Source organism: Periplaneta americana, chromosome 17 (assembly GCF_040183065.1).
Source record: "Periplaneta americana isolate PAMFEO1 chromosome 17, P.americana_PAMFEO1_priV1, whole genome shotgun sequence".
Classification (NCBI taxonomy): Eukaryota; Metazoa; Arthropoda; class Insecta; order Blattodea; family Blattidae; genus Periplaneta; species Periplaneta americana.
This window is the reverse complement of record NC_091133.1, coordinates 118,134,320-118,206,408: the sequence shown is the minus strand read 5'-3', so window position 1 is coordinate 118,206,408 and position 72,089 is coordinate 118,134,320. Positions and strand designations below refer to the sequence as shown.

The following is a 72,089-nucleotide window of genomic DNA, read 5'->3' as shown; positions in this document are numbered from 1 at the left end:
AGCTCTGTCTTCCGACTAGCCGGCCCGGGGTTCGATTCCCGGCGAAGTCAGAAATTTTCATGTAAAATGTATACCTCGGGACTAGGAGAGATGGCGGTGTACAACTTCTAATCATTAAATTGTGCAAAAATATGCCGGGTTAAATTCCAAATCTCTCCGCAGTGCATATGAAGAGAAGGCATATGTCACTGTTGATAGTAATTCGTCCGTCGGATGGGGACGTTAAGCCTGGCGGCCCTCTTGATGCTATTCGACAGGAGTAGGCTACGTGCCGGCACCGAGTTTCTCCTTCTCCCTTCCTCATCATCATCATCCTCATCCATTCCCTAGTGTAGGGAACATTTACACATACACTCACCCTAGTACACGACATAACTCTCCACAGATACACAAAGCATAGCGTGGCCCGCCGAAGTGGTGTGCAACTTGAAAATGGGTCACATTCCTGCCATCTATCCGTAATATACGGAACCGGAATCACGCAAGCGACACATACATATTATATACATACAATTTACACTAAAGCCGTCCATTTTATTGAAATACGCCAAAGGGATAAAATATTGTTTATTTGATTTTCTATCGATATAGACAAAAATCATGAACCTATTGGCAATAATTATCGAATTAAAGGATATTAAACATCTGCCAAAAAGAAAATATATATATATATATTTTTTTTTTCCTGAGAAAGCTACATCAATGTGATATTATACTTTTTTGTTGTATGCAGCATGAGACATTTACGTGGTTATTTCACTTCAATTCTGTACAATCCTTTATATCAGAAGTTTTAAAACTTGGGATAGATCGTTCTTCCACCAAATTCTTCAATTATTCCCAAATATAAATTTTCATTGTAATACTTAGGCTGCATTCATAATCTTCAATCATTGTTCAGAAACCTCACAACTAAATTATTAGATCTAAATTCTTTTCGACATTTCGACAGCTGCGAATCGAGCACATTCCTTGGATTAGTCTGTCGGCTAACTTAACAGATTCATCTCTCTACTCAAATTATTCCTTTGAACAAAACTGGAATATAAGTTGACTCACCTATTAGGACGACTGCGAACGGTCTGGAAAAGCGTGATTTCGATCCCGAGATTCTTGGTTCTCTCAATCAGGACGACTCCTGTCCCATGCTGTGAAAGAAAACCATCGAAGGGTGATACAAATTTGAGGACGAACACAAAAGCAGTGCACACTTTCAACAGGTCACATAAAGTAAGTGTTTTACATTACAGCGTAAACGTACTTGCCCGGTGAAAAACATCAATGCAATTCCTAGAAATGAGCCATAAGAACAGTTAAATGTAAATCGTACACAGTTAGTGCAGGATTAAAATTATCTGACTGAACCATAAAACATACATTCCATTTCAACTTTGTGCTATCAGAAATTCACGAGTTTCGGACGACCTAACCTGTTTCTCGTGTTATTTCTCATTTACAAGTTGCTCCGTGTACTGATTTCTGAATTTGCTGAATATGTTAACATTATGTTGTGAAAGTTAAGTTTTTTTTTTCTTTGCCTCTTGTCATGAAGTTAAATCGACAGAAGTAGGCTAATTCCTAGGACTAAAGGCAGGCACTCACTTACTGGAAAATATTCGTTCGGCGCGTTCGCATTTTTAATACAGTAAAGCTCACTTCTCCGCATTTTCGAATTAATCATCAAATAGTGTTGTAATATACCGCTAGAGCGCATTATTTCATTATAGTATTCTGAACTGAAACTAGGAATAAAATGAATATGAAGAACATACCTGGTTGATTCACTATTTCCCCAATCTTATCCCATAGACCTATGTTATTTTTGCATATTACATTGCTATAATATTCTAATTTTATAAACTGTAAAGCTCTTTATACTGTTGGGCTAACAAAATAAACTTATCGTCATTCATATTTTATACCTTCAATATTATCGTGATTGGAGGCCTTGCAATCGATATAATTCTCATGGCATTCTTTATTTCGATCTTGGACCGTACAGAAATCAGTTTTTATTCTCAGGCCATAATTCTGGACAGAATTCGATCATGAGGACAAAGATGGTACGACCAAGTGAGCGATGCTCCGTTTAAGAATAAAAATCCGAACGCACCGAACGCATCCGTATCGGTAATTGCGCGCCTACCTTTAAGGTTACGTACCTCATACCCCTTTACAGAATGTTCCAAATTCGCGCACACGGACTACATCGTGCGAGTCCTGGATGAAAATACAGACGAAAATGTTAGTGACAAAATATCGACTTGAAGAATTTTTAATTGCACAATTTGTGCAAAAAATAAAATAAAATAAAATAAAAAGCACGGCACATCATATAATGTTTTAGTAATGTGAACACCAGCAAAACCAAAGTATTGACTAAACGATGTAGAAGGGCAGATGATCGTCAACAATACGAACATCGAATTTGTCACACAATACATTTACCTTGGCCAGACTATATCATTTCAGAACAGCATGGATAAAGAAATCGATAGACGAATAGCATCAGCATGGAAAAAGTTTTCCTTCATCCTAATGGACAAGAGCCAGAAATTGCAGAACGAGAGGCAGATCTTCAACAGCTGCATTGCACCTGCACTTCTGTATGGGGCGCAATCCTGGTCACTTACCAAGAAATAGGAAGATGTCAAAGAAGAATGGAAAGGAAAATACTCAGAATAAGCCTGAAGGACAAAGTAGAAACGAAGAAGCGGCATAGAGGAAGTGGTCACACTCGCTAATAGGATGAAATGGCGCTGGGGAGGACACGTGATACGAATGCAACCTACCAGATGGGCACACACGGCGATACTGTGGGATTCCAGAATTGGCTGGAGAAACCGTGGACGACCGAGGACCAGATGGGGGGACGAGTTCAAGTTGCAGCTAGGAGGACTGTGGACCAGAATAGGACGCCAAAGAACACGGTGGAAGGACGCAGTCAACCAACTTTGAGCGGCAGCAACAACCAGTGCTAGTGAAATTGGGGACAAAAAAAACTAGGAATGTAAATAAACCATGAGGTCGGCTCTTCTGATGGCAAAGACTCGAGTCACCACTGCCCTAGCAGGAGGCCTTGCCCCACTGGGGATTTTTATTATTATTATTATTATTATTATTATTATTATTATTATTATTATTATTATTATTATGTAATGTTTACCATGTTTATAATTATAATTAACATTCAATACTGTGCTAAGTAATGAATGAAAAATAATGTATTATGTAGTTAAAAGGATAAGATGTGATACAGAAATAATTACTACATTACAGAAAGATGATAAAAATAAAAATATAAAAAAAAAATATATAAAAAAATGAGGGAGATGGTATGAAATATGAGTACTACGTTTTAGAGCAGCGTACGGATAACTTGAGCTACGATCACTGAAGTAACATTTATTTTCAAGGTAGAAATGTTGCCACATTACGCAATTAAAAATTCTTCTGAACAAATTTTATCATTAACATTTTCATCAACAAAACTAAAATTTTACAAAGTAATGGCTGTTGTGACGTTGGTGTATGGTAGCGGGTCTTGGATTTTAAAACAAAAAGATAGAAGCAAACTACAAGCAGCAGAGATGAGATTTCTGAGAAAAGTGAAATGATGTACGAGAAGAGATCTCATACGAAACGAATAAATAGGGAAGAACTTAATATACATAAATTAATAAGAAGATGATAGAGAATAGAGAAGATTCGATACGATATATGAGCCGATGAGTGCAGAAAGAATACCGTTGATTACAGATAATTACAAACCATAGGGAAAAAGAAGCATTGGACGCCAGAGGAAGAGATGAAGAATGAAGATGAGAAGGAACAGTGTGAGAACGGAACAAATAAACTGCTTAATCCCTCATGTGAAGAAGAAAATATATTTTCATGTTCCATTTTATTCAGGATTCATACGATGTAGCCCGCAATGGCGAATTTTGGGACACACTATAGAGCAGACGAGCAGACGAGCAGACGAGCAGACTGTCACAACTGAAAAAGGAGTGAGTATTCCTGGTTATATTAGTCGCGTCTGTGGCTTAAGTGCTAGAGCCTGGGTTCGATCCCCGGCCAGGTCGTAATGAAATTTGTTGTGGCAAAATGAGAGGCTTTTCTCGGGGTACTCCCATTTACGTATATCATTCCACCAACACTTCCTGCTTCCCCCAATTTCATAAATTATCTACAATAGTAAAAACAGGTTGAGGTGAACGCATTCAGGGCTGTCAGACGTGGATAATCATCGCATAGGAATGTATAGGGCACAAAATGGGCCAAAGCGTGCTGAAGCGTACGGACCCAGGAGTGGTCAGACCTTCAGACTGTTACGCACGCGGTGGGTTTGAGTCTCGGTCAGGTCTGAAACTTGTGGCGGACAAGGTCGCAGTTTGGGGGTTATCTCGGGGTTCTCCCGTTTCATCATATTAGGCATCTACATAATTCAGTCAACATTTTTCAATTTCGTCATCATTCCATAGCATTCCTCGATCGCCGGCTGGCGACGCACGGAGGAGGCTGGCCTAGGGACTTGCTCGAAACCTGGATACGCAACAAATCTTAGTGTAGTCAGCCGGTGTGGGTTTGGGAATACACCTAGCTTGAGGGTTTGAGCAGTAGATCTTGAAAGGTCGTAGTGCTGGGTCGTAGTGCCCCCCTCTCAAAATTCCATTCCATATGTTCAGCGGAGGTGAAAAATTCGGCAAGGGTAAAAGCCTACTCACAATGAAAATTAAACATAACCGTAACATAAACACAGAAGTTTGCGCCCAGGTTATCAAATGGGATCATTCACAATGATTCACATAAACACTGACATTAACATTACTGTAAGACGTTAACATGAAAGTTTGCAAACTCCAAACTTTCATGTTTATGCTTACGTGATTTGCAAACAGTACACAATCGTGGAGCGCGGAAGTAACGACAGAATATGAGGAAATGACGTCGTTGTTATGTTTCCATGGTTACCAAGAATCTTTGCGGTTATGTTTATGTTCCCATCGTGAATGATCTTGATTTTACCGTAACGTTTACATTTTTAAGTTAACGCTTACGTTATGTTTAATTTTCATTTGAATGAGCCTTTGAGAATGTTCGATTACGAAAAAAAAATCTATGATGGGACTATATGGATTGAAAACTAAAACATACCCAAGGAACATGAATAGACAAGCGACAATAGTAGTAAGCTATTTGGTAATGCATCTACAGACGCCATCTAGTTTACAACAATAGAACTAGTATTCAACAATAGTACACAGCCTTCGGATTTCACCTATGACCAAAGATGTTAAAGCGAGTATAAATAACAGCAAAAAACATTTTCTTGTTTGAGTGAAAATCGACACAGGATCATATTTCACAATTTATAAATGTACAGTTGCACAGTGCAACAAAATTTGTGACACTTAAAGTACAACATTTTTATTTAAAATATATCGCCATTTTCTACAACGAAGAGAATGGGATAAGTCGCTTCTGTAAATGTGTTATAACCTACTTGTCTTTAGTAACCTGATTATACCTAGCAATGTTCTGGTTCAAGCATAGCAGTGTTTTGTACAAGTCCAGTACTACCCTGAGTTGATGTAAACAACACGACTTGTATAATACACAACGCAGTTAATTCCATAGTTTTGGTGTCCGAACTTCCATCTATAGTGATCACGTGTACTAATAAATAAATTTAATGGCTATTCACTACATAATGGACAGGATATGGAACTCATCGATGAGGTCTTCAAAGACTTCGCATTTTTATGAAGTCGCTCTTAAATTGATCAAGAATTTCATCGGAACAATTTTAAAAATAATCGATAAAACTCATCGATATTAATCGGATTTTAAGAGTGATGAATCTAACGGACTGTAGATGTGAATTCTGTGATTGGTCGCTCTGTAGCACTTAGGCAATGGCCTCAGAAGAAATGAAGCGTGTTAATGGGTGAAATACTCCGACGAACAAGGCAGTCTGTGCTTCGTTTCAGCTTTTTGTGACCACTGATCTATAAAACGCTGTCGAACTTGGCTACGACAACTTATGGCGTTCTTGCTGTGATATCTACGGGGAAAACACGAACACAGGTCTGCTGTACGCTCACTGATGTTTTGCTTTTGCGAGTGGGAAGAGATAGACTAGTGGCTGCCCAGTTAGAGCCAGTGAAGCGTAACAAAGCAGTTAGAATACGCAGAGTATCCATTTGACACGAACCCTGTGAAGATTCGAATGTCTTTGTTAAGGCCCGCTCACATTTAGCGGAATCGAATCGAAAAGAATTTCTCTCCACAATGCGTTTAAATGGAAGAGAGCAGAAAGCGGCGCGTCGAATCGAAGAGAATTCATGAGTCAAATATTTATTCTACTGACGGAATAGAATTTCTTGTTTCGGGAATGATCATATGTTTTCGTGAAGCCTTAGTGAAAAAACAAACGAAACACATTCATTATTGGTAGCGTGATTTCTTTATTGAAAATTATTGATGAAATAGTACGTATACAGAAAATTATAATTCAATAATATCAACGAAAAAAAAAAATATTAATAAATTTTGTTCAAAATTATCCGTTGTTGTATGACAAAACACAAAAGCACTGCCGCAATAATTATTCCTTTGGTAATGGTTGAAGCGAAATAAATAAATCAACGGAAACATCAGGTAAGCATTAAAATCCAAAGCAGAGCTAAAAAACGAAATTTTGCTTCACCTCTCAGAATATAGTCAAATAAAGTGAACATTCTCCATGTGGCCAGTATTTCATTTTCTTGTTTTGCATATTTATTTCTTCTCTTTCTGTCTCTTCATATACGTAACTGTGCTAAAGCCATTATGCGATCCATTTTAATCTCTACACACTTGGCTTGGGTTCGATCCCCCTAGATGTGAGCGTGCATAGAAGTTTCGTTTCGATTTGATTCGGTTCGAGTCCACTAAATGTGAGCTGGCCTTCAGAAGCCTGAAATGTTGAGAGTTTTTGCATTAAATGTCCCTTGGCATAAACAGTTAATTCCAATGGACTGTACTTTAAAAGCAATTTGAACTGGTAATGGAAATTACGGGAAAACGGCTGAACGGATTTTAATGAATGACCCGTCATTTTGAAGCTTGGCATTCAAGGATTTGCCTAAAAATAATGATATTCAGTGAAACGTTAGTTTTCCTACATAATTTTCCTATTTTACAAAATCCATCTTTCGTCAGTTTTGAGAACTAATTGCATTTCAGAATAAAACAAAACACACACTACCTTCAATAAAGAATATTACACGAAGACCATGACCTCCAGGACTGCTGACATATTTAGAGTTCAGATGACTGAGATTCTCTGACATCATAATGTCAATATGTCGATCATCACTTGTGTAATTTTTTTGATAACGTATAAAAAATAATTTTCTCTGGTCTGTAGTTTTCCGAGTACAGCTGTTTATTGCATATTAAGAACTACAAAACTTAAGAATGTTTGATGACATTATTGGTCTGTAGTTTTTCGAGTACAGCTGATTATTGCATATTAAGAACTACAAAACTTAAGAATGTTTGATGACATTATTACCATTAAAAATAAAATATTATTATAGTTAATGCAATCATGTATTTGTCACTAATTATACACATTAATGCTGTATTGAGATATGAAAGTGAAACCTTTTGGGGTTTTGTGTAAGTAAATGCAGAGAAAAAATATATATTTCTCTAAATTGTAATGGTAAATTTGAACTAGATTAAAATCTGCTACATTATTATGTTTTGTATTAACAACTTCCGAGCCAAATGCGACAGTGTTGACATTGGTTAGGCAATGCATCGCCTATCCACAGCATTAAGAGATCTTGGCTACCATCAACATCAAAGCAGCTGATGTGAATGTTTTACGGGTGCCACATGTGTGATTCTAGTGCTAGAGGTCTGGTCTTCTGTTCAAGCGACCTGGGTTCCATTCCCGACCAGGTTGTGATGGAAATTTGTGGTGGCAAAAACAGACGGCATAGAGTTTTCTCGGGGTACTCCCGTTTCCCTTTATCATTCCACCAACACTCTTCATCTCCCCCTCATTTCATCTATCACCTGCAGTAGTTAAGAATAGGCTGGGGTGAAGTCTGGGGACAGTACGGGTTTCCGATCCTGATATAGGGAAGGCTTGAGGCTCCGGGTACTTGGGGGTTATGGGATTACTAGTATGCGGACGAGCCTTGCACTATAAGAGACTGAGGCAGGATGGCCCACATTTCAGCTTCGTATTCAGGCCACTGTCAAACTTGGACGATCATAGCATATATAGGGCGCAATGGGCGCAAGAATGCCTAAGTGTACGGAATCGACCGGGTCCAGCTCTCGAAAATCTAAGCCAAGAACGTTTCACGGGCACGTTCAACTTTGAATTACAGAACTTAATGCGGGTAGTTTGATGAAATATTGAATATAAAAAATTTTGTCCGAAAATTTTATTTACGATATGGAAATAAAAATATACGGCAATATAACGTTTATTTTGAGGTTGTAGTGGCTTAATATAAGGTTATAATATTTTATTGAAATATAGGTACACATTTTCAAAGAACTGAATAACAAATATGGGCTACACATACGAAAATACGTATGTTGTGGGAAGTTTTGATATTACAAAGTTTTATTAAGCGATGTATGATTGTAACAGTAATAAAATTCTACAGGTGAAAATTCTGTTGAAGTTACGTTCGTTAGACAAGATATTGAATGAAAAACAAATGTAAAGTTAGAACTCCACTTAAATTGTATAGAAGCTTGTACGCATCTTCATTGTAATATTAATGTATACAATTCGCTGTACTCATGTGACATGTTTAAAGCGTGCACTTTATATAAATATAGCAAGTGAAGAATAAGTTCTTTGGTAATCGTGTATACTGTATACTGTAATTCGTTTCGAAAATGTTTTCTAAAACGATCGCAAATAATCCCTTCGGGTTTTCTATAGCACGCGACACTGAAGGATTTTTTTTATGAGAAAGATGGAAAAATGATCTAATTTTCAGAGAGAAAATACTTTGGAATGTGAAGAATTCATATAACGTTTCAGTTGATTTGAAAATATATTAGAAAATATATAAAAATTGGAAAGAATTTATTGGTGTAGTTAACTTAAAAGTGACAATTTAACACGTGAAATAAGGAACATGAAACGCACATTTCGCTTCACTTAGTATGTGCAAGATATACTAAAAGCCTGTAACCATACAAAAAGTCTAAACGTATCTAACGTAATGTCAGAGATTCGTATATGCAAGGCATACAGAAAGCCTAGCCTAGCATAACCTAATCTAACCTGTCACAGATTTCCGCACCGTAAAACTTAATGGAAAATGCAAGTTGGAAGTTTCAGTGTCGCGTGCAATAGAAAAGTCAATGCAACTTCAGACTTGATACAGTGTATATTGTCATTTCTTCCGAACATGTTGTATTTCAGACAAGACATGTTTAGGTCGGAAAACATTTCGTTACTAATAGATGTGAATTGCGCATCTTCAGGCGTTCGCCATCAGTCTCTAATCTCTGTTCTACTTTTGTCCACTATTTATTCACAAATTGTAGCTCCTTCTACAGACTGAAATCTGTCTATACCAGGCATGCCAAAACTCTACACATTGTGCACTTGTCTCTGTGCGATGTGCAGTTCCTATTCCCCTACCTGGAGGGAGTGAATCGGCTTGGAGGGGAGCGCGTCAGGGCTGTACATTACCTGCAGTAGCAGAATAGCTTTTGTTTCAGTAACACAGATCAGTACGGGTGCTCATTGAGCTGTGATTGTGAATGCGTTATGAAAAATAAAGTGAAGAGTCCACAGATATAACGAGGAAGGGAAATCACGAATCTTATAGGCTAACACAATTGTTATAATGTTCTCCTCAGCCAACAATAATTATTTTAAAATGAAAGGCTTTCATCAGCCCATGCCGAGCTAATAGTCTTGTGATGGTTTATATGAGATTAGTAAAGTACTCAAAATATGATATTCGCCAGCGCTTATTTCTTAATCAGCACTCTCATGGCAAAACAAACGTGACAATAGCGTTGTTTTGGAGTCTGTACTAACACAGCCATCAAAGGTCAGACGAATTACGACTTATATTTCATAAGTTGATAAGTGAAGAAAATATTGAGTGAGGAATACATGTGAGGCTCCTGAGGTTGTAAGGGAGCGAAGAAAGCAGCTATTTGCAAGGCGGAAAAATTTTCTGGAAAAATATATAATGGCGAATTTTCCATCTCACGTCACTGTGTTATGTTAATATACTTACGTTAATAAATCTTTAAACCTGACAAAAAGAAAATGTCCTCTTTTCACAGCTTGTGAACTACGCTTTTAACTCATTTCATTAACGCTCCCAACTTTCTGAGACTTTCTCTCAACGTTTCCAAATAAACTATATGTAAATATAAATTCAAGCTTCATTTATCCAATTGATTAATATTAATGTGAATTTATGTTTACATACAGCAAGGAAATGATTTCAATGTAAAAACCTCACATGTCCTACTGCATGTAATAGGGAGTATAATATTTTCTTCAACATTTGTGTACTAGTGATTCCAACAATGCTTAAAGAACAATGAAAGAGTATTACTTTGAAATAATTGGTACCTACTACGTAAAATGAAATACTGTGTTGGTTTTTTTTTGTTGTTTCGAAATTACTGCAATATTTATATTTAATTTAAATACTGAATATTGATCAGGTTAATAAATTATGCTTTACAAACCCCTGCTTTGTGAACCATAACTAAGTAAGCCTAATGTTTCTTGTGTTACAATTGTCAAATATAGACACTGACAATAACTGTGTTTTTTTTCTTCTGCTAAGTGTATTCGTAATGTCAAAATGTCAATTTAATTTAACACTAGAAGCGCAGAATAGAATTTTGTACACCCCTCTGGCTAAGAAATGGTAAGAAGACGCAATCTGCACAGATCGGCGATCCTGCGCGCATATGAACTGCACATTCAGTGTCACATTTCTGGCATGCCTGGTCTAGGTATTTCGTAAAGTACGACAAACGCGGTACGTAAATTCAGACCAGATCCTTAATGTGCGTTCACTATAAAAAATCTGAGTGCAAATTTACGTTAAAAATGTTAAGATAATGTGAAATGGCGAGTGAGTGAAATTTAAAGTAATAATGTGCCTACATGTGTCAGATGTTGAAAGCAAATAAAAGCATAATATATAGTGCACAAGGATAAGTTAACACTAAAGTAAAATCTCTTCCATATCACGTAGTTATGACGTAATGGCGGACCAGATTAACTGTAATTGTATTTCATGTGTTTGCTTAACAGATTGATGTATACCAGATCTTCTATACATATCATTGCTGAACATATCAAAGTGTTACTTACTAAAACATTGCAATCTCGGTGTGATTGTTGAATTGATAATGTTGTTTGTATGAGATTAGTAAAATGACATTACATGTAACGTATAGGGGCCTACAAAATAAATAATAAAAAACTTAGACTATCTTTACAATGCGGATTTTGAACGAGCACCGGCATGTAGAAAATATAAACATAGAGTGGATTGTAAACTATGGGAAGTGGAATGCAATAAATTATATAACATTTATTTTGATTCGATGTAAAACGAAAAATAAACCAGAGATTAAACCCTGCTAACGATATTTATCTTTGAAATGTGAGGACAAATAATTAGGACTGTATCACTCAACTATTAACGTAGAAATCAACAAATGTAACAATGTGAACAGGTAACTGGAATTAGACTGTGTAATAACATATCATGTAAACATGTTCATCACAAGGCAGAGAGAAGCAGAAATATAGACATGTTCAACAAGAGTGGATTTATTGCTAGTCCTGTGTCCTGTTCCCACACAAAGTTGTATCAAAATGTGATATCTTGTACAGGGACATCAATTTATTTTTACTAACATTTCTAATATTAACCTGGCTATACCTTTGGATCAACGATTAAGAATCAGAAACACCGTTTGCTACCTCCTTCCACGACTGGAGTTCGATGATACTGGCGTAATATACAAACAAATCACTTTACTAGGAATACGAGGGAAGAAAAGTAGTTCATCCATTTACGTAAACTAGGAAATATCGCGATTTTGAGTTTGATAATTTTCATTAGGTTTTTGTTTAATCAAAATACAGTACAGTATTAACAATGAGTGTTTTTACTCACGAAGTGAGCTGTCCATGTTGACGTATTCATTATACAGTGTATATTATACTGTCTACAGCACATTACCGTACAATATAGAGAATGAAGTTAAATTAAAAAATAATCATAACATGGATATTTAAACACATTTTTCAAAATGGTGGCCGCTCATTTCGATACAGGCTTCAGTTCTAATGTGCATATTATTGCACTATAGACTATTGTACGTAATTCCAATTACCAGGTTCGTACTTCGTATCAGTAACTCATGTTGAAATAATTGTATACCTACTCTATAAAAGAGACCTTACGTACTGTAAATTTAATCTTCACTTCTGCCCGATCCGAAAAGATAAAATTACTCAGACATGCTATCTACTGTCCGTCCAAGTAGTTACGTCGCAGCGTCGCAGAAAGGGTGGAAATCACGTGACAGTTAATTACTTAACGAGGCCCTTTTATTTAAGTTATTTTAAACAATAATTGTATGGGTATAATATAACGTAGACGTCCAATTCCTAACAGAAATTAATGTTCCCAGAAAAGAGCTAAGACAGCCCAGCCACTAGCATTTACAGAGAGGCGAATAGAAGCAGGTGAGGAAAACCGGGATGCGACGTAGGCAAATGGATAATGATTCAATATTGAAAGCTCTTTCGTCACTGGAAAACGCGAACATATTTTTGGAACGTATTGTTTACTATGACAGTAAGGATACTATGACTGTATATGAGGTCTTGGATCTGTGTTGAGGACGGTTGAACTTCATTAGTAGAGGGGGTGGGAGTGAAGTACATTAAAAAACTCAGGTACAATAAAAATTGAAGTAAAAATAAAATGATGTCTCTGTATATTTTGTTATGTAATTGTATCGAGAGATATGTGGATGTGGGCAGAACTTCGACATCTGTTACTCAACATACACGGGGAAAGAAAACTTAATTGAACATAACATCAAATTAGGAACACACAAATCTACAAACACGATGTGAGCACTGCAGAAGCTATAAACCCACCTATTCCGTCCCAAATGCCTTATTATCTTTTATTCTGTCGTCTCTTGGTTTTTTCCGCATTTATTTGTCTACAGGGTGTAAGGGGTATAGGCTAAGTGCCGTCCTTTTCACAGTCGTCGGGGACGGTCTACAGCAGCCGTGGCTAAAATGTGACTCACGAGGACATTGTGGCTCGCAATGATAGCTGTGCATTTCTCTTACTTCCTGCCTTCCCCAACCCCCTCCCTCTCACTCACTGGAATCAAACTCCGTTCCATTTGCTTATTTGTCTCTGACCTGCGAGTGGCGTATCGTCGCAATGTCTCTCTCGAAACCATGTACCTCTACAAAAATGAAAGTTTCAAGTAGGATGGGAGGACGCATTTTTTTGCTGCCAATATGATGAGAATATTAAATGTATGATTTGTTCAGATGTATTACGAGGCAACGGTTGTATAACATAAAACAGCATTATACTACATGTTACTCATGAAACATTAAAAGGTGAATTATTATTATTATTATTATTATTATTATTATTATTATTATTATTATTGACGGCCGGGTAGCTCAGTTGGTAGAGCAGCTGGCTACGGACTGGAAGGTCCGTGGTTCGATCCCAGGTGGTGACAGGATTTTTTTCTCGTTGCCAAACTTTCAGAACGGCCCCGAGGTTTACTCAGCCTCGTATAAAATTGAGTACCGGGTCTTTCCCGGGGGTAAAAGGCGGTCAGAGCGTGGTGCCGACCACACCACCTCATTCTAGTGCCGAGGTCATGGAAAGCATGGGGCTCTACCTCCATGCCCCCCAAATGCCTTCATGACATGTTACGGGGATACCTTTACCTTTTACTATTACTGTTATCTCTGTGCGCCGATCCTTTTTCAGCAGATGTGCGAATAATGCGGTTAGATCTTCAATTTAAACTCACAGATTTACAATGTGATGTTAAATGAAAGCTAGATGTAAGGACTTGACAAATGTTGAAATTTTCAAATCTTTGCCAAAAAAATAAATATCCGAAGCCATGTTCGCTACAACTTACGTTTGTGAAAAATTATTTTCAACAATGAAAATAGTAAAAACCAAATTTAGATCATGACTGACAGACAAATACCTTCGTGATCAACTACGACTGGCAGTAAGTGACATAATTCCTGATTTTGAAACTCTGTCGCAGGGACATTCTGAAGACAATTAATAGGTTGTGATAATGTGTCCTATGCTTTTTTGTTCATACTAAACATTAGTTTGTAACCTTATGCTGTATAAAATTTTAAATGGTTGACATAAGGAAAATGAAATCCGTTAATAAGTCAGACAGTTGCATCACTTCCCTTTCGGGTGTCCGCCTCACTCCATAAGTGCTATGCACGTTGCAGGTTACACAGTGGCTCGGCGCGGAGTGACATTTTCGCCACGGCTTGTCTACAGGATCAAAAAATGTCCATACAACTTACGGTCAAAATTTGATAGTTTTCCCAGAAAAAATATTTCTTCTCTTACTTTATTCGCATTATACCGCTTGTATCATTAGTAAAATTACGAAAACAATTACATCAGTAGGTATATCTAGCAAAGAGTTAATATTAGTTTAAATAAATATTTGTGTTCTTTTATGTTTTCGTGAAAATAAATAAAAATGCATGCTTAAATTTGTTAATATTCTGGTGTGAGAGACGTGGCAACGTGTTCAGCAGGCAGTACTCTGCACAGACGTAAGTACGAGTCAGCTGAGTTCAAGCTCCCTGTCCATAGGTATACTGCAGAGCGGATGGCAGTTCAATACAGGGTATTCGATAAACAACTTACATCATCATTCACAGTTTAGGAATATCATATGTTATTAATTTATGGAGAAAGTCACCGTAATTCAAGTAAGGCAAGAAGATGTACCGTCAATGTTTTCCGCAACGAAGGTTACCCAATCGGCGAACTTTTGTAGGGATTTATCAACGATTATTAGAAACTAGGGGTGCTATTCATAGACATCTCGCTAGTCCGCGCTACAAGCGTGCTAAACTAGCCCCGGCTATCGAGTGATTACTTGTACAGGATTCATATATAATATCACATCGCTAACACTGGTTTCTGAATAAGAAAAATGTTAGTTCGCTGATTATCCACCGGTAGCCCGCGCTAAGAATGTCTATGAAAATCACAAACCCAGAAATTTCTTTAAAAATGGTACTGCTTTATGGAAGCGGGAGAGATTAAAGTGTTGTATTGAAAAAAATGTTCGTGTGATTTTGTGCATTAAACCATTATTGTTTATTTTTTAGACGTACGATAAAAAATGGAACAATATTGCTAAATAAAACGGAAATTTACCATAAAGTTCTATTAATGAGATTGAAAGTTTGTATTTGCTGTTCGTTTTATGTAAACAACCCCTGCATTAGAACAGAGCATCTGTTTTGTACCGGTATGTCTGTATCCGCTTGAGCTGTACTGTGTACTTGTAAAGTCCTCCTCTCCATCCAGCAACGTTACCAAACGCATAATATTGTAAACTTTAATTAAATATTGCAATTGTGAGGACTTTTTTATTCCTTATGGCATGAACAATCATCAGTTAAAATAATGGCACTTATACCCCTTGCATACAGTATAAAGCGTAAAGCCACAATTATTACAATAGGTGTACTCAATATACCGTATGCTTTTTCTCGGTTTAGGATATAGGGATTTTACAGGCTTGGACCTATAAATGATGTTCTCTTGTTTCACAGATTGTCAAAGCCTGCTAATTTATAATCATGGCCCACTGTTTAAGTTATTTCCAACCCTGGGCCATAAGCTTGAAACGGTGGAACCAAAAAGGTGTACTAGTGTGGCCGTCAAATTACCCATAGTTCATCTCTTTTTCCGGTGTGTTAATCAGCTGTAATGTTCGTATTATTACGATTACTAATTCTGTTTTGTGTTGTGACTATTTTGAAAGTCTAGTAAAATTCAACGGGTGTTATTTTTATAAAAGCTAATATTCTTTTCTGTTTGTGGATATAGTGAACAGTAATACATACTAGGTTCAAAAAGTTCCCGGAATTTGCTAGCATCATAGAAACAACGTACCTTAAACACTATTCTACAGCATTCCCTTCAAAATAGTTGCCTTCCGCAACAACACACTTTTGCCAACGCGTGTAGAGTTCCTGGAAGCAGGCCTGGAAGCCATTTTGTGAAACCCGTCTTAGTGCTCTCGTCGCGTTTGCGATAACCTCTTCAGCATTGAATCTCCGTCCTTTCAGATGACTTTTCAGACGGGGAAACAGAAAGTAATCAGGTGGTGAGAGATCAGGAGAGTATGGTGGGTGATCCAAAGCAGTTATGTTGTGCCTGGCAAGAAAATTCTTTACAATAATTGCGCGATGAGCAGGTGCATTGTCATGCATAAGGAACCAGTTGTTTTCTACCCACTTTTCTGGACGTTTCCTTCTCACTGCGTCCCAGAGGCGACGGAGGGTTTCTACGTACAATTCTTTCGTTACAGTACGACCTTCTGGAATGAACTCATGGTGCATGAGACCCTGAGAGTCGAAGAAAACTTCCAACATAACTTTGCTTTAAGTGAGCTTAAATGCGACAGGCTCATGTCAGTAGATTTACTGGCATGTGAAAGAACTCCTGCGGGACAAAATTCCGGCACATCCGGCGATGCTGATATAACCTCTGCAGTTGCGAGCGTCGTTAAATAAAACATAACATTTAAAATAACTTTGCCTTTGGAAGTGTCCCTAGGAAATTTTTGCTTCCGAGGAGATGTTTTCGATTTCCACTCAGATGACTGTCGTTTAGGGACTGGGTCGTACAAGTAGCACCAGTTTCATTTTGTTTAAGAAATCACCATCTTCATCAGCCATACTGATCATGTCCCCAGCAAAACACAGAACTTGATGTTTGTACTTTGCTCTGTGGACATAATTACAAAATTCGACGAACAAACAAAACACTATGATAAACAATTGCCTACAACTCAAAACCAATAATTGCCAGTATCAACAAACTTTAAGGAAATGACATCATGAATGTTACCAACAAAACAAATGTATAATATCCCTTGTTATATATTAATACGAAAAATGGTAGTAAAATTCCGGGAACTTTCTGAACCTAGTAGTAAAAGAAAGCAGAAATGAAGTGTTCAGTCCATGTAACCATAACACGTTTAATAAAGCTACAGTGAAATGTACGTGGATATAATAATCCATCAATTTATTCCTGTTATTTCCACAACCATTCTAAGCCATTTACGTATGACAAAATGTCATTTTTGGAGCTTCATATGTTAGATCATAGGTGGATATACAGTGCAGTTAAGTGTAATTTTTTAAGTACCTGGCTTTCTAAAATACCGTACTATACAGAAAAGTACCTACATTTTTTGGGATAAATTTCAGAACACGGATATCTTCCTTTTTCTCTTACTACAAAATTCCAACCTTGTGCACACAAAATAAATTATTGGCAGTGAAAAGTGTCTTTTCGTAAGCATGATGATGCGCATTTACCAGTATTAGGTCATGTAGCAACTACATAATGATAAAATAATAATGATGATAATAATAATAATAATAATAATAATAATAATAATAATAATAATAATAATAATATACACTTTGAAAACGCTGTACCCTATATTGATATTTTGGTTCAGCTGTTACACCACACACGTAACAACTAACCATTAATAAAATTTGAATTAGAAATTTAAATTTCGCCATGTGAAATAGCAGCTTAAAGCAGAAGTTATATGCTTGGTGGTATTTCGCGAAGGATTATGGGGCATAAAAGGTGTAGTTTGATGTTACATCCGTCCCATCGCTGTCAAGCATTTTTCCTAGGATCGCTCTCTCCTTTCTTTTTATCCTCGAAGGTTATTTCTTACTTGTTTTTATACATAGGTTTCATATGACAATGTTAAATCGCTTTATACTATACTCAGAAAAACACAAGACATATATACACACGGTTTACAGTCATTTGTTGATATTTACCAGTGCTCCTGTTGTAACACAGTCGTCCTGTTTCTATGACGTCCACGCAAACACACGCGCAGCTCGCTCCGTCTTCTGGGAGACACAGAACAGGCTAAAAGTCTTCGAGCCGTGATCGAGGAGTTCCAATGTTGTAGCGAATTAGATATTTGCTCTGTGGCGACCTCATTGAGAAAAACAAAGTACTACGTATAGTTAAAATGGACCGAACTTGTTCACTGAAGAATAATCCAGTGTGTCGTTTAAGGCGGAACTCAATAAAATAATATTAACAGAAGATTTATAGAAAACCTATTGATTACGTAAAACGTTTATACTCAAATTAAGATAATAAATACAATATGGACTTTCTTTAACACTGTAGTTTTTTTTAGTAGGTTGTTTTACGACGCTTTATCAACAGCTTAGGTTATTTAGTGTCTGAATGAGATGAAGGTGATAATGCTGGTGAAATGAGTCCGGGGTCCAACACCGAAAGTTACCCAGCATTTGCTCATATTGGGTTGAGGGAAAACCCCGGAAAAAGCCTCAACCAGGTAACTTGCCCCGACCGGGAATCGAACCCGGACCACCTGGTTTCGCGGTTAGACGCGCTAACCGTTACTCCACAGGTGTGGACATAACACTATAGTTTAATTTATTCGATAACCATGTATGTACAAAACTCATAATCAGGATTGACCGCGAAAATTACATGATACATATGAGCCGTTTAGAGCAGAAGTGGTGTATGTCAAAAATGGGTAATGAGGGTTGGAGTAAACATTCTGTAGAGTACAGCGCAAAGTAGCAATTAATGTTGAACTTATTTAAACTATTAGTAGTCAGTGGAGAGCACGAAAGACATATTAATTGCTACTTTGCGCTTTATTTTACAGAATTTTTACTTTAAACCTCATTATCCAATTTTGACTTACACCACTTCTGCTCTGAACGGCTCATATTTTACGTAAATTATATACAAAACTAACATTTTACACGATTTTCTACGAGACTTAATACATTATTGGTAATTTCCTAGAAGACGATGCTCACGAGAAGAGAGTACTCTATGACGTCATGCGTGTGTAACGTCATAAATTGTTTCACAACAACAACAACGTTATTGTAATTATTTAACAGTGTTATTTTATTGTACATAAAATATATAAAAATGAATGTGAATATACCTTGTTTTATTCGTCGTCAACTTCTAGGCTTCGATTACTAGTAGGCCTACAGTATATGCCTCTATTGAATTTTCTCGTCCAAATATACGATTCGTCTATCTCGGCTACTGTGTCCTGTCCTATTTTTTTTTACAAGATTGTTTATTGTTGCAAGAAAAAATTACATATATTAAAAAACATTTTACAATATCATGCTATTGTAATACTCGTATATGAATACTCTCGAATATTAAAAAAAATAAAAAGTTGTAACTGGGTCACACCCGAAAAAGCTAGCTGCATTCATTAGTTCAGTATTATTAGTGCCGATAACAAAGCAAATCTTTGTAATATTCTTGAACTCTCTTTACGTTGAAATCAATTTAAGATGCTGTTACTTCTACGGTCTTACTAATAAAAACTCTATATACAGACGTTTAACTGTCTTATACTTATACAATGAGTAACTCGTTTATAAGTCGTGTATAAATTCCTTACTAATAATCACTACATACGTCGTGTATAACAGTATAACTGTTACACAGATACGTCATAGTTTCGTCATTACTTCGTTACGAAAGGTAATAGAATATCTGAGGTTCTCTACTGCATCCGGTAGAGCGCTCTAGTGTGGCATGTTAAATATCGATAGTACAACTGGCTCTAATCGATTACCACACTACATTTTGGTCAAAGAGTACAAGCTACAGCAATATTATTCTAATAATTTTATGATCTTTGGTTTGTTTTTCTGTGGTTACAAGGTAAACATCATCATAAAATGACAGTCGATACGAACAGCTGTTAGAGGGGCTGCCATTTTTTCCCTATATACAACGCTTAAACAAGGGGTTTCGTGTATATAACTACTGCAAAGCAATTCCCATTGTATAGTTACAGCCTGTTTATACGTCCATAGCTTATTCACGGTTTATTAGTAACGTTTTCTGCCTCAACTCTGCATAAGTCTCGTACAAAAACTATACACGGTTTATTAGTAAGACTGCTAATGTATAACTATGTAATAAACAATAGGCCTATACTAATGCTAGGCCCTGCTGTACTGTAGCCTAATTTTAGCGTTTTGAAATCATGAATTAGTAACAGTCGATTTTATTTTTATTTTATTGGGTTATTTTACGACGCTGTATCAGCATCTAGGTTATTTAGCGTCTGAATGATATGAAGGTGATAATGCCGGTGAAATGAGTCCGGGGTGCAGCACCGAAAGTTACCCAGCATTTGCTCGTATTGGGTTGAGGGAAAACCCCGGAAAAAACCTCAACCAGATAACTTGCCCCGACCGGGATTCGAACCCGGGCCACCTGGTTTCGCAGCCAGACGCGCTGACCGTTACTCCACAGGTGTGGACGTAACAGTCGAAAATAGCTTTCTTGCAACATAAGCACATGGAAAGTACGGAACATTTTGATTCGATTTCTTTTATTTACAACATTAGCACTACAATTTTTACAGTCCTTTTCTATTGAAAATTGGAATTAATCCGTGAAGCAGAGCGAGTTTTATGCGTAGAACTTCCAGTTTTTCCTATTAGTCCTCCTAATTTTAACCATGATGTCACTATAAGTACGATAACTTTAGTCACCGACAAATCTTTCTGCCGTAGACATACTTGCTCGAGCTGATTTCATGACTATCAGCCTAGGTCAGCCGTGGCGAAAATGTGACTCGCGAGCACATTGTGGCTCGCAATGATGGCTATGAATTTCTCTTGCTTCCTACCTCCTCCAACCCCCACCCTCTCACTCACTGGAGTCAAACTCCGTTCGATTTGTATTTGTCTCTGACCTGCGAGTGGCGTATCGTCGCAATGTCTCTCTCGAAACCATGTACCTCTATAAAAACGAAAGTTCCAAGTAAGATGGCAGGGCGCATTTTTTTGCTGCCAACATGATGAGAATATTAAATGTATGATTTGTTCACAAGTATTACGAGGAAAACGGTTGTATAACATAAAAGGCATTATACTACATGTCACTCACGAAACATTAAAAGGTTACGTATTATTATTATTATTATTATTATTATTATTATTATTATTATCATTATTATTATTATCTCTGTACGTCGATCCTTTTTCAGCAGATGTACGAATAATGCGGTTAGCTCTTCAATTTGAACTCACGATTTACAATATGATGTTAAATGAAAGCTAGATGTAAGGACTTGATAAATGTTGAAATTTTCAAATCTTTGCCAAAAAATAAATATCCGAAGCTTCGTTCTTTCGCTTGCTCTGTTGAAGCCATGTCCGCTACAACTTACGTTTGTGAAAAATTATTTTCAACAATTTAAACAGTAAAAATCAAATTCAGATGACAACTGACAGAGAAATACCTTCGTGATCAACTCCGACTGGCAGTAAGTGACATAATTCCTGATTTTGAAACTCTGTCGCAGGGATATTCTGAAGAAAGTTAATTTTAGGTTGTGATAATGTGTCCTATGTTTTCTTATTCATTTCTTTCTTCGTTACCGTCCTAACATTAGTTTGCAAACTTATACTGTATAAAATTATATTTAAGTGTTTGACGTAAGGAAAATAAAAATCCTTTAATAAGTCAGACAGTTGCTTCACTTCCCCTTCGGGTGTCCGTCTCCCTCCATAGGCGCTATGCACATTGCAGGTTACACAGTGGATCGGCGCACGATCACATTTTCGCCACGGCTGCACTAGATCATTATAATATACCCAGATTGCTCGGCCTAATAGGCTTTGACGGTAACAACTTTTGTTAGGTTTACTATACTGCCATCTAGTTGTTACATAAGGAGTCACGTCATAACTCCCATTTGAATTGCATTAGCGACTGTACTGCCATCTCGTGTTCGTTTACGGCGGACGGGTGGCGATCCTGGCGGTTGTTCTCTTCAAAGTGCAACCGATTTTAACATAGGGATAAGCAATCTATTATATATGTAATCTGGGCTATCAGACACTCACTAAACAATTGAAAGTAGGTTTAGATTAGTATTTTTTCATATTTTTAGTTAGAGTTAAGGAGCGTTATCTATTTATGAAAATTAAAACCTAAGTATTAATACCGTTGTTATTGTATGCTTTAATGTTGTATTATAACACTAATAAAAACATTTTCGTATCAGCTTTCAACTCGTTCTAGCAGCTCAGTTGATAAAGCACAAGTATGGAAAATGAAGAGGAGACTCACCATGGTTTGATTCTCGTTATATCACAATAACTATAAAACAATGAAAAGCTTACCACTGAAAGTAAAATCTTATGAAAACAAAGACTGTAGTCTCATTCTAAAACAGGAAACCCTTACAGGCGTATTCTACGTGGAAGCGTTGCGGGCTGTGGTAACATCACAGTCTAGTATATATAGTCACGAAGCTCAATACATAGTAAGTATGCATCCATAGATAGTTGCTAACCACTAGGATCGCTACTATCGCCTCATCATAGACAATGCGAAATAGTAACTGCACACTCAATTGTTCCTAGTAACCTCATAAACTCAAGCTTCGTGACTGTATATACTACAAAGCAAGCGCATTTTTCTGACCTTGACGTCGTGCGCGGGCATCAAGCGCTAAGTATGGAAAGAGGAAGGGTTGTGTATATGAATAAGCAACCTGTTGGATTAAGAAAACAGTGGTGCATTAACTTCAAACGGAACGTGAAATTTTATGTCGTTATTTTTATATGGCTTCTTTCTGTTTAATATTATCTATATTGTCTGTAAAACAAAAGTACTAACACTGAGTTCTTAATATTGCACTTGTGTTTTAAATCTTAATAACATAATAGAGAGTTAAGAAGGAATATTCACTTAAATTCCATAGTAGTATAATATTATACTGTATTAAGTGGATGAAACACATCATTCATAAAGAAAGTGATATTCCAAAGAAAGAGATTGAGTATGACATGATAAGTTGGAATTTATATTGATGGTATCTTTAGCCTTACAAAAGTAATCAATAAACTAATCAAAACAATATTACAGTACAAAGCAAAGTTACCTAGGTGCTGTATATGTTTTAAGTGTAACTAATATTACATAACAAAACTCTTATCGCATTATGCTTTTAAGCTGATATTTGTGAGCAACATCCTATCATCAGAATATTAAATTATTTTCTCGAAATCTGCTGAAGCTATAGAGCTGACATTTTTACAACATATGGGCACGTATCTTTTGCTTATGATGTAACAGTAGTTGCTTTGTTAATTAATTTCCTTACAAACAATTTCCATGCGAATATTTTCAAAAATTTTCAATACAGTATCTTCAGTAATACGTATATACGGTATATTAGATTTACGAAAACATTCTGTAAGGCTACTAAATAAATAGGCCTATACCTGAAAATTTCACTTTTCGATACGAAAAGTTGAGAAAATATTTCTTTTGAATAAAAAAATCAAACTTGTGAAAAATGAGCATTAAAATTAAAACTTACATTCTTATAATGCACTTATACTTCTCAGGCAAATATAAAAATTAACATGGATACAGTTTTAATAAGTTCTCTTCGCTTTACCCATTGAATCAGTGCTGGCTATCCCTGAATATAGCTCGACCGAGCGGCATATACCACCTCTTTCGTCTGTCTCTTTCCTTTCCGCTGTAAAGCGCTCAGGCTCTCCTGAGCTCTAAAGCGCGCGCTTTCGCCTATGGGCATCAATTGACATGCCTGTACTAGACTGTGGTAACATCCTGTGGCGAATTTTTTCGAAAGTGAGGGGCCAATTTTCATTTACGTGGAGGGGTAAAGTGGAATTCAGAATAAAATCTCACATTTATACAAATATATAAAAATATTTATTGGTTTATAATATAGATACAAATACTATACACTTATAAAATTATATGTACACACAGCTCATTGGCTGCACCACATCGTCCCACAATTAAGTGCCTAATATTTCTGCAACGAAAATACAATAATATTCCGCGTAGCAGGAAAGAACAATGAACAGGAAAATGGATACAATAAAACACTACAGTCTCGTTATGAAGAAAGTTATTTGCTAGAAGAAGTCTATTTGCATAACTGAGAGATATTTTTTTTTCCTTTTTTTTTAAATATTGTGCTTAAAGTGGTTTAAATTATTCAACTATAATAATCATTACATTACGATAATTGTATCTTAGAGAGCACATGGCTGTTTTATAAACACTAATGCTTTCATTAGCTTACACACATTTTTAGAGGAACTCGAAGTTAAACGGATTTCAAATGAAAATTGCTATTTAGAGAAATATTTAGAGAAATATTTAGAATTTCCTGAATTTAGAGCACTTTATCTTTCTGAAGATATTTTCCATTCCAATTTTTGTTTAAAATTTGTGACCTGAAATATATATTTGCAACAAACTTTTACTACGCATAGAACACAGATATTATAAAATTTATAGTAAGCATTGGGTTTTGAGTCTATAAGGAAATATAGTAAATTTCTATAACACTGTTCATAAAGCAATACACAGTGAAGAGAAGCACTGAATATAAGAAACGCCCTACTTTACTTCCAGTATTTCATTTAAAAGACTGCAACGGACTGATCTGAGATAAAAAAAGTTTCTGTGTACGTGATGATGGAAGTCTGTTCTCTGAATTTTAGCGGCACGGTACCGATTCTCTTGAAATATTTCAATTCTCTTTCCATTACAATTCCACTTTTGCTTCATTGTATAATGCTATTTCTTGTTTCGCTGCGTGTGGATTGCTATAGGAATATCTTTAACCTTTAGATTCACATTCGTCTGTCATTTGTTTATAAGAATTGCATTTCTACACACGGACCTGAATAGGAATGTCTGATATTGTTATGAATCAGAGATGCTAGTCACAATTTTAGGGCACGCCTTCTGGTTAAATCTTTGCTTTTCATTGGCATCCTAGGATGATATATGCAAATCTTTGCGACAGTCATTTTTCTAGCATTTTAAATCTTATCTGCAGACGTGGACAAATTATTAGCAAAATTGAAGATTTTTATTATATATTTTTACAAAATATGATCCTTCAATTTAGACTACAGTTCATATTTTTGTGTATTTCCAAATAATTAGCCAAATTGAAGATTTGTATTGTATATTTTTCAAAATTTAACTCTTCAATTTGGACTACATTTGATATTTTTGCATATTTACAAATTATTAGCAAAACTGAAGGTTTTTAATGTATACTTTTACAAAATTCGATTCTTCAATTTGGACTACAGTTGACATTTTGGATATTTCCAAATTATTAGCAAAAGTGAAGATTTTTGTTTTATATTTTTACAAAATTTTGCTCTTCAATGCAGTTGAAATTTTTGCTAATTTATAAATTATTAGCTGAATTGAAGATTTTTATTATATATTTTTACAAAACTTGACTCTTAAATTTAAACTAAAGTTGACATTTTTGCATATTTCTGTCTACTGTAATGATGGAAATATGCAAAATTGTCAACTGTAGTTTAAATTGAAAAGTCAAATTTTGTAAACAGAATTATCATAAAAATCGTCAATTTTGTTAATAATTTGTCCACGTCTGTACAATCTATGTATTATTTTACCAGCTAAAATGGTGGACTATTACAGGAAATATGGTGTCTTCGAACACAAACCGTACCATTGTAGTTAAAATATATGAAATTCTAACGTACCCGGTTTACAACTTTTTCAGCTGTAATTCAGGACAGGTCAATAGTAATTTTATTCTGAAAGCGTCGATTATATTTTAGATTAATAATGTGAATTTCAGAATAGGTGTATGTATTCAGATTGTGCAACTGAAATTCAGGAAAGATCAATTGTATATCAGAAAACGTTACTTGTAAATCAGAAAACGTCAATTAATTGTTGTAGTTGAGGTTAATGAATTTAAAGTAATCATTTTATTCAGAGTGTACAATAAAATCGAAATTGTGAAAAGATAATTTGTTTGGTAGTCATGACAACTGACTGTTTTGTTTATGTGATTGCATATTATAAAAGTTTAATAGATACGATGCCTTCTGAAATTAAAAATGATGTTTCCTGAATTACATCTGATGCTACCTGAATTAGAATTAATCAATCTGAATTACATCTGATGCTGCCTGAATTAGAATTAATCAATCTGAATTACATCTTATGCTGCCTGAATTAGAATTAATCAATCAGAATTACATCTGATGCTGCCTGAATTAGAATTAATCGGAATTACATCTGATGCTGCCTGAATTAGAATTAATCAATCTGAATTACATCTTATGCTGCCTGAATTAGAATTAATCAATCTGAATTACATCTTATGCTGCCTGAATTAGAATTAATCAATCTGAATTACATCTGATGCTGCCTGAATTGGAATTAATCAATCTGAATTGCATCTTATGCTGCCTGAATTATAATTAATCAATCGGAATTACATCTGATGCTGCCTGAATTAGAATTAATCGGAATTACATCTGATGCTGCCTGAATTAGAATTAATCAATCTGAATTACATCTTATGCTGCCTGAATTAGAATTAATCAATCGGAATTACATCTGATGCTGCCTGAAGTAGAATTAATCAATCTGAATTACATCTGATGCTGCCTGAATTAGAATTAATCAATCGGAATTACATCTGATGATGCCTGAATTAGAATTAATCTGAATTACATCTGATGCTGCCTGAATTAGAATTAATCAATCTGAATTATATCTGATGATGCCTGAATTAGAATTAATCTGAATTACATTTGATGCTACCTGAATTAGAATTAATCAATCTGAATTACATATTAATCAATCTGAATTACATCTGATGCTGCCTGAATTAGAATTAATCAATCTGAATTACATCTGATGCTACCTGAATTAGAATTAATCAATCTGAATTACATCTGTTGCTGCCTGAATTAGAATGAATCAATCTGAATTACATCTGATGCTGCCTGAATTAGAATTAATCAATCTGAATTACATCTGATGCTACCTGAATTAGAATTAATCAATCTGAATTACATCTGATGCTGCCTGAATTAGAATTAATCAATCTGAATTACATCTGATGCTGCCTGAATTAGAATTAATCAATCTGAATTACATCTGATGCTGCCTGAATTAGAATTAATCAATCTGAATTATATCTGATGCTGCCTGAATTAGAATTAATCAATGTGAATTAAGCCCACATCTGGTGCTTTCCGACTTACAATTGAAAAATCTGAATTACAGCTGACCTTTCTAAAATTCACTTCATTAATCTGAAATACAACTTACTGATCTTTCCTGAATTACAGCTGGGAAAGGTGTAGTATGAACGTGACACTACCCGTTTTCGCGTCTAAAGTTTGACACCAAAATTAATAAAAAATATAGTTTAACGAAACGTCTGATATTGGCTGTCTTTTTAACGAGTTTGTAAAAGGAAAACGTTTCATGATTTGCATCCATTTCTGTTGATCATAATATCGTATTTTCATTATAAAAATATAAATTCGCTCTGATAAATTGATAGAACCTTTCGGAACCGAAAGGTCGCGAGCCTGAAGAACACCTGCATCTAACTTAATAATTTAGACCCGACTCCCCCGCCCTAGTACACGTAGCCGCCGTTGCTGGCGTAGCCCTGGCTCCTGGTAGCCGGCACCCCGTAGCTGCGAGAGGGAGCTGACGCCTTCCTAGAGGAGAAGGATCCGGACGACCTCGATGCAGGCGCCCCGTAGCTGCTGGAAGGGGGCGCTGGTGGTTGTGGGGCTCCATAACTACCTGACGGAGTTCCAAAGCTTCCTGATCCAGAGCCGGCAAACGACCCTGAAAATGGGGCTCCGTACGAAGAAGAAGGCGCCGCCGGGGCACCATAACTTGATGAGGGGGCTCCACCGCCTCCGCGGCCACCAGATGGAGCTCCATAGCTAGATGATGGAGCTGCTGGAGCTCCGTAGCTTGATGAGGGTGCGCCACCACCTCCATGACCACCTCCACGACCACCTGATGGAGCTCCATAGCTAGATGATGGAGCTGCTGGAGCTCCGTAGCTTGATGAGGGTGCGCCACCACCTCCATGACCACTTCCACGACCACCTGATGGCGCTCCATAGCTAGATGATGGAGCTGCTGGAGCTCCGTAGCTTGATGAGGGTGCGCCACCACCTCCATGACCACCAGATGGAGCTCCGTAGCTAGATGAAGGAGCAGCTGGAGCTCCATAGCTTGATGAAGGTGCGCCACCACCTCCACGACCACCAGATGGCGCTCCATAGCTAGATGATGGAGCCGCTGGAGCTCCATAGCTTGATGAGGGTGCGCCACCACCTCCATGACCACCTCCACGACCACCAGATGGAGCTCCGTAACTTGACGATGGAGCTACTGGAGCTCCGTAACTTGATGAGGGTGCGCCACCACCTCCACGTCCACCAGATGGTGCACCGTAGCTAGATGATGGAGCTGCTGGAGCTCCATAGCTTGATGAGGGTGCGCTACCACCTCCATGACCACCTCCACGACCACCAGATGGAGCTCCGTAGCTTGAGGAAGGAGCAGCTGGAGCTCCGTAACTAGAAGAGGGGCCTACGCTACCCCCACGACCACCAGATGGCGCTGAGTAACTAGATGAGGGCGTTCCACCACGTCCTCCAGCTGGAGCGCCGTAAGAGGATGACGGCACACTTCCAGTTCCGCGACCACCGGAATAACTTGAAGAAGGACCAGCTGGAGCGCCGTAACTAGACGACGGAATGCCTCCACTACCAAACCCACCACTTCCAAAACCACCGCTGGGAGCACCATAGCTTGATGATGGCACACCTCCGCCTCCAGATGGAGCACCATACGTCGATGATGGTGTATGTCCACCTCCAAATCCACCGCTAGGAGCTCCGTAACTTGTTGATGGAGCACCACCACCTCCTCCTCCGAATCCACCGCTAGGAGCTCCATAACTTGATGAAGGAGCACCACCACCTCCTTCTCCGAATCCACCGCTAGGAGCTCCATAACTTGATGAAGGAGCACCACCACCTCCTCCTCCGAATCCACCGCTAGGAGCTCCATAACTTGATGAAGGAGCACCACCACCTCCTCCTCCGAATCCACCGCTAGGAGCTCCATAACTTGATGAAGGAGCACCACCACCTCCTCCGAATCCACCGCTAGGAGCTCCATAACTTGATGAAGGAGCACCACCACCTCCTCCGAATCCACCGCTAGGAGCTCCATAACTTGATGAAGGAGCACCACCACCTCCTCCGAATCCACCGCTAGGAGCTCCATAACTTGATGAAGGAGCACCACCACCACCTCCTCCGAATCCACCGCTAGGAGCTCCATAACTTGATGAAGGAGCACCACTACCTCCTCCTCCTCCGAATCCACCGCTAGGAGCTCCATAACTTGATGAAGGAGCAGCACCACCACCTCCTCCGAATCCACCGCTAGGAGCTCCATAACTTGATGAAGGAGCACCACCACCTCCTCCGAATCCACCGCTTGGAGCTCCATAACTTGATGAAGGAGCACCACCACCTCCTCCGAATCCACCGCTAGGAGCTCCATAACTTGATGAAGGAGCACCACCACCTCCTCCGAATCCACCGCTAGGAGCTCCATAACTTGATGAAGGAGCACCACCACCTCCTCCGAATCCACCGCTAGGAGCTCCATAACTTGATGAAGGGGCACCACCACCTCCTCCGAATCCACCGCTAGGAGCTCCATAACTTGATGAAGGAGCACCACCACCTCCTCCGAATCCACCGCTAGGAGCTCCATAACTTGATGAAGGGGCACCACCACCTCCTCTGAATCCACCGCTAGGAGCTCCATAACTTGATGAAGGAGCACCACCACCACCTCCTCCTCCAAATCCGCCGCTAGGAGCCCCGTAAGTGGTGGAAGGTCCAGAGCCGAACCCGCCAGGAGCTGGAAATAATTTGGTACAGTGCTCCATTACCTAAATGTTAATATATTTGTGTACATTGTCAAGACGAAGGCTACAATTAAGTTTGCCTAATCGTATATTGTAAAAAGTGGCAACAATAGAAGATTGACTATAATAGTGACTTTGGCACTTTTTAGAGAAAGGTTGCGCAACGACTTCGTTTATGAGATCCACATTCACTTCTGTTCTGCGTACAATAGTCTGAAGGAATTAAGAATAGATCCCTAAGACACGCAGACGAAAATCTATCTATGGGAAAGAAACCAACGAATGTAGTGTGTAAATTAAAATGTTACGTGTTTTTTAAATTTGCGTTTGTAATTAAAATACTGTCAGCCACCATTAGAGGCTGATTGTAAAGTATATCTTTAAATAATCGTAATATAATAATTTGAGCAAAAGGCAGATAAGGAGTTACATAAATGTTTATAATTATTTAAAACGACAGAAAATATAAGATTAAGATCATTTCTAACTTGAATGTTTTTATTCGAGATACAATTGATAAAAAATATAACATTTTAGCGTAACACGAATTTGAGGAAGTCTCCGCTAGATGCTGCACATGCCAAATGCTTATAAGTGCTGCTATCTGTTGAATGTTGCACAATTAACTTGCAAATGAATAACCGATAGAAGTTACCTGATGATCAAAAGGCATTCTGTTTATTATGGTCTGATATATTGCAGTTGGTTTTGTCTCAATGTATCTACTGCTCACTCTGTATGATATATCGCATTATCAAAGTGGTTTCATTCTTCGAATATTTGCAATCATAGTAATTTCATTTACAAGAATAGGTAAGTATTCTGTGTAAAGAGTAATTGTTACAAGTGCATAGTTTGTTTGGTAGTTATTTCTATAAGAGTTGCAAATAAAGTTTTATTTTGGTTGCATCACTCAGCCCCCTACCCATAACCCCTTTCCCGTATACATGTGTATGTAAAACATTACAACACACTCGTTTCTGAAAGGTGAAGATAAATCCGACCAATGTTATTTATGCATATCAAATTATCTATAGTAATGTCACAAGAGGTCTGAGATTTATTTGGGAAATTTCAGACCTCGAGTGGCATTTATTAGGATTATTTCGTGAATAAAATAAAGATGTAAATAATATATCCCTAAAATTTGCTCACAAAATGTTAATAATTGTATATGTATGAATACTTAACCTATTCAGACATCGTGAAGTCGAAATAGATGAATAACGATTACTGCAATGAAGAAATTTAATGTTTTTCAGTAATGCCAATTGAGAAAAGCGAAATGTTAATTACATGTACTGCGCTTTTCTCTTCTTCTTATTGTATTGTATTGTATTGTATTTATTAACATTCCATGGTATTCATACATGCTTACAGCTAGAATATGGAACAAGTCAAAAAACGTAATACTATTATAAAATCTTAATTTATAGTCACAGTCTAGATGAAATATATATAGACGAGATTTACAATATAGTCTACTAGTACAACACAAAGTTTTAGTATCAATTTCATGAAGTGTTATTGAATGTCATGAATTCACATACAGAATAGAAGGCGTGAGAAATTAGGTACTTCTTTAATTTGGCCCTAAATAATTTTATGTTTTGAGTTTCATTTTTTATATCGATAGGGAGGCTATTAAAAATGTTTACTGCCTTATAACGCACTCCTTTTTGATAGCACGATAGACTTGCCGATGGAGTATGAAAGTCATTTTCTTGACGTGTATTTATGCTATGAACTGTTGAATTAGTTATAAAGTTTTCACGATTACATATGAGGAAGATTATTAATGAAAAGATATACTGAGAAGCCATGGGCATTATTTGTAGTTTTTTTTTAAAATAGCCCTACACAATTCCCTAGATTTGGCACCTACTATTATTCTAATTACTCTTTTTTATAATAGAAATATATTGTTACTATCTCTGGAATTTACCCAGAATATTATTCCAAAACTCATTACCAATTGGAAGTATGCAAAGTATATTGTTTTTAAGGTATTGATATTTACTATCTTTTGCATAGATCTAATAGCAAAACAAGCTGAATTTAGTTTGGGGGTAATTTCTTTAATATGAATTTTCCAATTTAACACATTATCGATTTTTAAGCCAAGAAATTTGGTTGTTGTTGTTTCTAATAGGGATCTATTATTAATTATTGTGCTAGAAATTTGCGACGTTGAATTTGGACAGGATTTAAATTGAATTATGTTAGTTTTGTTACAATTTAATACTAATTTACTGACTGAGAACCAGTCACATATTTTAAAGAGAATTTCCTCTGTTGAGGATTGGAATGTGTTGGAGTTATTGGCTGTAATTACTATACTTGTGTCATCTGCAAAGAATATGGGATGACCTACATCTTTTATTAGGGGGGCAAGATCATTTATAAACACTAGAAAAAGTAGGGGACCTAATATTGATCCTTGAGGAATTCCGTTATTCATTATCTGCTGAAATCATAATTTAATTTAAACATTTTATAATATAATTACAAATAACGTGATTAATACATTAATTAAATGAAGAATTGTTATGAAGGAGTGTCATTTTCTTTAGATACAATGGACATGGAATTAGGAGATGAAGATGTAGATGTGGAAGTAGGATTTCGCACTTTATTTAGTACGATGGATTCATGCTCATCGATTTACGTGGAAGCAGTTGGCGACACTGACTAAACAAAAGAACGACCATGCGATAAATTGATAGTGATAAATCGAGCTGCAGAAATTATCGAGATGTATGACTGTGATTGGTTGGAATTCAACATTTCTTTACACTTCATTGGCCGAAAATGGAATGACGTCTTTTAACGAAATAGTCAATGTAATTTAATTTTTATGTCTGCATGGCTTTCATATGTTATTTTTATCCTGTAATATTTTTAACTGTTCACACCATGTGAGAACTCTCATGCTTGAACGTGTGTTTCTTTCCCACTGGTATTTTGATACCTTTAAAGTTAGCTTCAACATTTAATTAATTACTAAAACTTCCTTAAAACAAAATTCAGCGTTTCATTCAAAATTCTCATGTATTTCCTGGGATGCAATTACTTTAGACTGAAACAAGAAGTGAAGATGTGAAAGCTTGTGACGAAGTATCGAGTTAAGCATTTACAACTAATGCATTAGCCAACATTTCCTTTGTTGAGTCATCGGCTTCATTGTTGCGTGTCTGACGCTACCGCATGGGATGACATTCTGCAATAAACTCATCAAACTCGTCTGGATGGGTTGCTGATAAGAGGCAAGTTAGTCTGGCTATGAAGCGCTCAGTCCATTTTATGAAAGGACTGGGCTAGTTCTTTTATCCAGCGTTGCCAACTTCAATTTGCGAAAAACCACTGCACGCTTACAAAAACTCACCAAATATGTCACAAAACCCACCAGATTTTCGCTCCTATAGGTTTTTTTGCACTTAATTGTTAAATAATGAGCATATAAGATAGGCCTATAATAGTATGAATAATTATTAAAATTATCACTTATGTTGACGACGTACAAAATTTTGTCCAATATCCTTTTGAGAAGATTAACTCCGTACGTAGATGAAATTATTGGAGATCATCAGTGCGGTTTTCGGCGTAATAGATGGACTATTGATCAGGTTTTTAGTATTCGAGAGATAATGGAGAAAAAATGGGAGTATAAGAGTACAGTACATCAGTTATTCATAGATTTCAAAAAGGCATATGATTCGGTTAAGAGGGAAGTACTATATGATATTCTTATTGAATTTGGTATTCCCAAGAAACTAGTTCGATTAATTAAAATGTTTCTCAGTGAAACATACAGCAGAGTCCGTTTAGGTCAGTTTCTATCTGATGCTTTTCCAATTCACTGCGGGCTAAAGCAGGGAGATGCACTATCACCTTTACTTTTTAACTTCGCTCTAGAATATGCCATTAGGAAAGTTCAGGATAACAAGCAGGGTTTGGAATTGAACGGGTTACATCAGCTTCTTGTCTATGCGGATGACGTGAATATGTTAGGAGAAAATACACAAACGATTAGGGAAAACACGGGAATTTTACTTGAAGCAAGTAAAGCGTTAGGGTTGGAAGTAAATCCCAAAAAGACAAAGTATATGATTATGTCTCGTGACCAGAATATTGTACGAAATGGAAATATAAAAATTGGAGATTTATCCTTCGAAGAGGTGGAAAAATTCAAATATCTTGGAGCAACAGTAACAAATATAAATGACACTCGGGAGAAATAAATATGGGAAATGCGTGTTATTATTCGGTTGAGAAGCTCTTATCATCCAGTCTGCTGTCCAAAAATCTGAAAGTTAGAACTTATAAAACAGTTATGTTACCGCTTCTTCTGTATGGTTGTGAAACTTGGACTCTCACTCTGAGAGAGGAACATAGGTTAAGGGTGTTTGAGAATAAGGTGCTTAGGAAAATATTTGGGGCTAAGAGGGATGAAGTTACAGGAGAATGGAGAAAGTTACACAACGCAGAACTGCACGCATTGTATTCTTCACATGACATAATTAGGAACATTAAATCCAGACGTTTGAGATGGGCAGGGCATGTAGCACGTATGGGCGAATCCAGAAATGCATATAGAGTGTTAGTTGGGAGGCCGGAGGGAAAAAGACTCTTAGGGAGGCCGAGACGTAGATGGGAGGATAATATTAAATGGATATGAAGGAGGTGGGATATGATGATAGAGACTGGATTAATCTTGCACAGGATAGGGACCGATGGCGGGCTTATGTGAGGGCGGCAATGAACCTTCGGGTTCCTTAAAAGCCATTTGTGAGTAAGTAAGTAATTATTAAAAATTATAACAACATTACATCACTTCATCTTAGTGCAGCTCTAATTTCAAAATTTACTGAAATTCCCATGCTATTTCTATTTTTGATTTAATGATAATACTTTGAATCCACTTCTGAATTTTACCAACATTAATGGTGCAAACGAAGAGGCAGATCACTGAAGATCTACGAACGTGCATCACGAGTGTGTGGATTCTTGGCACGCGAGATAGCATCGATGCCAGTGCATGCATTGTTCCACAGACACGAGGAGCAGCGCTGAAGCGCCATCTCAGAGACGGGCGTGTGAAAGTCTTACGACCGCACATAATGTGTTGAAGAGGAAGCTTGTGCATTTAATAGTCAGACGTCATTTCCGGTGGAGTAAACAGAAATTGATATTACACGAGGAGATTTATGACTATGGGGTAATGACTCGGGGCTCTGCAGCCATAAAGAATCGATTCCGGAACACAAGGATCGGAATATCTCGGTAAGGTCATTCACAGAGCTTCTTGAGCTCGTAATTGAGTGAAAGAGTGGGCTAACTCAATCAATGCGGTATTATTAGGTAACCCGTATGCTAAAATTGAGCAAAAAATAGTTTTTCAGAAACTTTGGGTTATAACAGAGGTGACCAAAGCGGGTGTCCTGATTACATCGCTCTACAAACTCTGTCTCTACAAGCAGTAAGAGGTGGTTTCGTAAAGAATGAGGAGGTGAACTTTTTTGTTTTTCTGTCGGACAAAATGTAATATGTTTACTTTTCTCAACGGTTCAATTGGGAGTATATAGAAACATTAATTGCCACGCTGAATAATTGTATTATTATTATTATTATTATTATTATTATTATTATTATTATTATTATTATTATTATTATTATTATTATTATTATTATTATGTGTTTCTATCATTTTTCTGTGCATGAATATTGACATTTTTAGATCTTCTCCCAAGAAAGATAAAATTATTAGGTTTTTATCTCAATTTTAATCTTCTTAATCTTTACATGAGGGCAACTATTAGTAGTTATTCATTTAATAATAATATTGTAGAAAAACTGATTCAATATTATGTGCCAACGAAATGTTAAACGCCAGGAATTGACATGTCTTAAATTATAGCCAGGAAGAGAAAGATGAGATAAATAAATGTAGGGAAGTCAGCCACCCGTGCTCCAAAGTCTTTTAATAGAACAGAATTTCTCAGAAGAGTAATTATTAAAATAGCTTAAATAACTTTTCCATAAGAAGTTTTTAATTTTGAAAAACTACGAATTTCTCGATCAAGTATCGAGAGAAGAATTTAGAAAATTCCTGATTATATTCAAGAGAAAGGTTAAAAAAAAGAAGCAAGAAAAATCGTATATTATTCACTGGCTCTTGATGACAGCAGTGACATTACTGATACAGCACAGCTTGAGATTTTTATCCGCGGGATTGATAAAGATGTTAGTACAGGAACCACCACTGGTTGTAGTTTTCATGCCAAGTACCTTTCCTCGGTCTCCTTACTTCATAGGCTGTCTGTCGCATGTAATCACTGCAGCTCGAGTTTTGGTCACCTCTGGGTTATAATTTATGTTCCGATATTTTTAAATGTCGCCTGGTTGCCCTTGAAATGGCAGCGTGTCAAGGATCTTTATATGTCACACGAGGTTTGTTTGTTTGTTTCTTTGTTTGATAATGCTTGTTTCTCAAAACTGCATTGTTTTGTATTTAGGTACAGTACATTCATCTCAGAAACTTTTTGTACCTATCATTGTGAAATTCTCCACAGGCATATGCCAATATTTGGAAAAGAATTTAGTGTATGGCTGTTATATTTGCAAGAATGATTATGCCGGTATGTGTCAGTATTGAAAGAAAACTTTATACAGATCAGTCTACATGAAAGAAAATTATTATCAATTAGGTTTTTTGTTGCCCAGAAACTTTAAACAACACTGATTTATTATTAAATATATTGCTCTCTCTTTATATATATATATATATATATATATATATATATATATATATATATATATATATCCAGTGAGGGCAGTAATCGAAAAATCGACATAATTGCATTTAAATCTCCCTCTCTTGAAGGTTACATCATAGACCCTACTGTGAGATTCGAATCGCACGAACACCAGCCAGAAGAAGTACACGAGGAAAAAAGGAATATATATGAACCTTCCATCAGTTTTATAAGGACAAATACCATCTGGAATCCATCGTCATTACGGGACTAATGATAGGAGCCCGTGGGACCATACCCCGGTTCCTAGTCGACTTCTGTAAATCTTTTGGCCTGCATAAAAGTATTTTAAGAGATCTAACAATTGCAGCACTCAAAGGCTCAAGAGCTATTTTCAGGCATCATACATATGGACCATGACTAATTCGCATCCCCTTGAGGTTACTTCGTTTAACATCATGTGCTTCAATATAATTCAAATTCTTTCTTTTTCACTCTAACAACAATTTATCACTAAGCCTCAAGGCTTTTACTCTATTGTATCATGGTACCCTTTGTCGATGGCAACCTGTAGTGGTTACAGGAAGAAATTTAATTAATTAATATATATATATATATATATATATATATATATATATATATATATATATATACTAGTGGCTTGTGCAGCAAATGCTGCAAACTAAGTTCGTTAGACATTCAAATAAAAAATTTTCAGATTTATTTCCAATGAAGAATACCAGACATTTTGAAAGTTATTTGCTTCCGTAATAATGAAACATACTCCCTCTGAATGGTTTTTTTATGCCAAATACTTTTTCTTGAACCTATCTACCTTCAGTTTTTGAGTTTCAACGCGAAAATGCAAGCAACAATGTCAGGACGATCAGTGGGGTTTTCATGTGGGAGTAAAGCAATAGATGTTTCAGATCATTGTGGATTGTGGGTGAAAGTTAAAAAAAGTCAGGTTTGCTATGCTTTCGAACAATAGACATAGCATCTTGAGTTGATGAGAGTACTAGGAACAATAGACTGTACCGGTACTATTTCGCATTGTCTGTGATGAGCCGATAGTAGCTATCCTACTGATTAGCAACAATCAATGGATGCATATTCCCTACGTATTGAGCTTTGTGACTGTATACACTAAACTGTGGTAGGAAGAAAAAGAATAAAGTGCATAAGATTTGCTGATGATACGGCGTTGTTAGCAGACAATACTAAGGAATATGCTACTGGAGCTAAATTACAACTGTGAGGAGTATGGGATGAAGATGAATGCAAAAATGACGAAGACCATATCATAGGATAAAAAATAAAGAAGGTAAATTTGCGAGTTCTAAATGAGGAAGTAGATCAAGTGGGCATCTTGGAATGTATTATAAGTAGTAACATGAGCTGCTGCCAAGAAGTCAGAAGGAGGATAGCAATGGCAAAGAAGCTTTTAATATAAAAAGGAGTATCTTGTGCGGACCACTGGAAAAATAACTAAGGAAGAGACTAGTGAAGTGCTTTGTGTGGAGTGTAGCATTGTATGGGGCAGAAACATGGACATTACGACGAAGTGAAGAGAAGCGAATAGAAGCATTTGAAATGTGTATATGGAGAATAATGGATCATGTGAGGTGGACAGAATAAGAATAAGAAATGAAGCTGTGTTGGAAAGAGTGGGTGAAGAAAGAATGATGCTGAAACTGATGAGGAAGAGGAAAAGAAATTGGTTGGGTCACTGGCTGAGAAGAAACTGTCTGCTGAAGGATGCACTGGAAGGAATGGTGAACGGGAGAAAAGTTCGTTGCAGAAGAAGATAGCAGATGATAGACGACATGAAGATGTATGGATCAAATGCGGAGACTAAGAGGAAGACAGAAAATAGGAAAGATTGGAGAAAGCTGGGTTTGCAGCGAAAGATCTGCCCTTGGGCAGAATACTATGATTGATTGAGGGAGAAATGTTCATACATAAATTTTCTGCTTGATTGATCGTTTTCAGGAAGGAAAAACAATATGGAAAATTATTTAAGATAAAGTTGTCCAATTTCAGTCTAAAAATAAGAATGCTGAAGAATGTAGCATTAATAATATTAAGGAAAGGTCATGTTTTTTATGTGTAATACCTTATGTGTCTATTTTTCTGTTAACCAAATACAGATTACAGAATACGAATAAGATTCGATTAATGATGTACAAAGAATACATATTACACATATTTATCGTTGTTATAGATGCTGAAAAGTTTTGCCTCGTTAAAAATTTTTAACACCGCAATACTTCTTCATATTGCAGAGACTAAGAATATAAAAATATGGTAGCAACTGACTTTCTATGATTCCGTAAAACAGAATATTTTATGCAAATAAATTTCTTCATGCATATTGTATAATAATCTGACGTGAAAGTTCAGCGTGGAATCATATCTCACGCCACTCATTTCCTTTTCGCTGCTTCCTTGCGTACAAACTAGTTTGTATTCCAAGTTATTTCCAGAGACCAAGTTTCCGAACTTCACTAAAGAGTATCCATTACTTTGCAATTCGTTTTGTATGGACATGGCTTTGCACAAAGAATCGGGCTTACGGGTAGGACTAACAGCTATCTTGTTATTTGTAATGCAGACGAATGCTAATTAGCTATACAACAATACAACAATGAGTGGGAACAATTAAGAACGAATAACCTGCTTTCCCCTTTCGTGCTCATTGCAAACGGATTTTTCATTCAAGGTGGAGAATCGTAATGTTGAAAACAATGAGGATTCCGTACGACCAATGAAATGTTAGAAGTTGTACAACAGCATTCAACCCGCTTCGTATATAATCGTTTTTGTCATTCACAAAATAAATATTCTGTAACTTGGAATGTGCAGTTTATTTGCTCGAGAATTAAAAAAAAATGTATTTTCCCGTTTATGTCGTTAAATGTTCACATGGAACTCATGAAGAAAGCTTACCGTCTGTCCTCGTCAAAGAAAGAGAAAATTATTGGGACTTCATGATATGCCATTTAAGAATTACAGGAATTCTGTAGCATAGAAGAAAATATGAAAAGTAACGAGGCAAAAATTCTGTCCTACGATTCTAGAGTTCGCAACAATGGATCAGCCCCTATAATCTAGATGGTTTACAGTGACAGTGAATAATTTTAGATCAGTGATAATTTGTAGTGTAAATGAAATGAAGGGTCCAGTGGAAAAACGTGTTAAGTCCAAAATTATCAATTTTTTTGTTATGGATGCCATATAGTACCTCAGGCAATAGAGATTTCAGTGGTTTAATTGTACAGAGTAAAAACTTGATTAAGCCAGAAATATTTGAAAAATGATAACTCAGAGACAATAGAATGTAATGGACCTTGAAACTTTAAACTTGCTCTCCTGTAAAAACAGTAAAATGTGACTTAGCACGTTCTTCCCCTGGACCCTTCAAATGTGTTCTACAGTATAAGTGAAATGTGTTATATAGTGTCAGTGAAATGTGTTCTATAGTGTCAGTGAAATGTGTTATATAGTGTCAATGAAATATGTTCTATAGTGTCAGTGAAATATGTGATATAGTGTCAATGAAATGTGTTCTATAGTGTCAGTGAAATGTGTTCTATAGTGTCAGTGAAATGTGTTATATAGTGTCAATGAAATGTGTTCTATAGTGTCAGTGAAATGTGTTATATAGTGTCAATGAAATGTGTTATAAAGTGTCAGTGAAATGTGTTATATAGTGTCAATGAAATGTGTTATATAGTGTCAGTGAAATGTGTTATATAGTGTCAATGAAATGTGTTATATAGTGTCAATGAAATGTGTTATATAGTGTCAATGAAATGTGTTATATTGTGTCAATGAAATGTGTTATATAGTGTCAATGAAATGTGTTCTATAGTGTCAGTGAAATGTGTTATATAGTGTCAGTGAAATGTGTTATATAGTGTCAATGAAATGTGTTCTAGAGTGTCAGTGAAATGTGTTATATAGTGTCAATGAAATGTGTTCTATAGTGTCAGTGAAATGTGTTATATAGTGTCAATGAAATGTGTTCTATAGTGTCAGTGAAATGTGTTATATCGTGTCAGTGAAATGTGTTATATAGTGTCAATGAAATGTGTTATATAGTGTCAGTGAAATGTGTTATATAGTGTCAATGAAATGTGTTCTATAGTGTCAGTGAAATGTGTTATATAGTGTCAATGAAATGTGTTCTATAGTGTCAGTGAAATGTGTTATATAGTGTCAATGAAATGTGTTATATAGTGTCAGTGGAATGTGTTCTATAGTGTCACCTGAAATGTGTTATATAGTGTCAGTGGAATGTGTTATATAATATCAGTGAAATGTGTTATATAGTGTCAATGAAATGTATTCTATAGCGTCAGTGAAATGTGTTATATAGTGTCAATGAAATGTGTTCTATAGTGTCAGTGAAATGTGTTATATAGTGTCAATGAAATGTGTTCTATAGTGTCAGTGAAATGTGTTATATAGTGTCAATGAAATGTGTTATATAGTGTCAGTGGAATGTGTTCTATAGTGTCACCTGAAATGTGTTATATAGTGTCAGTGGAATGTGTTATATAATATCAGTGAAATGTGTTATATAGTGTCAATGAAATGTATTCTATAGCGTCAGTGAAATGTGTTATATAGTGTCAATGAAATGTGTTCTATAGTGTCAGTGAAATGTGTTATATAGTGTCAATGAAATGTGTTCTATAGTGTCAGTGAAATGTGTTATATAGTGTCAGTGGAATGTGTTATATAATATCAGTGAAATGTGTTATATAGTGTCAATGAAATGTATTCTATAGCGTCAGTGAAATGTGTTATATAGTGTCAATGAAATGTGTTCTATAGTGTCAGTGAAATGTGTTATATAGTGTCAATGAAATGTGTTCTATAGTGTCAGTGAAATGTGTTATATAGTGTCAATGAAATGTGTTATATAGTGTCAGTGGAATGTGTTCTATAGTGTCACCTGAAATGTGTTATATAGTGTCAGTGGAATGTGTTATATAATATCAGTGAAATGTGTTATATAGTGTCAATGAAATGTATTCTATAGCGTCAGTGAAATGTGTTATATAGTGTCAATGAAATGTGTTCTATAGTGTCAGTGAAATGTGTTATATAGTGTCAATGAAATGTGTTCTATAGTGTCAATGAAATGTGTTATATAGTGTCAATGAAATGTGTTATATAGTGTCAATGAAATGTGTTATATTGTGTCAATGAAATGTGTTATATAGTGTCAATGAAATGTGTTCTATAGTGTCAGTGAAATGTGTTATATAGTGTCAGTGAAATGTGTTATATAGTGTCAATGAAATGTGTTATATAGTGTCAATGAAATGTGTTCTATAGTGTCAGTGAAATGTGTTATATAGTGTCAATGAAATGTGTTCTATAGTGTCAGTGAAATGTGTTATATAGTGTCAATGAAATGTGTTATATAGTGTCAGTGGAATGTGTTCTATAGTGTCACCTGAAATGTGTTATATAGTGTCAGTGGAATGTGTTATATAATATCAGTGAAATGTGTTATATAGTGTCAATGAAATGTATTCTATAGCGTCAGTGAAATGTGTTATATAGTGTCAATGAAATGTGTTCTATAGTGTCAATGAAATGTGTTATATAGTGTCAGTGGAATGTGTTCTATAGTGTCACCTGAAATGTGTTATATAGTGTCAGTGGAATGTGTTATATAATATCAGTGAAATGTGTTATATAGTGTCAATGAAATGTATTCTATAGCGTCAGTGAAATGTGTTATATAGTGTCAATGAAATGTGTTCTATAGTGTCAGTGAAATGTGTTATATAGTGTCAATGAAATGTGTTCTATAGTGTCAGTGAAATGTGTTATATAGTGTCAATGAAATGTGTTATATAGTGTCAGTGGAATGTGTTCTATAGTGTCACCTGAAATGTGTTATATAGTGTCAGTGGAATGTGTTATATAATATCAGTGAAATGTGTTATATAGTGTCAATGAAATGTATTCTATAGCGTCAGTGAAATGTGTTATATAGTGTCAATGAAATGTGTTCTATAGTGTCAGTGAAATGTGTTATATAGTGTCAATGAAATGTGTTCTATAGTGTCAGTGAAATGTGTTATATAGTGTCAATGAAATGTGTTATATAGTGTCAGTGGAATGTGTTCTATAGTGTCACCTGAAATGTGTTATATAGTGTCAGTGGAATGTGTTATATAATATCAGTGAAATGTGTTATATAGTGTCAATGAAATGTATTCTATAGCGTCAGTGAAATGTGTTATATAGTGTCAGTGCAGTGCCTGAGATGAGATTGAAGTGAAAGATTAATTAACAATACCAATGTGAAACTAATACAGGGCCTATACATATGTAGGTTGTAATGGAAAATTAGTTTCACTTATTAATTAGGTTATTTATTGTATTATTATTAATATTGTGTTTATCTTGTAATTGTTGTGTATTAATTATATTGTGTACTAATTTTTATTGTGTGTAATTAAGTTACCACTGTCACCGGGTGTTTGCCCACATGCAGTGTAAATAATACATTACATACTTGATCAGTTACATTGCTGTTTAATGTTACATAACCACATTCTTTCATTATACTTTATATTCGGCCTCTTTTACTTCACTCGACAGGCACACACAAAATGACATAAACCCGATTACGCCTAGAGTCGCAATTTCAGATTTATTTTATTTTATTTTTAATTGCTAATACTTGTAACATAAAAGATAATATACACAGATGAAACTGCTGTTCATTGAAAAAGAAATAAAGAAAGAAGGAAAGAGTAAATGAGTAAACATAAAAATGTAAGATACAGAGAAAGAAAGAAAGAAAGAAAGAAAGAAAAAGAAAGAAAGAATCGAAAAACGACTAGTGTTTCTACAGATCAGGCATTATTTCGTTCATAAAATAATACGAGGATAAACACACATGTATTACTGCCTGGTGTAAGCAACATCATCTTAGAATGTTAAAATGAATATCTTTAACTTAATTGAATTAATGCGTGTATTTCAAGGGTTAAATACATATCCAAGGATAAATCAATTTTTCATTTTTCTTATCTAAATTTAATATGAACTCTTAGCCTTGATAAAACAATTTTTCATTTTTCTTATCTAAATTTAATATGGACTCTTAGCCATATTTCTGTGGAAGATATGTTAAGATATCTATAAAATTGACCAAGTTTGGCATTGAAATGTCCTCCTATGCAAACATAATACCAGTCACCATTCTGTATCGCTAATTTTCTCAGACATGCATCTTCGAGGGTAAAAAAAATTGGCTTTTCATTTTTTATAAATATATTTTTCAGGGCAGGATGTCTCACTTGTCAGCATCGGATTCACGAATGCCACCCAGGCCATCTGTCAGACTTGGACAATCATCGTAAATAAATAACGCACCATGGGTCAAAGAATGCCTAAGTTTCATCCATGGTCCAGCCAAGGCACTACTGTTAAGAAATTATTTCAGTCCAACCAATTCACACGCCTAGACGACGTAGTAAAATAGCTCACACAATACTATTTCAAGCCCAGATATTCTGATTTCGAAATCATATCTAAAGATACTGTTGTAGCTCTTTTCTGGTTAGACATAACTAAATTCATACCAATCAATTAACTGATATATAATCATCGCTTAATTGGCTAACCGCCTGACATGTTTACCAGGGACCACCGATGGTCCGCGAACCAAACTTTGTGGAAGACCACCTTCGAGAATTCTTAGAAAAAATGCTCTTATCAACTATTTTATAATACAAAACTCTTATAATGTGAAAGTATGTACGGTTTACTAACATTTGCCATGTTGCTAAGAAACTAGGATTGTTCTCGGATGTCATTTGTTACGAAGCGAATAAAATGTTCTACTCGTTGCACCGTCATGGAGCGATGAATGTAATGGGACGTGTGCATAAATGAAGATGAGAAAGCTCGGATAAGAACCAGAGGCATGCAACACCGCGCTGTTTTCAAGGCCGTTCTAATTAAACACAATGTTTACATTGCTTTCTATGGACTTTTGTTTCCCTGGTCTGTGAACTGGGAACTGAGGCGAAGTTGAAAAACGTTAACTGATGTTGGAGAAAAGTTCTCTCTCGCAATAAAAACACTACGCAGAAAGTAACAATGACAAACTTCAGAGCCAAAATAAAATATGACCGTTAGAAGTAACTGCTTTAGCCTAATTCAAAGCAGAACAATAACTAGACCTGGAAATTTCAGGCACACTAGTAAAGAAACTATTACGTCATAAAATTTAGACCAGTGATTTTTCAAGCGGTGTGTCGCATCTGCAGCTGTACCAATGGTTCTTACTTACTTACTTACTTACTGGCTTTTAAGGAACCCGGAGGTTCATTGCCGCCCTCACATAAGCCCGCCATTGGTCCCTATCCTGAGCAAGATTAATCCATTCTCTATCATCATATCCCACCTTCCTCAAATCCATTTTAATATTATCCTCCCATCTACGTCTCGGCCTCCCTAAAGGTCTTTTTCCCTCCGGGCTCCCAACTAACACTCTATATGCATTTCTGGATTCGCCCATACGTGCTACATGCCATGCCCATCTCAAACGTCTGGATTTAATGTTCCACGAGGAGGTGAGTTTACCATTGCACTAAAATCCTGCCCTATGTTTGTGAAGTACCCTACAGTCGAGCATCAACCATCATACGACAGAAGGTAAAGGACACTTATAAAAAATTTCTGCAAGATAACATAAGCACCTCTGAATAGAAAGACAATGTAACTTCGGTACCGGATTGGGAAAGGAGAGAAGCAGTTGCCAAATTCCGATTAGCAACTGGACATGATTGCTTGGGTAAACATCTATGCCGCATTGGTTTACTCCAGAATCCTAACTGCCCACTCTGAAACCAGAACATCGTAATGGACTCAGACCATCCAATGGATTGTCCCAATCTGTCCTCCACAACACTGGTAGAGAAGTATTGGGAAGCAAGAGGGAAGATGATGGCCATCCAAATTCCATCATTCTTGCTGAGATGAACTATTTTTGTACTTTTCTCACTGTTTATTTGTATATGTGTTTTCTTATCTCACACTATTGCATGTAGCCATTATCATGGCTAAAGATAAACTTTACAGCCCTACATTAAATAAATAAAATAAATGAAAATAATACGAAGACCATGGTTATCGGAAGAAAAATAAAGAAAGGACATTTATGAATTCGAAATGAGACTGTGAAACATGTGGACAGATTCAAATATTTGGGGTGTACTATAAGCAGTAACACGAGTCAAAAGGGTGATAGCAATAGCAAAGGAAGCTTTCAATAGAAAAAGGAGCATCTTCTGCGGAACTCTGGAAAAATAACTAAGGAAGAGACTAGTCAAGTGTTTTGTGTGGAGTGTGGCATTATATGGGGCAGAAACATGGACATTAAGAAGAAGTAAGAGAAGGATTTGAAATGTGGATATGGAAAGAATGGAGCGTGTAAAATGGACAGATAGAATACGAAATGAAACTGTGTTAGAAAGAGTGGGTGAAGAAAGAATAATACTGAAACTGATCAGGAAAAGAAAAAGGAGTTGATTAGGTCACTGACTGAGAAAAAACTGCCTACTGAAGGGTGTATTGGAAGGAACAGTGAACGGGAGAAGAGTTCGTGGCAGAAGAAGGTATCAGTTATCAGATGAGACAACATTAAGATACTAAGAGGAAGACAGAGCATAGAAAAAACTGAAGGATTCTGGGTTGCAGTGAAAGATCTGCTCTTGGGCAGAACTTGCTTACTTACTTACAGGCTTTTAAGGAATCCGGAGGGTCATTGCCGCCCTCACATAAGCCCGCCATTGATCCCTATCCTGAGCAAGATTAACCCAGTCTCTACTATCACATCCCACCTCCCTCAAATCCATCTTCCCATCCACGTCTCGGCCTCCCCAAAAGTCTTTTTCCCACCGGCCTCCCAACTAACACTCTATATGCATTTCTGGATTCGCCCATACGTACTACATGCCCTGCCCACCTCAAACGTCTGGATTTAATGTTCCTAATTATGTCAGGTGAAAAATACAATGCGTGCAGCTCTGTCTTGTGTAACTTTCTTCATTCTCCTGTAACTTCATCCCTCTTAGCCCCAAATATTTTCCTAAGAACTTTATTCTCAAACATCCTTAATCTCTGTTCCTCTCTCAAAGTGAGAGTCCAAGTTTCACAACCATACGGATCGTGCCGGAGAATCAGTCCCATTCCGAGGCTTATTGTTAGGTTTCGTAACAAGCTGTTTTTTGCGGTGATGGGTTGTTAGCCCTTCGCCCAACCCCCAAGCTGGAGGAACCTTGGGCAGAACACTATCAATAAATTAATGAATGAATACTACTACTGTCAGATAAACAGCTCGGATATAGGTGTTATCCGCTAACATACTTCTGCTTGAGCGCTCTACAAATCTGACTCTATACTCGCATGACTGCATCGCACTTCTGCAGGATAATTTCACCTTATCTTATTGTCATTAATATTATAACAGCAACATTTTGGAACGATCACAATTTAGTAATTTATGTACCTGCATGAAACATAATAGGACAAAGCAATTAGGCAGATCGCTACAGCGCTGCGCCAGCTACTTTGCTGTTGTTACGGTTTGCACTTTGTTCAGCGGAAACGGCGTGTAGCTGCAGTCTCTGCAGTGGAAAAAGGAAATAAGTGTCATCCTATTCCAAGTACGACAATCTAACATTTTTTTCTGAACCCAGCTTTCTTTCAACTTCTCGTGACTGAAGACACATTACCAGCTACTGATTTTACTGTGTAAAATTCTTCAATGTCGAATTTTCTATAGTAGATTAAGAAACGTAATGAAAATAGTGACACCGCAAATTTTGCTTACTAAAAATGAGTGACATCTTTCGTATTCGAATTACACGTCACTAAATGGAGGATCGTTTGTTTAAAGACGCTATACCAACTGATTGGGTATTTAGGGTTGATGAAATTGGTGATAATAAGATGAGTCCGAAGAATTGCCATAGGACTACCAGATTTATAGATTGGAAAACCTTGGAAAAATGAAGAAGATACCGTCATTTCCCATAACTATGGACCTGGAATACAACTAATGTCCACGATACAACCAGTCAAAGTTTATTGTAGAAGTAATATAGACCGTTCATAGATAGCTGCAGTGACTTGATTTCATTCATTCATTCATTCATTCATTCATTCATTCATTCATTCATTCATTCATTCATTCATTCATTCATTCATTCATTCATTCATTCATTCATTCATTCATTTATTTTATTCCATAGATCTTACATGAGCAATGAAGCTTTAGGATGTGGAACAAGTCAAAATTTTACAATATTACAATTACGATTTTTACAGTTTTACAATTTAGTAATTTTCTATAATTTTTACAATTTTGTGCAATTTTTACAATATTTTGGCGAGATGTAATGAGATGAGGTGAGGTCCGACGATTCGCCAAAAGATTACCCGGCATTTGCCTTTTCGTACAGTACAGAAAAAATATAGATAAACGAGGTACTACGTTATGGAGTACAAAATTTGAATGATTGTATCATGGACCATAGTTGTGTTCCAGGACCACAGTTATGGGAAATAACGGTATTTAATCCAAGCGGGATTCAAACCAACACCCGCTTGCTACCTCCAAGACTACGCTAGTGGCTCTTATCATAATGCCCCGCTTTTTTGTTATTTAACGACGCTGTATCAACTAGATTATTTATCGTCGATAGAATTAGTGAAAGCAAGATGGTATTTGGCGAGATGACGCCGAGGACTCGTCATAGGTTACCTGACATTCGCCTTACTATTGGGGAAAACCTCGGAAAAAACCCAATCAGGTAATCAGCCTAAGCGGGAATCGAACCCTCGCCCGAGAGCAACTCTTGATCGACAGGCAATCGCCTCAGCCGACTGAGCTACGCCGGTGGCTGTGTGCATGTTCAGAACCAATCAAAGATAAAGAATTTTAAAGAGATAATAACAATTCTTTGACCGGCTTTCTTTAGGAGGGAAACAAGATCAGACAACACCAACTCTGAATGCGAATCAAAATCATTGAGAAAATTACTGGGTAGTTACTTTTCACGCACCAAGTTTTCTATACTTTGCAAGCACATTCTCGTGAGATAATAAAAGTCTCTGGTGAAATAGTAGGAAACAGAGTAGAAAACATGAGGACGACAATACGTTGAGTCTGTCGGGAGCTGAAATTAAAAAAATTAATGACTTTAGCTGAAACTTACCTTCCCTCTTAACTATTGCTGTAGACTCATCGGCCATCACAGCTCCCAGCAGGCACCACGCCAGACACAACCCCTGCAACATATGCATCACATGTCAGCATATTATGTCGTGATTCCGAATATATCGGGATTGACTCTGTCTAGCTAGACTCTAGTTAAGGGGTTAGGTACAGATTATAGCAGTAAAATTTTTGTACAATAATGAAAATTGGTATGTGTAAACCACTGTCCTTCTGCTATATGAAAAAAATATTTTTACGATTTAAAAAAATTATTTATATATATTTTTTTCAAAATTCAAAACGGTGACAGTTCACTGTGCAGTGATGAAGCGTTTCCCTCATAACTCATAAACTTGTTAACTTTTCAATGTTCTCTCTCTTTTATTTTATTGCTGAAACTCATGTTTACAATATCATGCTCTTTCAACTACATTCCTTAGTAAATAATATTTTTTATTTTGTGTTAGAACAAAATACTGACATTTGACCATTTTTTTAAAATGAATTTATTTTTATCAGACAATTTATCAAAGGTAAGGAAGTGATTTTGCATCATATTGTAGATATGACATTCATAAATATACACAAAAAATTTCATCACAGAATGTTGGATACTTTTTGAGTTATGAGGGAAACACTTCATCACTGCATAGTGAATTTTGAACTTGGAAAAAAAAAAAAAAAATATATATATATATATTTTTTTTTTAAATTGTAAAAATATTTGTATCGTATACCAGAAGGACAGTGTTTTACACATAGCCTACTAATTTTCATTATTGTACAAGTTACACAATATTGGAGGAAAAAAATGTTGACTATTTCCAAAATTTTACTCTTGTCTTCTTGCATTATATCCTCGCGGAAGAACTCTTCGCTGTCATTTGATGAAAACGTGAGTGGCCACAGGGCCCAGCTTGGAATTCATGGCGAATGTCTCCACGAGGAATCCAACCCGTGTCCTCCGCATCCGTGACTGCCTCGCTCACAAAGCGTTCTGCTCTGGGAGGCAGATTTACAACTCAGTTCGTGAGTCGCTTTCTCGAGGCGTGTGTGGATATTCTCCATTATCACGCGCTTCTCAGAGCTCGGGGGGGGGGGGGCACGACCGGGAGATACGAGGGAGATTTCGTAAGCCGTCTGTCGCAACACAGGAAGCCGTCTGCATTTGCATATGCATGGAAGTTTAATTCCAAATTCATTTCTCAGGGCGAGAGAGTATTTCTTGTATGTAATGTTGTCTTATTCTCTTTTCGTGACGTTTTCATTTTAAATTAATTTTAAATGTCTGAAAGTGACATGTTTATACGAAGTTGCCACTTGGCATAGGTAGTGTCGCTAAGAGAAGTAGACAAAAAAATTACTCAAATCTTGTTCTGCAGGTATGAGTACACGGATTATAGGAGAAGCTTGATTCCTGTTCAGCGTTTATTGAATTGAAGTAGTGACCAGATGTTTAGAAATATAATAGGATTAAATTAGTTTTGAATAATACTACTGCGTGTTCAGTTCAAAGTGTGTCATGGCTCGCTGTATGTCGTCATGTAGCTAGCCGATGAGTCTAGAGAATTCAATCTTCCTACTCTTTCGCAAAGGCATATTACCTATGTGCCAGAGAAGTTGCCTAGCAAGTACGGGGTTCATTCTGAAGAGTACTTACCGATACTACGGTAACGCCGTTAGTGGCGGGAATGTGAACTGTTTGGAAACACGTACTGAGGTGAGCTTTTTCTTTATGTGGAGAGTATTAAAACGATTACTTACGTATTTGTTGACGTTAACTTCGACGGTCAACATGGACACGAAGCATTTGATTTGTGTTGTGGAATGTTGCCGTTACCGATGATAACAAATACCCTGAGTACGATTTGTTCGCGCAAAATACAGTTCGAAAGAGGTTATGGTAGCACACAGACCGTACAGACCGCCATCTGTTGCTACGACGTTCAAGTTATACCGTACATGTTCTCAAGTTCAGATTGAACGCCTTGATTAATAGGCAACTTCTCTGACATAAAAGCTGAAACTCGCTTCAAATTGCTGACTCACAACAGTGACGTCATGACACACTTTTAAATGAACACCCAGTATAGTGTAAATTATAGTTTATTGCGATAGACATATTTACGGTAAGTGCATTGTAACAGAAACGAGGAAACAGTTTTAAAAACTATATATTTAATTATCTTTTTAAAGTAGGTTATTTCACGACACTGTATCAACATCTCAGGTTATTTTGAGTCTGAATGCCGATGAGATGAGTCCAGAGTCCAGCATAGATAGTTACTCAGCATTTGCTCATGTTCGGTTGAGGGAAAACCCCAGGAAAATACCTCAAAAAGGTAACTTGCCCCGACCTGGATTCGAATCCGGGCCACCTGATTTAGCGGCCAGACGCGCTAACCGTTATTCCACAGGTAAGGACACTAATTATCTTAATCTATACTTATTTACTTACTGGCTTTTAAGGAACCCAGAGGTTCATTGCCGCCCTCACATAAGCCCGCCATTGGTCCCTATCCTGAGCAAGATTAATCCAGTCTCTATCATCATATCTTCCTTCCCCCAAATCCATTTTAATATTATCCTCCCATCTTCGTCTCGGTCTCCCCTAAGGTCTTTTTGCCTCCGGTCTCCCAACTAACACTCTATATGCATTTCTGGATTCGCCCATACGTGCTACATGCCCTGCCCATCTCAAAGGTCTGGATTTAGTGTTCCTAATTATGTCAGGCGAAGAATACAATGCGTGCAGTTCTGTGTTGTGTAACTTTCTCCATTCTCCTGTAACTTAATCCCTCTTAGCCCCAAATATTTTTCTAAGCATCTTAATCTCAAATACCCTTAACCTATGTTCCTCTCTCAAAGTGAGAGTCCAAGTTTCACAATTATTCCTTTGCTGTGGTCGTGCCAGAGAATCAGTCCCATTCCGAGGCTTATTTGAAGGATTCGTAACAAGCTGTTTTTACGGTGATGAGTTGTTAGCCCTTCGCCCAACCCCCAAGCTGGAGGACCACCCCTTATCGGCTGTCCACGACTGCTTATTCAATATATTCACAGCTACCCTCCATATCTGGAGGTCGTCTCCTAGATTCGCAACCTGAGGACGCGCCATGCCGTGGTGATAGGAACCCACAATACATGGAATTATCTTAATCTATAGAATTTATAAACTGAAAATATGGATAGCACATATGCGTTCGAGAACATGGCCTCCGGAATTGGTTTGTTTCATAATGTTCATAAACTGTTTTTGTTTCTTCATGAACATTCTCCATCATCTCACCTCATCCTGGGTATAACATAGACCGGTCTCCTATGGCGCACCCTGGGCAACGACTCTTTCGGTAAATTGGTCTATACAACTGGCTGCATGTGGGTGAATGACGAACAGTCAAGTATGCGCCATTACTTTCTTACAAATGAAAGAATTCGAGAAGAAGCTGGTCAAAGAAAAGCGATGAGTTTGATGATAGAGGAACAAGTGGTACGACCTTGCTCTAAGAGTGAGAGAGGAAAGAAAAGCGAAATAAATATTTCAAATAAAAGTAGAAGGAAGATTTGGCGAGAAAGACCCCGCATAACATAGAAGGACAGAATTGAGAGATTCGGACAAAGACGTGGAAAGCCGTTGTGGCTGAGGGGTTAGCGAGTCTAACCTAGTGGGTCCGGGTTCGATTCCCGGTCGAGACGAGTTGCCTGGGTGAGGTTTTTTCGTTTTTTTTCCTCACTCCTATGCATGAATATCAGATAACTTTATCAGACGATTGGAACCCCACTCATCTTCGCCACTTCCTTTCCTCCCCTATCATCCTTTCAGGCGGCCCTCCGAAGCTGCTGGCTCTCTCGACCGGCCTCCGTGGATTGTATTCAAGTGATGATGGATAGCTTCTGCAACGGAACCGGGGCAGACCTTCTCGGGGGAGGACTCCCGCCTCGGACCGTTAAGGGAGCCTTGGAGAGGTTGCCGAAGCAGGAATGGTATATGAACTCTGTTGCCTGTAGGGACCGGTCGTTAAGGGGGTCAAGTGGTTAGATCGGTGCGCGTAGAGGATCGGTGGGCACGCAACTCATCCCATACAGGGGGGTGTACAATAGACCTCAGGTCGTAGTGCGTGGGATATTCCCTCCCTCCTAACAAGAAAAAAATGGCGTGGAAAGACAATTGGAGAAATAAAGAGATTGTGTAAGGATAGACTGGAGTGGCAGAAATGGATAGGAAGAGGTCACCCCGATGCTTGACTGCAAAAGAGAAAGAAGAAGAAGAAGACAATCGGAATGGGGAAAGAACCTGTAGGAATCCGCGTAAATTCACTTCACATCTTGGCTATTTTCATATGTCCCACCTAGACTCTCAGACACTTTATTCCGATCTTCTGGTGTGTGAAGTCATTGGCATTCAATTCTCTAATAATTAATCGTCAAAGTAGTAAATTTTATCGTAGTTTAAAGAGAAGGAAAGTAACTGCAAGTAGGTAAGATTAGACAGACATTATAATAGCAGGCAATTCTGAAAATATTGACATACTCTTCTGTGTGAAATCATGTAATAAATCAAGAGGATTGCGTATGAAGCATTGAAAAAAGTAGCGGAGAAGCTCTTGCTAACGATAGTGGGGACCAAGTCGTGATTGTACGCTCACCGTTGTCATTCATTACCACAATTACCTTCCCCGACTGGATTCCTCATTCACAGAAGTGTTGGAAGGTCAAGTACGAACGCGTTTCTCACTTGTTTTCACGATCTCCGTGTCTGAATGAAATATATCAGATTCACTACAGTCATTTTTTTAATCTGATGATTGTCTCTTTTTAAAAAAAGTTGTAGGCTATTAAATTTGTCCTATCTCAAGTGCAAAACAATATATTTACGACAAAGAACCTCAATATTTACACAATATTACTACAGTTCAGCCATCAGAATATTATATGATGTGACTGATGGACACTGACTATTAAGTAGGTTTTCTTCGAGCACTTCAATTTACATGCAATTTTCATCCAATTATAGCTTCATTAGTGAAATTTTGTCATATCACCATTTTAAAATAATTTATGCATTTTAAATAAGATATTATATGCATAAAATTGTAATTAAAAGAGGTAAGTAGAGAATTGCTGAGGATCAAGAAAAAGTAGAATGTGTGCCCATTATTCTTTTGTATGCTTTTCTCGAATATGATATCTTCGCAGAATATTAAACGTTTATTGCTTTTAATTTGCATTTGTTTGTGCTGTTACTTGTAAACCTCATATACATTAATGTCATTACTTTTAAGGGTTTATTGTTTGAGATATTTCAAACAAAAAAGTTTAATTCAGTTTTGTTCTTTTTTGCTTTCTTTACGGGATAAAAAATGTTTTATATGAAACATTTCATAGGAAAGCCATTGATTTAATTCCCAATACGCTCAGTCAGTTTAAGAGAGCAGTGTATTATGATAATAAATGATTGAAAGAATTTTAGTTTCGTCCTTTAAATGTGCAGAAATTTCATCCGAACAAAATGTAACATTTCTTTTGAAATAATACACTTGTTCTGATCAAATTTCTGCATAAAGGACAAAAATAAAATTGTTTCTATCATTTATTATCATAATACTCTGCTCTCTTAAATTGACTGAGCATATTGGGAATTAAATCAATGGCTTTACCAAAACACGCTAAGAAATGTTTGATGTAAAACAATTTTTATCTCGAAAAGAAAGCAATACGAGCAAAATTGCATCATACGTTTTGTTTGAAATATCTCAAAGAATAACACCCTCAAATTAATGACATTACTAACGATTCGTCCTGCATAATAAATCTATGTAAATATTCTTCATAGAACTCCACCATTAGATGTAGTCTATCTAGTATAAGACATTTTGAGACGTACTAAAGAAGAAAGGCGCGTAATGTACAACTTACAGATTACAGTGTAGCAGAAAATGTAATCCTAAATAAAAGTCTATTATTTTGTGTAAAAATTAGTTAATGCTAATTATAGATTACCAGCTTAAAAATAACTGACATTGAATTTATGAAAGCAAATATTTACGGGACTAAAGTTTGTAACGTGTTAAACATTTGTGTCTAAAGTTACGAATTAAAAAATTGAGAAAAAATACACAGCCATATCTACGAAGTATAATATGAACTGTAGTGCCCAGATAAATTCGATGGTGTTCGGGTAAAGTGGGTTTTAATTTTTTGTGCAAACGGAGTTTTGTTCCCCATGTGAATACACAAGTTAAATTCTACAAGTGGGTGTAAAAGAATAAAATAATACTAGAATTTGATGCGTTTTATTTGTGTGGAAAATTACTTGCTAAAAGGTCCGAAGTTTAATTTTAATTTATCTCAAAACTCATTTTCATGACACCTTTCTTTACCGAAACACAATAGAATTTTTTGTATATTAATTTATTGTAAACTTATGAAGAAATTTGCAACATTTTTATGCTAAAAATATTGTTTACTTCTTCATAATTGAAGCTTGCAAGAACTAATATCTAAGAAATTTTGAGCAAAAAATATTACATATTTTTTCATAAGTTTACTACAATTCCTTTAAGCACTGTTCCGGAGTTCCGCCCTCGACCATAACAATTGTTGAAAGGCTTAGTAAAATTTCTTATCATTATGTTCAAAATTTTGTTTGAATAAGAATAATGTATTTCAATAATTTTGAATCTTGCGTACACTACTTTTAACACTTGAATATAATTAATTGATTAACTAGTGGACTTACTAGTGTTAATTATGTAAGATTTGTCGGGCTTACAGCTGTTTCAGTGCTTCACGCACCATCCTCACCATCCTCATGTGAGGATGGTGCGTGAAGTACTGAAACAGCTGTAAGCCGCACAAATCTTACATAATTAACACTAGTAAGTCCACTAGTTAATCAATTAATTATTTCAATCACTTCTATTTAAGAGGAGTATTACTTTACTAATGATAAAGGATTGAATAAATAACAATGAAATCAGTTTAACACATAGTTGTAAAGGGAAAAATTAAGTTTATCTATCATTCGAAACAGTTTCTTTCTTTTAGAAGGAATGCTAATATTTTTATAAGGATTTCTGGAAAATGGGGCGCTTCGAAAAGGTAACTTCTTCAGACTGTAAATCCAGTAAATTGTTTTCAACACTTACAGCTGTTGAAGAGGAGTATTACTTTACTAATGATAAAGGATTGAATAAATAACAATGAAATCAGTTTAACACATAGTTGTAAAGGGAAAAATTAAGTTTATCTATCATTCGAAACAGTTTCTTTCTTTTAGAAGGAATGCTAATATTTTATAAGGATTTCTGGAAAATGGGGCGCTTCGAAAAGGTAACTTCTTCAGACTGTAAATCCAGTAAATTGTTTTCAACACTTACAGCTGTTGAAGAGGAGTATTACTTTACTAATGATAAAGGATTGAATAAATAACAATGAAATCAGTTTAACACATAGTTGTAAAGGGAAAAATTAAGTTTATCTATCATTCGAAACAGTTTCTTTCTTTTAGAAGGAATGCTAATATTTTTATAAGGATTTCTGGAAAATGGGGCGCTTCGAAAAGGTAACTTCTTCAGACTGTAAATCCAGTAAATTGTTTTCAACACTTACAGCTGTTGAAGAGGAGTATTACTTTACTAATGATAAAGGATTGAATAAATAACAATGAAATCAGTTTAACACATAGTTGTAAAGGGAAAAATTAAGTTTATCTATCATTCGAAACAGTTTCTTTCTTTTAGGAGGAATGCTAATATTTTACAAGGATTTTTGGAAAATGTGGCGCTTCGAAAAGGTAACTTCTTCAGACTGTAAATCCAGTAAATTGTTTTCAACACTTACAGCTGTTGAAGAGGAGTATTACTTTACTAATGATAAAGGATTGAATAAATAACAATGAAATCAGTTTAACACATAGTTGTAAAGGGAAAAATTAAGTTTATCTATCATTCGAAACAGTTTCTTTCTTTTAGAAGGAATGCTAATATTTTTATAAGGATTTCTGGAAAATGGGGCGCTTCGAAAAGGTATCTTCTTCAGACTGTAAATCCAGTAAATTGTTTTCAACACTTACAGCTGTTGAAGATGAACAAATCAGAATAAGAAATGTAGAAGTAAAATTATTATTTTTAGTTGCTTTATTTTACGACACTTTATCGACTGTGATGATCGTCTAGCGTCTGAATGAAATGAAGGTGATAATGGCAGCGAAATGAATTCAGGATCCAACTCCGAAAGTTACCCAGGAAAAAGGAAGAAAAACCCCGAAAAAAGCCAACCGGGATTTGAACCCGGGCCCGCTCGTTCCACGTTCAGACATGCTAACCGTTTCTCCACAGCGATGTTAAAAAATTATTCGACAGACCTCCGCACCGTGAACCTGAGTTTAAATTTACATTTTAACTTGTACAAGTATCACTCACCATCTTGAAGGACGACACCATCTTCAGCGATGGTTCTGCAACCTGCGAACACAAGCACAGATGCGTTAGATGGCGTTACCGGGTGTGTTAGAAACAAGCAGACAGCACACGGTTCATCACTGACCACAGAGCTCGTGTATCCAGGGTTGATGTGGGTTCTCTGCCATCTCCGTTCTTATATACTCGAGCTTCACGCACGGTGAAAGTGAAGCTGACGTCACGGCATCTCTCACACGCTGCGGCTCAACCCGGAGGAAGCGGGAGATACGCAGCATCACGATGTATCAACTGCTGTGGTCTAAATGACGTAGAAACGTATTTTATTCTAGTAGTTAAGTCCTTTGTGATCACAATTCTTCAGTTGGTACACTATTCCTCTTCGATATATCATGGTTACTCAATTGTTCGATTACATTATTGTCAAAATGTTTTACAAAAGTTTGGTATAGTCAAACGAATGAAACTTGGTTCAAAGAATTAAGGTTTAAAATGACTCGGTCCTGAAATATGAAAATTCCATAAATTTTAATCCATGTTTCTGTAAATTTTGCCACACACTTAGCCTAGTATTACTTACCAAATTTCAGTTTCGTACCAGAATTATTATTCATTTTCGGAGTATGTATGATAAGAACTTTCTTGTGTTAAATTTTAACGTAGGTACCTTGTTAACATGTTTCGACCTATTTTCGGTCATCTTCGGAACTGGTCGTTGTTGGTCTTGGCGCCTCTTGTTTCCTGTGTGGGTGCGTTCGTAGTGTAGAGTCAAAGAGTGTATGTGTTTTGAAATTGAGTTGTGTGTTGAGAATATCGTTGGGGTGTGTTTTCGTGTGTCTGTGTGTCTGTATATTTCATGTCGAAACATGTTAACAAGGTACGTTAAAATTTAACACAAGAAAGTTCTTATCATACATATTCCGAAGTGATATAATGTTAAAAGTTGTGTAATCAAGATGTATATTCATTTTCGTTTGAGAATAAAGTTCTTAGGAAAATATTTGGGGCTAAGAGGGATGAAGTTACAGGAGAATGGAGAAAGTTACACAACGTAGAACTGAGTGCTAGAAGGCCGTATGGCCTTAACTCTGCCAGGTTAAATAAATCATTATTATTATTATTATTATTATTATTATTATTATTACTATATTATTCACGCATTGTATTCTTCACCTGACATAATTAGGAACATTAAATCCAGACGTTTGAGATGGGCAGGGAATGTAGCACGTATCGGGCGAATACAGAAATGCATATAGAGTGTTAGTTGGGAGGCCGGAGGGAAAAAGACCTTTGGGGAGGCCGAGACGTAGATGGGAGGATAATATTAAAATGGATTTGAGGGAGATGGGATATGATGATAGAGAGTGGGTTAATATTGCACAGAATAGGGACCGATGGCGGGCTTATGCGAGGGCGGCAATGAACCTTCGGGTTCCTTAAAAGCCATTTGTAAGTATGTAAGTATTATTATTCATTTTATTGAGATTTTAATATTCTTTAATAGCAGCTGATTTAAAATGTTCCAACGGTTGTATTATATGTTACCTTATTAACATATAGGGAACAAATTTCTAGTCACATACCTGTTTTGTTTACTACGATCTAGACGTACCTATGTTATTCAGATATATCTAAGTTTCATGTACACAGGATCACCCTATTAAAATTCTATAGGATCTAAAACGCCTAAAAGAAACATTAATTCATTCACAGTTTTCGGCCCAAAGGCAGGTCTTTCACTGCAAACCCAGCATGCACCAGTCTTTCCTATTTTCTGCCTTCCTCTTTGCCTCCTCATATGATCTACATATATCTTAATTTCATCTACCATCTGATATCTTCTTCTGCCCCGAACTCTTCTCCCGTTCACCGTTCCTTCCAGAGGATCCTTCTTCTCGGCAATTGACCTAACCAATTACTTTTTCTCTTCCTGATCAGTTTCAGCATCATTCTTTCTTCACCCACTCTTTCCAACACAGTTTCATTTCTTAATCTGTCTGTCCACTTCACACGCTCTATTCTTCTCCATATCCACATTTCAAATGCTTCTATTCGTTTCTCTTCATTTCGTCGTGATGTCCATGTTTCTGCCCCTTGCAATGCCACACTCCACAAAAAGCACTTCACTAATCTCTTCCTTAGTTCTTTTTCCAGAGGTCCGCAGAAGATGGTCCTTTTTCTATTAAAAGCTTCCTTTGCAATTGCTATCCTCCTTTTGACTTCTTGGCAGCAGCTCATGTTACTGCTTATAGTACACCCCAAGTATTTCAAGCTGTCCACTTGTTCTACTGCCTCATTTAGAATTCGCAAGTTTATCTTCTTTACTTTTCTTCCTATGACCATGGTCTTCGTCTTGTTGGCATTTATATTTATTTAATACTGCTAAATTTCTATAAATTCCTAAAACTGATAATTGTGCTTAAAGAGCGCCCTTCTTTAGTATTTTGTGTATATTTAAGATAAAAATACTGATATTAGAAATTAAAAAATGCACCAAAACTATAAAAATGCTACTTATAGTATAAAAATAAAATATCTTACAGACAAACACTGGTCTTGTAAGTTTGTTTCTTATAGTTCTGAGAAGGAGAGGGAAGAAGATTTTACCACAGTCTACTATATACAGTCACGAAGCTTGAGTTTTGAGGGTGCTAGAAACAATAGACTGTGCCGGTACTATTTCGCATTGTCTGTAATGAGACTATATTAGCGATCCTAGCGGTGAGCAACTATCTATGTATGCATATTTACTACGTATTGAGCTTCGTGACTGTATATGCTACACTGTGATTTTACCTAATTTCCTGGAATCGAAGTTCGTTTGGAAAAATCCATCCTTGCATAAAAGGGGTGGTAGGTTGTTCAGGTTTGGTGAGAGTTTACAAATTAGTTTTCACGTCAACGCACCCTCGTTATACGAAATGAAACTGACCAATCAGCAATCAGTTTCTTTCACTGATGAAATTTGATTTTTCAGTTCAGCAGCACTTATTGTCAACACCTGCAGTTCTTTGTACATAAATTCCACCTAAAATGTAATATTTACTAACATTATTAATTGTTAATTTTTCGTAAACTGCTAAACACCCTAAACTGAATTTTATGAAGTCCTAAATCTTTCTTTTTTGGCACCTAGAAATCCGTTCCTTACTAATATGTGCATGAAATTTATATATATATATATATATATATATATATAATATATATATTTTTTATTTTGTAGTTAATGTCTAAGAATAAGAGTTATAGTTTGCTCATTTTATGTGTCAGTTTTTTCTTTTTCCGTATTTGAATATGAAAAATAAATTAGTAAAGTTTTGTTTTATTGGTTTATTCCTGACATAGGTACAGTAAAATATTTTTGTTAATCAAAGACAATTTGTGGACACTATAGAATTTTTATACTGTAAAATGTTGAAAAAAGTGGAGTGCAAGCTGTGGGCAGCCAATGTTTAAATCTCAGAGTTCTAAACTTAAAATCTGGCCGCTGAGGTACATAAAGAGAATGACAATGCTAGAAAGTTATGTTTTTAAACGAAGGTGAACATTTTCTTGATAGATTTAAAAAAATATATTTTTTTTAAATCAATTTTAGTCATATTTCAGGATCAAGTTCTCTTAATTCTAAAAAATATAATTCCTAGACAATTCATTTTAATCATTAAAATCGTAAAAGGATAATTAATTATCAAGTCTTTGATAGCTAATTTAAAAGTACTGGTTTCAATATTTCTGATGTGATTAGGCAACACACTAAACAATCTGATTCTCATTTCCTGAAATCTGTTTTTTAATTGAGAAATTTCTACAGAAATTAGACGTCAAATTATTTTTGTTTCTGGTGTTGTATTCATAATCAATGTTATTGAGTAAAAATAAATCAAAATTTCTCATTTTATAGCAGTACATAATTGCTCCAAGGACATTTAGTCCAGTTATAGTTGTCTCCTATTTTATAAATAATGGTTCCCTGTGGACAATTGAAGACAACCCATATAATTAAATTACATAAGTTAGGTCAGATACAACAGTGTTCATGAATGGAATAGTTATATACAATAGAAGTGATTTAATACAGTTATATGAACACTTTTTAATGATTGAATAAAATTAATAAAATCGGTTAAAAACCAGACATGTTTCGGGGGAATGCTCCTCCATCTTCAGTGGTAGTACCACGACGCTGGTACAGATGTTCGACCGCGTAACGTAGCTTAAGGAAGACGATCGAACAACTGTACCAGCGTCGTGGTACTACCACTGAAGATGGAGGAGCATTCCTCCGAAACATGTCTGGTTTTTAACCGATTTTATTAATTTTATTCAATCATTAAAAAGTGTTCATATAACTGTATTAAATCACTTCTATTGTATATAACAACCCATATATATATATATATATATATATATATATATATATATATTTCTTTCTTCCGTAACACGCATTCTTGTGAACTCTCTCTCTCTCTCTCTCTCTCTGGACCTCTGTAGCTGTATGTGTTACAATACAGCTGATAGCAGCGACACAAAATCTCGTGACGTCAGGGTCAAGGTTAGAGATAACTCAACACAGTACAACGTATTTATCTAGCATCCGAACAACGAAAGTTAGGGAATGCGACGCGCGCAGTTCACACTAGGGCGGCTACGTGTATTACTGCAGAAGGTGGGGCTTTGAAAACCGGCTTTAATGCAGATTTTTCAGGTGAGTAATAAAGTGAATGTTTCTTGATGAATTTATAATACACCCAGTACCATTGTTGTAAATAATTTAAATGCTTAACCTTCATAATATCTACGTTTATGTTTAACATTCAGGAGGGTTTAATTCAATTTAAAAAATGTGGCATATGTTTATATGAACTTTCTTCATCAGAATGATGCCAGAAATCACATCCTACAGTATTGCACAATCTTCATGAAACATCCTGTACACACACGCTCATAATCGTATGTTTGAGATCTTTGGGTAGCCTATACTATGTCACTATTGTTGAGTTCCTGTTTTTATTGTGTCTTGTAGATGATTTATGTTCCTGTAACTAATTTTAGATTTTGATTAATGTTTATGATATTGGTTATTGAGTCGGTGATGAATCATAGTACGTAAATTCCCAATCCGGCATTTGCTTTTGTGACCGAGAGAAAGCATTAAAAACCCCACCCAGATTGACCGGCCACGGAGTTTGAACCCGGGACCTCCCGACTGAGAGTCTCAAACGCTTTCATCTGAGCCAACCCGCTTGCTTACAGATTTAGTTATTTATGTTTTCTACGTTATTATGAAAACGGTATTGTCATTTCAGTATTATTTAGCAATCTCATAACGCCAAAAAGATGTCCACCTTTCAGCGTAGTAACAATGACAAAATACATGATAACACGCATAGACACCTTTTCTCTGGTTTAATTTAAACAAAGATGAAGCCATAGAGAAATGAAAGGAATCAAGAAAAGAGTGCAGACAAATCGTTTAAAAAGAAGAGAAAATGTTATTAATTGTAATGCTGATTTAATTATAATTCAGATGGAAAAAATTGCTGTTATTGAATTTGGATTCTCGACTTTATTGTAAGAATAATTTTATACTAGAATTCATCAACTATTCGTTCTTACAGGAATATTGATTCTGTAATCTTATTTTTCTCCAGCTTGTTAATGAAGATCAATCAGTAACTATATTACAAGACATAGAATTTCGGAAAATGAAATTGTTGCGTTCTACAACTCAGATTACGGTAAGGTTGCGTATATCGAACTACTTTAGCATTTATAATTTTTATTGAAGAGTAAAATTTTTATTTTCTGCATTCCTTTACAGAAATACATTCCCAGAACATTTACCTTTCATGTAAAAAGGAATTCTTGAATTTGATTTAATATTTTTGAAGTAGAATGACATTTTCGAAACACTTGTCAGTGGTGCCATTTAGGCAACTAGATTCCTAAATAGCACCTGCGGTTTCTTAAATCGCACCTCTTTAACTGCAGGGAACAGGATGAAGGAAAGCTTTTAATATTGAACATATTGAAGAGTATTTAATATGAATAATGTAATAAATGCAAATTACAAGTTTATTGAAATTAATGAAAGAGAGTAACGCGTCTTCAAATGAAATTGAAAAAAATAGAGCACAAATTACCTAACATTTAAACTTCCTGAATGCGTTTTTTATTGTTACATATTTGCCTTGTGCTTCACCAGGAAGTTCAAACTGTAAACTGCGTCACCTTTTCTCCACGATTATCTCGAAGCCACCTAAGAACTGCTTCATGATTTAGCTGTCTGAAATGGTTTAAAGATAGAAACATCTAAAGGCTGGGCCTCTGAGTATTATGACGAGGAAGCTGAAATAGGAGCATATCATTTTCCCGAGATAATCTAGCTTCTAAATTTTTGGAATGGTTCGTATAGGTGGACATATAGAAACAGCACTTTTTTCTATGGCAGGTTTGAGTGGCAAATAAAATGTTTGAGCTATTCGACAAATAGTTCACTGTTGATGTAACCTGAATCAGAGCAAACAAAAAACGATCCTGGGAGAACACCAGCTGATAATGTAGGATGCACTGTTTGACGTTTAAAAATTTTCATAGGTGGCACAAAATACCTGGTGCGCTTGTACAACACACATTTGTTGTATTAACGCCTTTTTCACCACTTGATATTGCACCCACCTGATGCATTCCTCGTTCAGTTAAAATTTTGGGCCTTCTTTTGTACGGCTAGAATTGCTACAGTTGCTCATATCGCACAGGTGCGAATTAGGCACCTACAAAGTGGTGCGAATTAAGAAACTACGTCATAAGTTATTATTTCCTTCATTCTAGCCTATAATCACCACATGTTCGAAAATCGTACTAAGTTAAATATTCTTTAATATTTCTTTTAACCAATAACATCTTAAGATTATGGATTCCTTTGCATACAAATCCGTTATTTAGTTACAAAATGTTAGCTAAATTTACATCCACCTGAGCGATTATATTAAATACTCTATCACCACGTTGCTAGCACAAAGAAGTGGCAGAAATCAAGTGACATGGTGGAAGTTCATATGGTAGATTGTAACAATACCACTAGATGCTACAGCTACTACAGTAACTTGTTTTAAACTAGCAGTGGTGCCATTTAGGAAGCGGTGCCATTTATGCTACTCTACCCTGTAAGCTGATATAACATCCCCTCAATGTTTATCTTCTTCTCCCTACCTTGTCATTTTGTTGTCATGGAGGATGCATCAATTGCACCTTATATTTTGCCAGCTCTGCCTAAAACTGTTCTTTGATATGTGTAGAACGCAATATATATTAATTTATTGGCCATCTTGCATGATTGCAGTTGCTATTTTTAAATTGCCTACGTGCTGTGATGTTAAATTCCACGCCGCGTCGTTTGTTGATTTCCAGCAAGTTTGATTTTCTGGCACTGTACTTACAAAAATGGATATAACTCAGGGACTACTAAAGGGAAGTTCATGCAATTTTGAACATAAATTTAGCAGACTGTAAGTCAACTTTTGTATAGATTAGAATTGTGATATTTTTGTACACGTGAAAATAATGTCTAATATGTAAATCACTGACCACAAAATTATAATTAATTATATTCATAAGCTTGTATAATTGTATCCAGGTGAAATATTAAAATTCTAAGCAAGACAAATTGCACGTTGATTTTTTGTGAGTAAAATGATGAAAGACTTTTGTGAATATCTTAAAACCTTACTGAGTTATATCAATTTTTGTAAATACCTATGCGAGATTTTTTGTTAAATTTGGGCTCCCCTTCAATTTTAAAACACTTTTGGCAGTGAATTTAAGGTTTCACTTAACTGTGACGTACCATAAAATTTAAAGTATTAAATAAATAACAAATAGATTAGAAATTTACCATCCTCTTCCCTCAAACCATGCTAAATAAACCTGGCTAATGAACGTAACACTTGATTAGCAACAAATACATTAGGTACTTACTTATAAATGGCTTATAAGGAACCCGGAGGTTCATTGCCGCCCTCACATAAGCCCGCCATCGGTCCCTATTCTGTGCAATATTAATCCAGTCTCTATCACCATATCCCACCTCCCTCAAATCCATTTTAATATTATCCTCCCATCTACGTTTCGGCCTCCCCAAAGGTATTTTTCCCTCAGGCTTCCCAACTAACACTCTATATGCATTTCTGGATTCACCCATACGTGCTACATGCCCTGCCCATCTCAAACGTCTGGATTTAATGTTCCTAATTATGCCAGGTGAAGAATACAATGCGTGCAGTTCTGCGTTATGTAACTTTCTCCATTCTCCTGTAACTTCGTCCCTCTTAGCCCCAAATATTTTCCTAAGAACCTTATTCTCAAACACCCTTAACCTATGTTCCTCTCTCAAAGTGAGAGTCCAAGTTTCACAACCATACAGAACAACCGGTAATATAACTGTTTTATAAATTCTAACTTTCAGATTTTTTGACAGCAGACTAGATGACAAAAGCTTCAAGGTTTTAAATATAGGTATGTGCATTCAATAAACTTGCGCAGTATGATAATCAGAACTAACTATACTGTTTCAGAGAAAGGCAACATAAATACAAATGAAAAAAATTATTTCAGCGACGAACACTGTATTGAAATTCATAGCATTCTTTAAGCTTATAGAAATTTTGAGAGCTCTGAGGTTCTCATCATAGCACAAAGAAGTCGAAATATCCAACATCATTCTTTTATTCTCATGATCATAACTGTTACGAACCTGAAAAACAACCTTCAAAGAAGCCACTGACAAACATTTCTGAACGAGGTGAGAGCCACTTTCATTCCCTCTTCCGCAGGTGATACCACTGAAAGATCTGAGGGCAAGAAATTTAAAACGCATGTAAACTTAATATCGCTGCATGCCAACGGATTATGTATTTGCTTGTTTTACAATTAATTTAATTTAATTATTATGTAAGCAAGAGATTCGCGGTGTAGAAAGTTTGCCCGTGTTACGTAAGCCGGTCCTTCATTTGTGTCGTAAGACGCGTCTCTGAAATTAGTCAGTGATGCCCATACTCCAGCCAGCCATCAGTTGTACAGAACTAAGGATCGGACCTGTTAGGAAACGATACGAGTACAGCAATGTTGTAACCATAGCAACGCAACAGGAAGGGGAACTGCCAGTTAAAGTTTAAGAATTATCATTTTCTCGGGTTGGTAATACAAGGTGAAAAGAAAACTTTGCAATTGCCGCATTGACAGTCTTTTCATTAATGCCAACATTGTAGACCTTAATGATCTTCATAGTAGAAAATGACTGATAATGTCTCAATTCTGGTCACGACGTCTCCAAGCTTCATCATCTTAATCTGTCGTGAATCATCAGTAATTTGAAAATTACGTACTACGTTTTATGTGCCAAACAATTCTTTCTCATCCAACACTATCTATACTATATATAATTTGAACTGGTAATGGAAATTACCGGGAAAACGGCTGAACGGATTTTAATAAATGAACCGTCATTTTGAAGCTTGGGACTCAAAGTTTTTCAGAAAAATAGTGGTTTTCAGTGAAATATCAATTTTCCTACATCATTTTCCTATTTTCCAAAATCCATCTTTCGTCAGTTTTGAGAACTAATTAATTGCATTTCAAAATAAAACAAAACACACACTACAATAAACAATAGACTATTACACGAAGGCCATGACCTACAGGATTTCTGACATAGAGTTCAGATGGCTCAGATTTTTCACATCATAATGCCAATATGTCGATCTTCATTTGTGGAATTTTTTGGTAACGTATAAAAATAATTTATAGGTGTGATTCTGCGGTGTGTAATTTTCTGAGTACAGCTGTGTATTGGATATTAAAATCTACAAAACTTGAGGTGGTTTGATGACACTATTACTATTAGAATTTATTATAGTTAATGCCATGATGTGATTATTTTTCATTAATTATACATATTAATGCTATATTGAGATGAAAGTGAAACGTTTTGGAGAGAAATATCTTAAATTAGATCTTCATTTCTCTAATTTACTAAGTGGCGGCCATATACTTAATGGCGGTGTGGTGTAGATATTTATATGCGTCATTCTCTTCAGTATTGGCTCGAGAGAGCGCAAAAATTTCAGTTCCTAAGGAAAGACCACATGGTATTACTCGTACTTACTGATAAAATAAGAGGCCTAGAAAATTTTGTAGTCTCCTGATCATTTCAGCAAGATCACTTAGCAGGATAGGATAAAATGATTTTACCCTCCACATTTCAAGCTCTCCATGCAGCAGCTATACTAAGATGCTATATCTATTGTTCGAAAGCATAGCAAACCTGACTTTTTTTTTAACTTTCGCCTACAATCCACAATGACCCTGAAATAACTATTTCTTTGCTTCCACATGAAAAACCCACTGATAGTCCTGACGTTGTTACTTGCGTTTTCACGTTGAAACTGAAAAATTGAAGGTGGATAGGTTCAAGAAAAAGTATTTGGCATAAAAAAACCATTCAGAGGGAGAATGTTTCATTATTATGGAAGCAAATAACTTTCAAAATGTCTGGTATTCTTCATTGAAAATAAATCTGAAAAATTTTTATTTGAACTTCTAATGAATTTAATTTGCAGCATTTGCTGCACAAGCCACTAGTTCCATTAAAATATAATATCTCTGAAAATATTTGGTACTCGTATATAAGATCATGGTTTGACGTGCTTTATACCTGCATATCTGTTTAGGGCTAATAAGTTATCAGCATTTCTTAAGACCGTAATGGCTGACTTTGTTGTGCATTTTCGAAACGAGTTTAGTATTTTGTGTATTTAAGGGGTGAAGTACAGCTTACAGCAGTAAAATTTTGGAAATATTCAATATTTTTTTCCTCCATTACTGTATCTTGTACAATAATGAAAATTAATATGTTCAAAATACTGTCCTTCTGTTATATGAAAATAGTACATTATGCAACGAGCCTATAATGGTAGTAATTAAGACGCGAGTATATTTATGAAACGAGCGCGAGTTTCATAATTTTCATATGAGCGTCTTAATTACCGTTATAGGCAAGTTTCATACGACTTTTTTGCTCGACCATATTTCTAACTTGAAATTATTCATGCGTATTCATGTTATTCCTATCTGACTGGGGAGCGGAACTGCCCTGTGCAATATCTCGTAAATTGTGAGATGTGCGCAGAGCGCGAAATTATTGATTTTTTCCGAGACACAAATGTCATTGACCTTGATATAATCTAGAGAGTAAAATAAACATTAATCTTGATATAACCTTGAAATTGACTTAGACATTGAAAAACGAGATGACAAATTGAATTTATTTGAATATTATTTACAATTAACGCTAATTATTATAGTAACAGAACATAACCTTCTGCGACAGTATTGGATTTCCAGCCTCCATGACGTTTCGCTAGTTGTCTTTCGATTGCATATCCGAGGATAATCGATACTTGCGCTTTCATATTGCTACAATGGTGTTTTCTGATTGGTGGAACACCTGAACTTTAATGAATAGGTGTACTTTAATGAGGTCCATTAAAGGGCTGCTATCAGGTGTATAATTACTACTTTTCGGCATGGTCGAGCATAAAAATATTTTTACGATTAAAAAAATTATTTACATTTTTTTTTCAAAATTCAAAATGGTGGTAGTTCTCTGTGCAGTGATGAAGCTTTTCCCTCATAACTAAAAAACTACCAAACATTTTGTGATGAAATTGTTTCTGTGTATTTATGCATGTAATATGTACTGATCACTTCTCTACCTTAGATAGATTGTCTGATGAAAAATAAATTCATTTAAAAAATGGTCAAATATCAGTATTCTCTTTTAGCACAAAATAAAAAAAAATATTTGTAAAGGAATGTAGTTCAAAGAGTATGGTAAACGTGATTTTCAGCAATAAAATAAAGAGAGAGAACATGAAAAAGTTAACAAGTTTATGAGTTATGACAGAAACGGTTCAACACTGTACACCCTGAACTGCCACCATACTTTTTTTTTTAATCGTAATAGTACATTATGCAACGAGCCTATAATGATAGTAATTAAGAAGCGAGTATGGATGTTCATGAAACGAGCGCAAGCGAGTTTCATAATTTTCATACGAGCTTCTTAATTACCATTATAGGCGAGTTTCATACTATTTTTTATGCTTGACCATATTTCTAACTTGAAATTATTCAGATGTATACATATTATTTGTATCTGACAAGATCGGAAGTGACCTTGTTCTAGGTCGTGAATTGTGAGATGTGCGCAGACGCGAAAGTATTGATTTTTCCTGAGGAACAATAATGTCATTAACCTTGTGTAATCCCGTTAAACTTGGTATAACCTTGATTATTGAATTCGACATTGAAAAACGAGATGACAAATTGAATTTATTTGAATATTATTTACAATTAACGCTAATTATTATAGTAACAGAACATAACCTTCTGCGACAGTATTGGATTTCCAGCCTCCGTGACTTTTCGCTAATTCTCTTTCGATTGCATATCCGAGAATAATCTATACTTCCGGTTTTATAACGGTACAAAGCTGACTTGTTATTGGCTGAACACCTGTAAGGTGAGTTGTAATTGGCTGAAAACACCTGTACTTTAATAACATGCATTAAAGGACTGCTACCAGGTGTATAATTACTACATTTCGGTATGGTCGAGCATAAAAATATTTCTTTCATATAGCAGTAGGACAATGTTTTGCACATACTAATTTTCATTATTGTACAAGATACAGTAATGGAGAAAAAAATGTTCAATAATTCCAAAAAATTTACTGCTGTAAGCTGTACCTACCCCCTAAAAAAATTAAATTTTTCTAGTGTTTACCTTGTCGCCCATTTTCTGGGAAGTTAAAAATTCAATACATATGTACCATTTCTTAGAAACTAAGACAGCTAAAAGCAAGCAATTTTTACAGCTTATCTACAGTACCACGTTGATTGCTGACTTCTAGTTTCAGGTCACTTAGATAAAAACTTTCTTGTGCATTTTATTAAAGAGTAGTCGATACAAAGAAACTCATAACTTATTAAAAATAAAGTACATACGCGGGGAAATAGCGCATTAAGAGCTAGGACCAACCTGCCTATTGCTGGCCTCACGTCTACAAGCATTTGCAGAGGTGAACGATCATCCAACTATAACGGAGGTATCGTGTGACTAGCACGATGATCCCCCCCAGTCGTTATAGCTGATAGGTTTAACCGGATTTCGCTATCTATCACAGCTCTCCAAATACATCACGCTGCTAGGTGGGTACCGGTCCCATGCACTGGCCGAAATTTCATGAGAAAATTTCTTCCCTCAAAGAGAACTGGAACTAACGCGCATTCCGTAACACGAGTCCTAGGTAGGATGCCTTAGTCCACGACGCGCGGATCATTCTTTATTAGGTTATTTTACGACGCTGTATCAACATCTTAGGTTATTTAACGTATCAATGAAATGAAGTTGATAATGCTGGTGAAATGAGTCCGGAGTCCATCACCGAAAGTTACCCAACATTTGCTCATATTGGGTTGAGGGAAAATTCCGGATAAAACCTCAACCAGATAACTTGCTTCGACTGAGATTGGAACCCGGGCCACCTGGTTTCGCGGTCAGACACGCTAACCTTTACTCCACAGGTGTGGATACGCTGGAGAGTCATAATTTATTATTTCCATGAATTGCACTTTCTAAACAGGCGCTCAAAAATTTTAAGACAATAAGGCATCAGCAGTAATATTTTCATAGAGAAAGCCTCAATAAGGTAACTTGTCCCAACCAGGATTAGAACCCGGACCCGCTCGTTTCACATTACTCCATAGTGGTGGACATATTGCCAGTTGTAAGAATTTCTAACTCAGCAGTAGCCTATATAGGAGTATGTGGAATATGCAAATTAGACGAAAAGATTCTGGTACATCAGTGACAATTCCGTTAAAATATAGGATAATAAATCGAAGGTATATTTCAAGGCAGGAAATGCATCAGCCTTGTAAATTGAAGTGTGATTTTTAGAAATTAATTAAACAAACGTATAATTAACGCTGTAAAAATTAAGACGTTTGAATGGAATATCAAACAAATGACAGCGGCACATCGATTGTTCAGTCACATAGGAAAAAGGACGAAAACAAACGAAACTCGTAAATTTCGGCAACTCTTAATCAAGGACTCTAAAGGAAGGATGCCTTGACATCTTTAAAAATTCGAACACATGGAAAATTGATTGCAATATAAACGACTCATCCATTCGTTCCACACCAAGGCCCCCTGTGCAATTGTTTACAGCGCTGCCGATGCTTTCGTGCTAATGTCTTTATGAACAACAATTCGATGTGTAATTTGGGACAGAGTCACGACAACTGAAATTGTGTAAACGTGGATAAGTGTAATGACTATCAAATATTTAAAGTGGAATTCAGGGGTGCTTGAAAGTATTTTAAT

At 36.1% G+C, this 72,089-nt stretch overlaps 1 protein-coding gene across 3 annotated transcripts; it reads right to left on the bottom strand.

The window, feature by feature from the left end:
* Positions 1-24,105: 24,105 nt before the first annotated feature.
* LOC138693297 (pro-resilin-like) lies at positions 24,106-57,787 on the bottom strand. 3 transcript variants are annotated; one of them, XM_069817162.1, is made up of 4 exons: positions 57,766-57,787; positions 57,642-57,683; positions 49,220-49,292; positions 24,106-30,194 (listed from the first exon to the last, which is right to left on the bottom strand). In XM_069817162.1, exons 2-4 carry the CDS (start codon positions 57,660-57,662, stop codon positions 27,868-27,870), a joined length of 2,421 nt encoding a protein of 806 aa, XP_069673263.1. In that variant the 5' UTR covers positions 57,663-57,683; positions 57,766-57,787; the 3' UTR covers positions 24,106-27,867. The 3 variants fall into 3 exon arrangements, with proteins under 3 accessions (XP_069673263.1, XP_069673264.1, XP_069673265.1); XM_069817163.1 differs by having other exon boundaries at positions 24,106-30,068; positions 30,126-30,194; positions 57,642-57,778; XM_069817164.1 differs by having other exon boundaries at positions 24,106-30,014; positions 30,126-30,194; positions 57,642-57,778.
* Between the last annotated feature and the right edge of the window lie 14,302 nt (positions 57,788-72,089).

What these genes read in the sequence shown, in the direction of transcription:
- LOC138693297 (XM_069817162.1), bottom strand. Translation starts at nt 57,662, where the DNA reads ATGGTGTCGTCCTTCAAGATG. An exon ending in TGGTGTCGTCCTTCAAGATG is followed by an intron (nt 49,293 to 57,641) that starts GTGAGTGATACT and finishes CATATGTTGCAG; the next exon opens with GGGTTGTGTCTGGCGTGGTG. An exon ending in AGCAATAGTTAAGAGGGAAG is followed by an intron (nt 30,195 to 49,219) that starts GTAAGTTTCAGC and finishes AATTATTTCCAG; the next exon opens with CTCCTGGCGGGTTCGGCTCT.